The sequence below is a fragment of the Momordica charantia genome (assembly GCF_013281855.1).
Source record: "Momordica charantia cultivar OHB3-1 chromosome 9 unlocalized genomic scaffold, Mcharantia_2.0 BLBB01000009.1, whole genome shotgun sequence".
Taxonomy (NCBI): domain Eukaryota; kingdom Viridiplantae; phylum Streptophyta; class Magnoliopsida; order Cucurbitales; family Cucurbitaceae; genus Momordica; species Momordica charantia.
The window spans coordinates 18153086-18225174 of NW_028275167.1; the positions used below are offsets into that span (position 1 = coordinate 18153086).

Below are 72089 nucleotides of genomic sequence, written 5' to 3' on the forward strand. Positions count from 1 at the left end.
CAGGATTGAGAATGAGTTGTTTGGTCATCATATGAAATAGCAATCTGTTAGTCAACGGCGTTACATCTAAAGATTGTCTATTTCGCAGTCCGGTCTTATACAAACTCATTGTATAGGATACCCCCACTCGCATGTCTCCACACGAACGACCTGGATCGAGTGTGCTGTATCCATAGTGTTGCCAGAAAAAGGTACCAAGCCTTATCCATATACTATAGACCTTTTAGGTTATTCACTGGACATTATCCACTCGTATATCAGGGGTACATCAAATATATACCTAGTATATCAAAACTCTATACCCAGTATATATATTGTCCCAGTTACATGATAATAACCTTGGATGTTTAGTTTATTGGATTTTTGGACAATGTAATGCTATGAATTCGACAACAAATTTATTGAATAAAACTTTATTGAATATACATTTGGTTTATACAAAATTACAAACTACGAGTTTAGGGCAACACACCCATCAAACATACTTCTGAGGATATGAGGTGAGATAAAGATAAAAGATCTGAAACTGAAGGAATACTTCGATATCCTACTGATGCTGAGCGTTGGAAACATTTTTGATAGCCAATATCCTTCTTTTACTGCAGATGCTCGTAATGTGAGACTGACACTTTCTTCTCATGGTGTTAACCCATTTGGAAATATGAATTTATCGTATAGTATGTAGCCAGTGATGCTCATTCCCTACAATTTGCCTCATTGGAAGTGCATGAAAGGACCATCCATTTTTTTTATCTCTACCCATTATTGGGCCAAGATCTTCTGGTAAAGAGATTGATATTTATCTACAACCTTTGATAGACGAGTTGAATGAGTTGTGGGTGAATGGTGTCCGCACGTACGATAGTTTCAGTGCCTCTTTCTTCCAACTTCATGCTGCTTTGTTGTGGACTATTAACGATTTTCCTGCTTATGGTGATTTGTCTGGTTAGAGGACAAAAGGTTATAAGGCTTGCACAGTTTGCAATGACGATACGAGTTCAATGAGATTAAAGAGCAAAATTTGTTTCATGGGACGTTATTGCTATCTACTTCAAACACAAACATTGCGTAGGAGTAGGCAACATGATGGAAAACAAGAATTTAGAACAACTCTGAAGATATTACCTATAAATGATATTGGAAAGCAGTTGAATTCATTGAGTTTCACTAAGTTGAGCAAGCATCCTACAATGGTACGTGATAACAAACATACGCAGACAATTAACAAGCACAAATGGAGTAAAAGAAGTATTTTCTTTGATCTTCCGTATTGGCAAAATCTGAAGTTACATCATAAACTTGACGTGATGCATATTGAGAAAAACATATGTGATAATTTAGTTGGTACTATATTAAATATTGATGGGAAGACTAAAGACACCATTAAAGCCCGTGAGGACTTAGCAAATTTGAAAATAAGGAACGAACTTCTTATACAAGAAATTGGAGGCAGGCATGTGAAGCCTCACGCATTGTTCACGTTGACTGCAAGTGAAAAGGTTAGTTTTTGTACATTCATAAAATCTGTGATGTTTCCAGATGGTTTTGCTTCAAACATATCTCAATGTGTCAACGCAAATGAGGGCAAGATCACAGGTCTGAAAAGTCATGGTTGTCACGTTTTGTTGCAAAGGCTTTTTCCAATTGGTATTCGATCATATATACACAGAGACATTTGTACAACTATATCAGAATTGTCAAACTTCTTTCATGATTTATATGCAAAAACTCTACACATATCAGATTTAGACAGGATGCAAACTGATATAGTGTCCATCTTATGTAAGATGGAAAAAATCTTTCCACCGGCATTTTTTGACGTTATGGTTCGCTTAGCTGTCCATTTGCTGTGGGAAGCAAAGATTGTTTGTCCTGTTGGTTATAGTTGGATGTATCCCATTGAAAGGTATGAAAATTGGTCCTTATCCGTCGATTCACATTCTTTCCATTCTGGATTTTAAGTTCTAAGCCCTTCACTATTTTTTGTATTAGGAGCTTGCGATATTTTAAGCAATATGTTAGAAACAAAGCTCGGCCTGAAAGTTGAATTGCAGAAGCCTATATCATAAATGAATCTTTGACTTTTTGTTCTATGTATTTAAATGGAATTGAAATAATATTTAATAGAAGTGAGCGTCATAATGATAATATCGAGGATGTGGAGAACAATGGTGGGCTGTCGATTTTTTCTTGACATGTACGATTATTGGGTGGCAGCCAATTTCAACGCTTGACTTCTAATGAGCAAGAAAAAGCACACTGGTGTATACTAAACAATTGTGATGAATTGGAACCTTACCTCTAGTATGTATCTCTTTCCCCGTTTAACTCATATATTAGAATTTGCTATTATCACAAAATTAAGATATATCTCATGCTTATGGAGCATATGAATCTTCTTCAATCAAACAGACATGGTGATTTGTATAAGAGACAACAATTAGAGTTTCCTACTTGGTTAAAAAAAAAGGTAGGCAGACACTTGTAGTTATACAACTATATTTTTTTTTCAGATATTGCAACTATAAATTGGTTTCTTTGATTAGGCTCAAATCTTGTATCGTGAAAAAGGAATTTCCGATGGGTTGTATGCCTTGGTCCTAGGCCCGAACTACTGTGTTCAATCTTACAGTAGGTGTATATATAACCAATGGAATTCGATTTCATTGAAAAGAGCGTGATAGTCGACGAGTTACTTAAAATAGTGGTGTTATGGTCCTTGGAGATGATGAAACCAGACAAATAAATTTCTACGGAGAGTTGCATGAAATATTAGGCTTCAATATATCCAGTCGAAGGCAGTGATTCTTTTTAAATGTGAATGGTATGATACAAGTTCAAGAAAGGGCAGAATAATGTATCTGATGGTTATACATCGATTAATACTCGTTATCGATGGTACAAAGATGAGTCATTCATACTTGCAAGTCAAGCAGCCCAGTATTCTACTTAGATGATTACAAACATGGTCAAGATTGTTCAAAAAATTCAACAAAGACATGGGTGGGATATTCCAAAGGTTAAAAATAATGAAACATAAGAAGTAGTGATAAATGAACCCATTCGGACATGTTATCTACAATTTGATAATAACTTGGAATCACAGACTTTTAATAGAGAAGATGTTGTACCTACGCCTATTGGAGATGAAGTAGATTTGGAAATTGACGAGAAGTCATCTACTGACGAAGCAGAGTTTGATTTTAAGTATTCTAGCGATGATTTTGTAAGCTCATATTCAAATAGATGATGAACAAAGCGATAGTGACAGATAGACATATTTGTAAGTTGATAAAATTATACGCATTATTTAGTCTTATATTTACAATATTTATGTGTTTGCTTTTGTTCATTATTATGTTACAGGATGTCGTCATCAAATCATGAACCAAGAAATCGACGTAGTCACATAGCAAACGTTGAAAGAATAGAGAACGCTTGCAAAGAAGGCGTCGATCACCAAGTACAAAGTATGTATTGAGTTAAATGAAAATCCTTCATATTTCATTGATGTATTGCGTAAATTTAAATAAATTGACATTTCATTCTTTTGGTTATTTATTATTAAAACCAATTCAATCTCGATATGAACGACCATATTGTCATGCAATACTTGGACCACGAGATGAGTACCAGGTATAAGATTTTCACTACAGGTTGCACAAATGGTACAAGGAATTTGATCACACGGAGGCAAGAAATAACCAACATGAAGATGTATTACTAGATGAAGATTGGAATCGCTTGTGCGATCGATGGGAATCGGATAAGTTCAAGGTATATACTTACTATGATATTTGTAAATATATTTCTTGAATATATTATTCTATGCTAATGAATCTTCACCTTCACGTACATTAAAGGAAACATCTTAAAAGAACACTAGAGCTCGATCAGTTGTACCGTGCCCTCATACAGCAGGAACTATTGCATTCTTATGCCATAGAGAAAAAATTGTAGGTATCATTTTCTTGTCATAACTCAATCAATATTTCACTACTCATTACTTTGTTTGATTATTATGTAGAAAATCAAAGAGGGTCGAGAGGTAGATGACATTGTGCTATTTGAGATTACACACAAAAAAGCAAACCATGAGTGGGTGAACACGATAGCAAGTAAAAAACATGTAAATGAAACTGGTTATTTAATTTTTATATTATTTTACTCGTACTAATTTTATCATGTTATAGGAACAAATGACTGAACTGAGAAATGCTCCCGTTGAAGAAGGTATAGAACCTCCATCAGCTAAAGAAGTTACTGTGCAAGTGCTCGATAAGCGTGGTGCACTTGGATGGGGACCACCAACATCAAATGCTCATAATGAAAGAAGTTCCAAAAAGTTTAAGGAATCATATAATCAAATCGCCCAACTACAAGCTATTGTGGAATCGCAACAAGCCATGATACAATCGCAACAATGCACCATTGACTCAACAGTGGCTGAATTAGGTCAATTTCGAGCAATAGTAATGAGGTTAAACGCTCAATCACAGTAGGGAAGTAGTTCTCAACCGCCCAATGACACTTAAAAAGGTACACATACATAATGTTCATAGCTTATATTATCTCATTACTTATAATAGATATTTGAAATTGATGTAGTGGAATCATCATGAGTATCCTGCAGTTATGGTAGTCATAGTTGTTCATAAAGCTTTACTAGATATTGATGCATGTACTTTTAAATTTGACTTTTTGGTGTAGTTGAATCGTTGTTTCTATCCTGCAGTTATGGTAGTCGTAGTTGTGCATAGAGATTGACTAGATATTGATGTATGTCATTTTAAATGAGTTTTTGATGTATTTGAATCATTGTGACTATCCTGCAGTTATGATAGTTGTAGTTGTGCATAGAGATTGACTAGATATTGATGTATGTCATTTTAAATGAGTTTTTGATGTAGCTGAATCGTTGTGACTATCCTGCAGTTATGGTAGTCAATTGAATTCATTGTGTTGCTTTTCATTTTGTTTATGAGCTTGGTTGGAAGTTAGATGAAAGACTCAAAATATTAAGTAGTTATGTAAGGAGGGGCAAAGAGGAGAATTCACCTCCTCCATGTTAGTAAATTTTAGTTTGTATGGTTTTCGAATAGTGATGTACTGTCTTATGCTTTGTTTTGTTTATTTTGGATATACTTGGTTAGGAGAGAATTCATTAATGAGTTGTGTTGCTTAGTGGTTCTTATACTTCTTATTTAGTATTTTTTCTAATTTCTCATTATATATCATTTTACTATGATTTTTAAGCTAGTTTGTGATCTTAGAGGGCATTTAGGCTGTTTTAAGTTTATGACTTTAGTTTATATGGTTTTTGTTTATAGTTTATATTCTCGTTTACACGTTCAGAATAGTTTTAATTTATCGTTTGATGATTTTGGTCTACATATCTCACTTAACCAATTTATTTTGCCACTTTTTAATTTCGTACATTTGTTTCTTTATGCAATAACATTTTCATATATTATTTGATTAATTTCAAGTGTAGTAGATCTTGTGTAATTTTGAAGGATACTTTTGGGACAAACACAAACAGAAAATTGAAGTTTATATGGGTCGTACTCGATCTTTTGATGTATGTTTTTTCTTTTTCTTTGTTTTTTTTTTTTTGATCTTTTGATGTACAATGACTAATTAAAATTGTCGTTTCAGAAAGGGAAAAAAATTTCAAACCAATAGTGGAAAAGAGGAAAAAAAAATCAATCATTATTAGCGACAACAATGTTTTGTCGCTCATAGTATTATCAGCCATAAAAAGTGGCGTCGCAAATTATGTTATCAACGACACACTAATGTTGTCGCTAATAATCGTATTTGTGATGCCATGGTTTTGTCGCATAACCTTATTAGTGAGGCGGCTGTGTGTCGTTGATAATATTATTAGCGATCCCGTTGTATTATCGTCGCTAAAAGTATAAACGACGCGTTTTTTTAGCGACGATTTAAGCGACGCGCGCATTGTCCCTGATCGTTGTTTTCTTTTTTCTCTTTTGATTTCCTGACTTTCACATCTAATTCGAACTTTCATTTGCTTTGTGCAGTATCAATTAAGCCGATTCCCGAGCTCACTCAAGCCACCTTCGACACCCTCAAATACTACAAAGACAACTTCCCAAGGGGCCAGAAGATCGGGACCTTGGTAACGGACAAGCTGCTACTAGAATCAGGGCTATTGGACTACAATCCTTTAGTTCGTCCGATTGAAGATTCCAGGCCAAACTCCGAGCTCGGTAAGCTATGTTTGACTTCGACTTCAATTTTAGCTTCAAGTTTTTACCTGTGACATTTTACTTATTCGTATTGCAGCCATGGTGTGTGGATTCATGAGCAGCGTGAAACGCAAGTCTAAGGGTCGTGCTCACGCCCTTAAGACAGTTCAGAGCTCTGATCCAGCTACCCCTGCTGTGGATCAGCATGCAGCTCGGGACCAGGCGGGTCCATATTCTGAAGTTCCAACCCTAGTGATCGAGCTGGATTCTACTAGGGAGCGCTCTAAGGAGAAGCGCTCGAGGAGCGAGTCCGAAGCACTGGACGTGTCACCTCTTCGTCAGGTGAGAGAGGGTTATCCTCTGAAGAGGAGGAAGAAAAGAAAAAGACCACCTCCTCCTCGAAGGTTGGACCTCGTGGCCCCCTGCCCTCAAGCCACGCCTACTTGGTAGACGACCTGAAGCTCGGATGGGGGGGGGACATCCGACGTGAAGATGCGGTTCAGAGTGGAATCGTCGAGCTCCGGGGTGAAGGACCAAGTGTCACGCATCTTGGCCGCGTGCTTGGATCGCTGTCTCAGGAGAGCGTCCAAGTTTGTAAGTGACCCGGGGTCCGTGCTGCAACGTACCATCGACCACGCTGCCGAGGTAAGATCTACCTCTATACTTATTTTCTCGTCTTATAGCTCGATCTGACCTGAATTTGCCTTTTGTGTATTTCAGCCGTTCACTGCCTCCATCCACTCAGCCATCATGATCAAGGCCGAGCTGGATGGAAGGGAGGACTTGGCAGCAAAAGAGAGGGCAAACTCCTCTGCTGCCTTGGAGGTTGCCACCATGCTCAAGGGCGAGCTACTATATACCCTTTAGGTTATTCACGGGACATTATCCACTCGTATATCAGGGGTATATCAAATATATACCTCGTATATCACAGGTATATCAAATATATATCAAATATATACCCAGTATATATATTGTCCCGGTTACATGATAATAACCTTGGATGTTTAGTTTATTGGATTTTTGACAATGCAATGCTATGAATTCAACAATAAACTTATTGAATAAAACTTTATTGAATATACATTTGTTTTTACATAAATACAAACCACGAGTTTAGGGCAACACACCCAACAAACTCCCACTTGAACTAAACTCAAGTGGGGTGTACATTATAATGAGGCAAAGGGAAAATACTATAAACTAGGGCATACATTATACCCATTACATTTCTCCCACTTGCCCTAGGCTAATCGTACAAAACTTGTAGACCTAGACTTTCTAGATGACCCTCAAACACTTTAGCCGTGAGTGCCATCGTAAAAGGATCAGCAATGTTATGCTCCGAAGCGATATTTGTGACGATCACATCTCCTCGTTGTACTATCTCCCATATAAGGTGATACTTCCTTTCGATGTGTTTGCCTCTCTTGTGGCTTCAAGTTTCTTTAGAATTTGCCACAGCATCACTGTTATCACAATAAAGTGTGATGGGCAAGTTCATGTTTGGAACGACTTCCAAATATGTCAAGAACTTTCTAAGCCAAACCGCCTATTTTGCTGCTTCACAAGCCGCAACATATTCATCCTCCATGGTGGAGTCTGCGATACATCCTTGTTTGATGCTTCGCCAAACTACCGCTCCTCCGTTAAGAGTGAATAGTGACCCCGACGTGGATTTCCTTGAATCCTTGTCTGTTTGGAAGTCATAGTCAGTGTATCCTGTAAGGATCAAATCCTTAGAGCCATACACGAGCTTGTAGTCCTTCGTTCTCCTTAGATACTTGAGTATTCCCTTAACAACAGTCCCGTGATCATATCCTGGGTTGGATTGGTACCTACTGACCATCCCAACTGCGTAGCAAATGTCAGGCCTTGTGTACCGCATAGCGTACATCAGGCGGCCCACTGCTGAAACATAGGGTATATGTCTCATATCCTCAACTTCTTGAGGTGTCTCAGGTCATTGTTCTTTAGACAGATGAATTCCATGCCTCAAGAGTAATAAGCCTTTCTTGGAATTTTGCATCGAATATCGAACAAGCATTTTGTCGATATAAGTTGTTTGTAAGATAGAGCTAATGTTTTGTTCTTGCGATCCCTTAGAATTTGAATGCCAAGAACATACTGAGCTTCTCCCAAATCCTTCATTTGGAACTCAGTCGCTGGCCATTTCTTTATGTCAGTCAGGTATCCTACATCATTCCCAATGAGTAGGATATCATCCACATACAACAGTAAGAAGGCTACAGTGTTGTTGACGATCTTCTTGTATCCATAAGGCTCATCAACGTTTTGGTCAAAACCATAAGATTTGATCGCAGTATCAAACCTTATGTTCCAAGATCGAGATGCTTGTTTCAGTCCAATATGGACTGTTTAAGCTTGCAAACCTTTTGCTCTTAACCTTGTGCTATGAACCCTTCGGGTTGAGACATATAAATACTTTCTTCAAGATTGTCATTCAGAAAAGCAGTCTTGACATCCATTTGCGATATCTCATAGTCATAATATGTGGCAATGGACAAAAATATTCTAATGGACTTAAGCATAGCTACAGGGGAGAAGGTTTCTTCATAGTCCACCCCTTCCCTTTGTGTGTAGCCTTTTGCCATAAGTCTCGCCTTATAGGTCTGTACCTTTCCTTCGGCGTCTCATTTTCGCTTATAGATCCATTTGCACCCTATGGGTTTTACCCCGTCAGGTTGATCTACAAGTTCTCAAACGGAATTTAAGTACATCGACTCCATTTCCAGGTTCATTGCTTTGACCCATTTGTCCTTGTCAATATCTTTCATTGCCTTTTTGTTGGTCAATGGATCCTCGACGCCATTATCAGGTATGATAACTTGGGTTTCAGTTAAACCCACGTAGCGGTCAAGTTGTGACACAATCCTCCCACTACATCGAGGCACCCTTAATACTTGAGGTGGATATGACTAACGTGATGTACGGGCTTCATCAACAATTCTCGTTGTAGTGTCAGTTTGATCAACAACTCTTGTTGACGTGTTTGTAGCCTCTTCGGAACTCTCGTTAATCACTACCTTACTCCGTGGTTTATGATCTCGAACGTGGTCTTCTTCTAAGAAAGTGGTATTTGCCAATACAAACACTCTGTTTTCTTGAGGATCGAAGAATAGACCACCTCTCGTCTCTTTAGGGTAACCTACGAATAGGCATACTTTTGAACGAGACTCTAGTTTCTTTAAATTAGTCATGAGCACGTGTGTCAGGCATCCCAAATGCGGAAATGACGTAAACTAGCTTTACGACCCTTCCATAGCTCAAAGGGTGTTTCAAAAACACTCTTTGATGGAACTACGTTCAAAATATAAACCGCAGTCTCCACTGCGTAATCCCAAAACGAGTTAGGCAACTGAGCATAGCTCGTTATTGATAAAACCATGTCCAACAGGGTTCTGTTTATCCTTTCTGATATACCGTTTTGTTGAGGTGTACCAGGGGCTGAGAGTTGAGACGTGATTCCATGTTCTATCATATAGTCTTGGAATCTTAAGTCCATATACTCTCCACCCCGATCAGATCGAAGTGTTTTAATGGTTTTACCTAATTGATTTTCAACTTCAGTTTTGTACTCCTTGAACTTTTCAAGGGCTTCAGACTTATGTTGTATTAGGTATAAATAACCATACCTTGAATAATCATCTATAAAAGAGATGAAGTATTCATATCCTCGTCGAGCTTTAACATTCATAGGACCACAAAGGTCTGAATGTATATGTTCTAAGGGCTCTTTGGCTCTATAACCTTTTCCAGTAAAAGGTCTTTTAGTCATCTTACCTTCAAGACAAGACTCACATGGTGGTAAAGAATCGTCTTTTAGCTCACTTAGAATGTCATTCTTAACCAACCTCCCAATCCTATTGAGATTAATGTGACCTAATATTATGTGCCAAAGAAAGGTATTTTCTTTGTTAGAAACTTTTTGCCTTTTATTTTGAGTTCTAGCATTTTTTAACAACTCGGTATTTAAAACTGCTTTAGTTATGGTTGGTCTTAGCACATACAAGTTGTTTTCAAGCAAAGCAGAACAAATATTAACACCATTTCTTGAAATGAACGCTTCATTCAAATTAAATGAAATGGAATACAAATGTTCCAACAAACAAGAAACTGAAATTAAGTTCCTTTTAATTTTAGGAACTACGTAAACATTATCTAATAATATATACATATTCTTATTTGTAAACAACTTGAGCTCCCCTACCGCCACAGCTGAGATGACCTCCCCGTTCCGACTTTGAGAGTTATCTCTCCGGAATCAAGCTGCCTCCAGGAACTAATTCCTTGAAATGAAGAACAAACGTGATTAGTGGCTCTTGAATCCAATATCCAAGTGGAGTCATCGTTCTCCACTAAACATGTTTCCAAAACAAGTAAATCATATTTACCTTTGTTGGCTTTCTTCTTTTCGGCCTTGGGCAGTTACGCTTCTGATTACGCTTGTTTACATGCGTAAAAAGAAGGTTTTAGATGCTGTTTTTACTATGTTTTAACTTTGTTTCGGACTTTTTCTCGGTCGTTTGAGTTCCAATTCGTGCAAAATTCATATATGATGGTTTGTGGTTGGCTTATATTGTATTTATGACATTTTAGGACCATTTGGGAGTGCAAATTAATCAAAAGAAGTAAAAAGACGGAAAACCCCTCATTGGAGGCGCCAAGCGTCTGGTAGGCTGCAGAATTCCTGGTTTTCTTCCAACTTTGCCCTTAATGAAACGCGTCTTCCAATGCGTTTTGGTGGTTCCAACCGATGCATACGTGTAGAAGAAGTGTTCCACTATCAGTTTAAGCACGATTTAGTCAATCAAAGGAGATGGAAATGGGTGATTCACCAGCGTTTTAGGACCTACCTAACCACTTCTGCACAGTTATAAATTCCAGCAGCTTCTCCACCAAATTCATCAAGCCTTGCTTCCTTCTCTTGATCATTCTTAGTGTTTCTTTGTTGCTTTCTAAGTAAGTTTGAGTTGCTTTCATTAGTTGCTTTTAGTTTTTAAATCCCGAGCACTTTACATTCCTTTATTGAGCTTTGTTTTGTTTCCGTTGTTACTTACTTATTTTCTACCTATTCAAATTTATAAAAATCCAGCACTTAGCTTATCTTTACTTTGCCTTTACTTTATTTTTAGTTAAGAGAATTGTGTTTTTGGAGGAAAGAGCACGTGACACTCCCCCTTGCTTGAAAGATAAGGGCGAAGCTCTCAATCCCGAGCAAAACTCTCCGTTAGTTAACTTTTGTTTTTCACACATGCATTTCAATTTCAACCATTTTACTTGCGTATTTTCTTCAATATGTCTTTCTAAACCCCTGTCTCTAGCCCGGTTATGGATAGTTAGCCTTTTATTCCTAAAAATGCTTGCTAAGAAGTAGTGTTTTTGCTTTCCACTCATTGCTCAACATGTTTACCCAAAAAGTTAGGATTTAGAGAAGGCCACAGTATGTCTTAACAAGTCAATACTGAAAAGGTTGCTTATTTGCATTGTTGAGTGGTTAAATCGAGGAGAGGAGTGCCTTAGACATAAGGATTCCGGTTAAGTAGCCTAGACATATAACCTTAACCTGAGGTTGCGACTATTTCCATCCTAAAACTAAGATATCTCTCATAATAGACATATTAGGGAATGTTTTAGGACTTTGAACTTGCTTAGACATAAGTCAAGTGAAAAGCGTAGTCATTGGTTCCTAAAGTAAAATGCATATCGTCCTTAGCGTATCCTTGATTCTTTGTTGGCTAACTTGAAGTAATTCAGGCTAGGTTTTACCATTATAAGACCAAATTCCAAATCCAAAACCATTATTTGTGACCACTTCCCATTTTACAAGAATCACTTGTTTCAACGTTCACTATTCATTAAAACTTTAGAGTTTGGAAATTATTTAGAAGTTCTTGAGGATCGATACTTGGATACTCCATCCATTTTATATTACTCTGACAGGTGTGCGTTTGCATCTATAGAATTGTCACCACGCTTAGTGCGTGCGTTCAGCATAACCACCGTTAGCTTCCAATGTCCGTCCATATTGCAGTGGAAACACTTTCCTTTCTCTATAACCTTGGCTTTGCCTTTCTTGGCAGCGGCAGCAGCAAAATCAGGTTTAGACCCCTTACCAGTAGCCTTCTTTTTCTTGAAAGTCTTACTTGCAGAAGAAGAGGCTGCAAACTTAGTTCCAGAGGACGAACATCAGTTAAACCTCTTTGAGGTTGCAACATTTGCCTCCCCCTCTTGTCTCTTACTTTTCATAAGAGACTGGTAGGTCTGCAGCTCGTTTAAGAGCGTGGTAAGATTGTACTCCAGCTTATTCATAACCGCATTACTGCGGAATGGCAAGAAACTCTTCGGAAGAGATTCCAGAATGAAGCTGACTTGACTCTGCTCATCTATGACAGCCTCGTTCGACTCTGTCACGTTGAAGTGGACCATCAGTTGAGAACGTGTTCTCGCACTGAGGAGCCCTCCTTCATGCAGGAGTTCTAAATGAACATAAGAGCTTCATGTCAAGCCTGTGAGGACGATTGTCCAAACATGCTTTGCAGCGAGTCCATGATCTCCTTAGCGGTGACCATGTCCTCGTAATTCTTAGCAAGCACATCAGATATGCTCGCCAAGATGTAGACCTTGGCCTTGTCATTGGCCTTGATCCATCTGTCATAGACGTTGCGCACCGCCACAGTATCGTTAGGCGTACGAGCTTGAGGACAATCCTCTTGCAAGCGAACCTAAGATCATCTATCATGAGAATAGTGTTCAGATTCGATTTCCATTGTTTGTAATTCTTGTCGTTAAGTTTTTATGCGGCTAGGAGTGCAATAATGGAAGCAGACATGCTGAAAGTAAAAACAAACCTATATTTGTTTCATGCATTAGGCTTTAAACCCAATCAAATTTTAGCAAAAGTAATTAAGCACCCTAACAAAATTGTTTTGCAACGACGCTTCAGTGATTTAGAGCAACAGCTACCATAGGGCAGACATGTACTCCTTCACTGAATTGAGACGTTCTCAACTAAATTTTACACCAGAATAACTGTTATTCCTATAAACTTTAGTCATCGTTTATTTGGTCAGGAAATTGCTAACTAACTTAACAACTCCCCGTAAGTGTGACCCATCATTTTCGGATCTCAGAGATCCACCCCAATAATCCTACCGTAGGGAAGGAAAATGTAACGCCCCATAATTCTCAACATTTCCAAACGGGGACCGTTACTAAGACTACCCAAAATTTTCACTTAAACAAGAGAATTATCTTCACAACAAGACTAAGCAATAAAACTACCATGCTTCTTCTGCGCTACTCTGATTCAATACTCACGAGAGCTTGAACAATCAAACAACAACACTAAAGATTTAAGAGAAACTCAAATCCTTTACAAATAATCCATTTAATTACCAACTTCACATTATCCAAACTCCTCAAGGAAACCTTTACAAATCATAAACCATCCACTAAATGAAAATTAACATCTCGAATGGCAACGGAGCAAAAGCTAACTCAAGTTCGATCAACTTAAACAAATGTATTCATAAGTATCCTAAGAAGATTACAGTCATGGAGTTCAAGAAGCTACCAAAATTAATGTTCTAAAAAGAATAACGAATTGACCACCTTAAAACATCCTTTAAATAAACGCAGCATAGCTAATGGTCTTTCCGATCAAGCCTCCTCCTCACCACCACCATTCCAAAGAGTAACCCTGTTACCTACGAAATCTAGTGAGAAAAATAAGGGGTGAGTACACCCACAGTACCCAGTAAGCTTTACATACTTGAAGGGTCACGCACAAACAGCATGCTATGCAAAGAATCCACACATCATGCTTATCAATAACTTCAAGCTTTAAGTAAAAAGAAACATTTTAAAAGAAGCAGTTTATGCATAAGTTTAACTAAACATGCACCATGCATGTCAAATTCATCCTTACATCTAAACTCACTAGTTCTCTTTCCTAGTTCCTCCAAGACTTACTCCTTCAAGTCGAATCGACCCCTGACCTCGCATAGCCAAGGCATCCACACTTCTCCACGGTGCTCGACGTTGGACCTTGACATTTATCCCCAAGGCCTCAACTACTACCAAACGTAATGGTCCTTAGCCTCCAAGCAACTCCTAACGTATCACACTATGTTAGTCCTCCAAGTCTAACTCCTCGAATCGTATCGGCCCTTGCCATTTATCCCCAAGGCCCGACACTCATCTACAGAGACTTGGCGTTCGACCTTGCCATTTATCCCCAAGGCTTCAAACTGTGCATCGACCCTTGACATTTATCCCCAAGGTATCGACGACTACTCAACGTATTGGTCCTTGACCGCCACCACATCAAGACCCAATACTAATTCAACAAAATAGAATCACCGTGCCGACCCCGACCCTTTGTACCCGGAGCCTCGACACTCATCTCTACCAAGTTGGGGTATCGATCCCCGACCTTTGCACCTGGAGCCTCGATACCCAACTAGTGACGTGCCAGCCTTTTCGGCCCTGTTAGTTCTCCATTTACTGTATTACATCCCGAAACTCTCACCAGAGTCCTACTACATACTTTCTAGGCCATGACCCATGCAGCATTCAACTCACAATAAAACCAGCATGCTTCGAGAACCAAAAACAGTAAGCTAAAAATGAGATGACAGGTCTACATGCATGCGCAACACAACAGATTTCTCCCATATTATTTCAGTATGCTTTTATGAACACAACCATACAACGATAAAACCATTCATAATCCATAATGCTTTCAGAAATTCCACTAAGCATCAAATCCAACAATGCAACGCAAATCAATTATAAACAACCAGAACCAACATAATTTCGTTCAACTAGTTATAATCATTAGCCAATATTCACTAAGACACAATCAACTTACATATTAATAAATAATAAACACACCGAAAGCACCAAACAATTCATTCATATTCATATAACAAACATCCCCCAAGTAAGAACTACTTACACACTCTCAATGTTCCTAATTCTTCGGTTGATTCGGCACCTCGGCATTCAAATAAAAAAACAGCATGTCAAGAAGACAGTTTCAGTCATAAAAATCAGTTATAAGGAGGGTTCGAAAGGTCCGTTACCACAAAAACGATTTGGTTTGAGTGTGGGTAACTCATATCTAACTCGAGCAAGGGTGGGTAACGTAGATCGGGTTTCAAACGGGTGTGGGTATGTAACGACCCAGAAATCTCGCGCACCTCTAGGTCACATGAACTACCCAACTAATCAGTTTTAGCCCCGATTACAACTTGCCAACTTCCTTTGAACATAAACTTATAAAATCAAGCTACAAACCTCATCAAATTAAAGATAAACCAATCTCAAAAAATGCAATAACGTTCGTGAACTACTTCACGAGGGAAGTTTATTATTCAATCTAAATGATTCTAGCAAATGGATAAAGCTTAAATAGGCACTTACCCGAGGCATAACTTACAACAAGGAAAATCCTCCCAATTAGTCAAAGGTACATAATCCGTTTATTGGCCACAACATAAGGCCCTAGCAAAAGAATTAGACTAAATAAGAAAAAACTAAGCAGCCTATAGTCCTCGTTTGTCAGGTCTCCCCTGTCCCATCAGCAAGGTCACCCTCGAGTCCTTCACCTGAAACAATCATTGTAGAAGGGGGGTGAGTATATAAAATATACTCCGTAAGTAGCCCTCATCAAGCACACACAAACATCACGCTTAAAAACCATAAAGAAAACATATATCGTCATGCTCAAAACATAAGGGAAACATACATCGTCATGCTCTATCATTACAGTATGCGAACAACTATAGACATGCTCCACAATGACATCATACATTCAATCATGAACGTGTTCTATATAACCCAATGCTAACCACAATCGTAAACAAATCGACTACAGTTCACATGGCGCCCTAGTGCTTCAGGCAACTCTAAGTTCATCTCTCCATCCAAGCTTTCCAAGACCGTTCTGTTGGTAGTATCGGCCCCTGACCATTTATACCCAGAGCCCCGACACTAGTGCATCGACCCTCGACCATTTATACCCGAGGCCTCGACGTCTTTTCAATCTATTGGCTTATTAGTTCCCCAAGTCTAACTCCTCGAATCGTATCGACCCTTACCATTTATCCCCAAGGCCCGACACTCATCTATAGAGGCTTGGCGTTCAACCTTGCCATTTATCCCCCAGGGCTTGAACTGTGCATCGACCCTCGACCATTTATACTCGAGGCCTCGATGTCTTACAATCTATTGGCCCTTGACCATTTATACCCAAGGCCCCAATAGTTCTCCTTTCTAAAGACTGCTCGCATCGACCCCCGACCATTTATACCCGAGGCCTCGACGCTCATTTTAACCAATATTGGCGTATCGACCCCCGACCATTTATACCCGAGGCCTCGATACCCAATTAGTGACGTATCAGCCCTCGACCATTTATACCTGAGGCCCTGACACTCACCCCATTCACTTCGTAACTGTCATAACTCCACATCAATTCTAGCCTCCCGCCAGGATTTCGGTACTACTTCCCTAATAACACCAACCACCACAACGCTCATCAACAACACCACCACTAGTATGATCTCAATGCATCTCTCAGCTCACCAACACAAATCAGCATGCTTCCCCAACATAAACATCATTCTAATAGCAAAACAGTAAACCAAACATGCTTTCACAATATATCAATTCTCAACAACAGCGCCACAGTGAGCTCAGTTATAACAGAGCATAGTCAACAATTTTTAAACGACAGCAGTCCAACACAAATCACCCAAGCACTCATTATCCAGCATCCGCAAACATTAAGCATTGCTAGATATAATAAAAACTCATAAGACATGCCAAACACTTCATACAGATTTCAGACAACAAACATCCCCACCATAATATTTATTTTAACGAATATTCCCTGCAAACACACATCATTCCACGACAGATCTCAGCAGCTCAACAATACAAAGTTTCTACTATTATCACCAACAAACATTCAACACTACCAAGGCATACAAACCAACATAAACGAGAGTTACACCGCACAACATCGTATTAGAACCATTTTCAACATCATAAATAGTACATCGACAACTAAATAATAAACACCAACACACGCACCCACCCCCGTGCTACTTACAAACACTTGTCCTAAAGCTCCTAACCTCATTGCACACTTCCTACTACAAAAGAGCACGATCTCGAGGTTAGTAACCAATTAGAGGCACTTAAATATAATTGAATTCGAGTTTAGGTGAGTCGTTACCTACTAACTCACACTAAAACCACTTGAACTTGGAGTGGGTCAACGCCGGATCGATGCCGAGGGAGGTGGGTCTTGCAAATCGGCTTCGAACGAGTGTGAGTAAATGCCAAATCGTGTCAAAACCGAGAAATTGTCGTGAACTGCTGCTGCTCGGGGTGCTGGCCGTGGGGTTCGAGGTCGCCGGTGCTGCTGTTCGCCGGAGGAGAAGCCGAAACTTCTCTGTTCGTCGTGGGTAAGACGCTGTCGACCACTGCTTGCCCGATGCCGGAGAAGAAAAGCGAGAGTGGGTACCAGAACTCTGAGATCTGGTCGGACGGTAGCAGAATTCTTGGACGCCGAGAGACGCTGGTGATGGGATCGCGAAAGCCGCACTGCTGCTGTGATGCCGCGTTGCCGTGGGTCGTCGCCGGAGAGGCTCGCTGCCGCCGTGGGATGCCAACCGGAGAAGAAGAAGAAGAGAGTGGTGGGGGCGGCGAAGAAGAAGGAGAAGAAGACAAAGAAGAAGAAGAAATTTGGGAGAGGGCAGGCGGCTGAAAACAAAAAGGGAGGAAGGGAAGAAGAAGAAGAAAAGAAATTAGGGCTTTCTTGGTTTTCTTTTTGTTTAAAAAAAAAATCAAACCAACCCAACTTAAAACAAACCAAACCCAAAAGAAGGATCAACTAGAACAATAAACCCATCCCAACCTGAGATAAAACCAATCGCGCGCGATCCGATATACAAAAATTTAATTAAAATAAATTTAGAATTTAATGGAAACCTCATAGTTCGAGATTTAAACTAACCTGAAAGATACGAGGCGTTACAGGGTAAGTGCCAAACACCATGAAACTGCTTCTGTCCACGTTTTGCATCAGAGGAACGCGTCGAAACAACTTCCAACGACTTCGTTTTGCTATTCGTTACTACAAAACGACTTCGCTTAGGTGTGGGTAACTCTTATCTAACTCGAGCAAGGGTGGGTAACGTAAATCGGGCTTCGAACGGGTGTGGATAAGGACCAAACACCATGAAACTGTTGCTGTCCACGTTTTGCAGCAGAGGAACGCATCGAAACAACTTTCAACGACTTCGTTTTGTTATCCGTTACTACAAAACGACTTCGTTTAGGTGTGGGTAACTCTTATCTAACTCGAGCAAGGAAGGGTAACGTAAATCGGGCTTCGAACTGGTGTGGTTAAGCACCAAACACCACGAAACTGCTGCTGTCCACGTTTTGCAGTAGAGGAACGCGCCGAAACGACTTCCAACGACTTTGTTTTGCTGTCCGCTACCACAAAACGACTTCACTTATATGTGGGTAGCTTAGATCTACTTCGGATAGGTGTGGGTAAGGGTCGAATATCGCCGGAATGAAGAAAAACACTACCAAAAACACTGCTGTCGGTGACGCCGTCCGCTGCCATTGCCAGTGACGCCGATCGCCGCCGCTACCTCGCTCGCCGGAGAAAACAAAGAGAGAGGGGGGGGGGACGGCTGAAAAAAATGGAGAAGAAACGGATGTGGGGTAGCTTAGGGTTTCCTTTCCTTTATTTTTGTTTTAATTTACATTCTTTTTGTTTTCAAAACTAAAAGCCCAATCTCTTATTCTTAAAGGAGGCCCAACTAGATAACACAATGACCCAAAACAATAAGCCCAATAATTATACTTTAGAAATCAAATAAAACCCCCAACAACTCGAAATAAAATAGTTAACTGAAACTCTAAAACCCAAGAATAATAATCCATAGAAAAAGTAGAATTTAGGAAAAAAAATCCTAAAACCCGTGAATTTAAAATTTAACTGAAAAATCTCCTATATAGGTCGAGAACTTAAATTATCTTAATCCAATGAAATTAAACTTAATTCTAATTTAGAGAAAAATTAGAATTTCGAAATTATAAAATCGAAGAATTAAAGTTATCAGCTTAGGGAAAAGTCCAAAGACACTATTTATCTCTAATTTAGTCAAGGACGTTACATCTAAAAATTGGCTATTTCGCCGTCCGGTCTTATACAAACTCATTGTATAGGATACCCCCACTCGCATGTCTCCACATGAACGACCTGGATCGAGTCATCTGTAACATTTACAAAGTGGGTTGATCCATAGTGTTGCCAGTATAAGGTACCCAGCCTTATTTATATAGTATAGACCCTTTAGGTTATTCACGGGACATTATCCACTCGTATATCAGGGGTATATCAAATATATACTCAATATATATATACTGTCCCGGTTACATGATAATAACCTTGAATGTTTAATTTATTGGATTTTGGACAATGCAATGCTATGAATTCAACAATAAACTTATTGAATAAAACTTAATTAAATATACATTTGTTTTTACATAAATACAAACTACGAGTTTATGGCAACACACCCAACACTATACGATTAGAAGAAAGGTGTCGTTGCAATTTTCTGCCGGTCACCGCTGATTTCTTGGGTGATTTCCTGTGCCCTTAAATTGGTTGCCAACCACTTGCATTCTCCTCTGCACCGCCGTCTATCTATTTGGTCGTGGCTAACTGTGTCCTGTTGGTCTCAATCGTACAAAGATTGGGACATATTTTTGGGACACCACGATTTTCCATTCGAGGTGGAAGGTTGTGGCGGTTGTTCAATTTTTTGTTTAAAATGCTGTTCAACTTCTGCTCGATTTCATTTGATTCCGACTTTCTGTTGAGCGATTTCATGTCCCTTATGTGCAAGTATACACCATCGTCGTAACAAGTAATAAAAAGTTCAAATCCACAGGGACTGCTCACCAAACACTTTAATAATGGCTCAAGAAAGCTAATATCTAAATGCAATATTTTGGACAATAGAAACAAAAAGAGCAGTAGAAGAAATAAACACTGTGGTGCTCACTAAATGCAATAAATGTGAACTTAAACCAACTTCACTTAGTTTTAAAAGTAAATTACCTAATCAAAAGGTTAACCACTGACTGTTAAAAGGGTAAGGGGGAAAGTAAAATGTGACATTTGATTGATTACGCAAACGACGCGATAACATTAACAATGTTGAAATACTGGCCAAATAGACATGGAGTCCTCCCAGACATCCCAGATTTTCTGCTATTAGGGGTTTTTTTCGACAAATTCAACAGCATATAGTAACAGTTTATAACCGTGCTAGGTGAGCCTTCTTTCTATGTACCCACTATCTAACTCAAGCAAATTCTAGCATGAATTGAAGTTTATCACTCCTTATTACAATTTTCCAAGAGTTAACAAGGAGATATTCCAACAATGGTGATCAAGCATGCTGAAAATAAACTTTAAACACAACGTCAACTCAATATTGATTCATCATTAACACTAATAGCACAGTTTACAGCCTAATAAAAGGGTTCACAATATTTCCCCCTTACAAATGAGCTAGGTAATCATCATAGGATTAAAAACGATTTTAGTTGTTATGACTCCCTACAATATCCATTGTTATTTCCAAAACGAGAACCTCGATGACACTAAGAAATTAAGAGATCTAGCATAACAAACGAGAATTAGATGACATCATATATAAATGGTCAAACTGCACAAAATTGTAGATTCCAGGCACCTATCCCAAAATAAAATTAACAACAAGTGGGAACCTCCCAATTATTCAAATACGAACAAATAGTTTATTGACCATAACATAAGGTCTTAACTAATAACTTAAGCTAAGCAAGAGTGACTAAGCAGCATATGGTCCTCGCTCGTCATGTCTCGCCCCCGACTATTTATCTCGAGGCTCTGACACTCACCTATTCACTTTCTCCGAGAATCCAACTCTCCCAGAGTCTTACTATGTACTTTCTTAAGCCATGACCCATGCGTCCTTCAGCTCACAACCGATTCAGCATGCTTCCACAACATAAACCACTTTCTAATAATGAAATAATAATAACCCAATCATGCTTAACATCCAACATCAATATTTAGCAAGCATTACTAAGTATAATAACTCACGAAATAGGCCGAACAATTCATACATATTCAGTCAACAAACATTTCCACAGCAATACTCAACAGTTTAGCAAAGCAGAAATCTCACCATTTTCACCGACAAATATTCAACACTTCTCCAAGCATATCGACTAACACAACGAGTGTTATTTAGCGCAATGACGTATCAAAGTTAATATTAAACGCCACAAAATCAGCACATTAGGGACCATTTAACACACACTAACACACGCACACGCCCCTAGTCTACTTACCCACAACCGCGCCGTTAAGTTTTGCATCGATCTCAAACCTAAGCACCCCAAAATCGACTTCGTATAGGTGTGGGTCTCTTAGATCTAGTCCGCCAAGGTGTGGGTAGCCTAAATTGGGCTTCAACAACGATAGGTAAGCGTCAAACGTTGCTGGAACGAAGGGATCGCCGTGATTCTGGGCTATCGGGATTGCCGAACTGCCTTGACGTGTGCTGGCCGTGGGTTGCTACCACACGACGGAAAAATAAAAGCGCCGCCGCTGCTGCTCGAACGCCGCCGAGGAGAAGGTCGCGCCGCTGCTGGATGGGTCGTCGAGACGCCGCTGCTGCTGTTCGATCCGAAGAAACGCCGCAGCCGCTGCTGCTGGATCCGAAGGAATGCCGCCGCTGCCGCTGCTTGATCCGAAGGAGCGTTGCTGCTGCTGCTGTTTGATCCGAAGAAGCGCCGCCGCTCATGGGTTGTTATTCCACCGTCGGGTCGTCGTCGGCCGCCGCTGCACCTCGCCGGAAAATGCACTTGTGGTTGCCAAAAATTTTCAACAAGGAGGGGGTGGGTGTGATGGTGGCTAGGGCAAAAGGAAGAAGGAGAAGTAGAAGATGAAGTCCCTTTTTTTTTTCTTTTTCCTTTGTTTTAAAACCACATTAACCCAATGGAGGCCCAACAAGTCCAAGCCCAAAAGAAAAGAGGTCCATCCCTTCTTAAAACAAGACCCACCACACGGAGTCCGGTAAATATCAATTTAATTGGAGTTTAGAGCCCGATAAATATGTATAAATTTAATTAACAATTAATTAAAAAATCAAATGAAAAATCTCCTGATTCGAGACTAACTAACCTGAGGGACTCGGGGCGTTACACCTATCCATTTCTGGAGTTTGCCTTGGTTTTGATTTCCATACAATGAACCCTCCGTAGGGATGGTCGCTCCAGGACGATACGCAGGTCATGTATGAAACCTCACGGTGCAAACCAATGGCGGAGATCGTAGGATGTGTTGTCACACGTCCTTCTCCCACTTACTATGAACACTATCTCCATTCAACTCAATATTGAACCATGCAAACACCTTCTGTAAGGAGGCCGTACCCAGGGCGACACGAGGCCGAGCATGGAACTCACAGCGTGAATTTCAAGGAGAACGTGAGAAAGAGAGTAAAGTATGTTATATGTACTTTGTATATCAAATATATATGCTGTATATTACATATTCTCTTTTGCTCCCACTTAGTATTCTAAGACTAGGGTATATTACTTAGATAAATCCCGGCTAAGTGAAATTAACTAAGTGAATTTTTAGTCGGCCCAATATAACTATTATATCGGAAGTTGTAGAATAATGTTTTAGTTCGTTAAACACTTTAATAAACCAACGACATTATTGCTTGTATATAAAATATTGACTAATTCAACCTCCAGGTCGGTTCCCAGATAAAGGTGTTCCCTTACGGTCAGCTTAAATACCTCAACCTAGACAGAACCTTCCTTAGACACGGTTCCTTTATAGACAACATTTTATATTTAGTCTTTTATTATTTCATTTTAAACCTAGTTAAAACAAAATAAAAAACTACCCCCTAATCACATTAGAAGATATAACCTAAGGTCTAATTAATTTTAAACCCCTTTAAAATTAATTAACTTAGACCTTATGTTTGTATGCAACTCTTTATTATAGATTTTAATTTCTATCTACCACATTTTATAACTCTTATAAAATTTAAGAAATTAAAACTATAAACATGCATTGAAAGCATACATTAATATAACAATTAATTATCCAAAATAATGTCATGCTCAATGCAACATTATTTTCATCTAATTAATACAACACTTATATTAATTATGAAAATAAAACATGCATAGATACATTATAACATTTATAACTATATGATGCATGACCATACATTTATAACTCACTCAGGTTTGAGAATGAGTTGCCTGGTCATCCTAAGAAATAACAACCTATTAGTTAACGGTGTTACATCTAAAGATTGCCTATTTCGTGGTCCGGTCTTATACAAACTCATTGTATAGGATACCCCCACTCGCATGTCTCCACATGAACGACCTGGATCGAGTCGTCTGTAACCTTTACAGAGTGGGTCGTATCCATAGTGTTGCCAGAATAAGGTACCCAGCCCTATCCATATACTATAGACCCTTTCGGTTATTCACGGGACATTATCCATTCATATATCAGGGGTATATCAAATATATACCCCGTATATCAACTATATACCCAGTATATATACTGTCCATATTACATAAAAAATAACCTTGGATGTTTAGTTTATTGGATTTTGGACAATGCAAAGCTATGATTCAACAACAAATTTATTGAATAAAACTTTATTAAATAGACATTTGTTTTTACAAAATACAAACTACGAGTTTAGGGCAACACACCCAACAGTGCAATGCCGGCACACCCGTGCCGTCCGACACTGTCCTTGAGATTCCCATTCTCGAAGGAAGATGCCCAAGACCTTGGTCTTGCAACGCTCGCCCACGCCATGACACACGCATGTGCCATGGAGTAGCTCACTTAGACCATAGGGCCCAGGGGTGGTGGAGAGCTGACACCATGCCTCCCCCTAAGGTACATTCTAAGGTATTCTTACTCGGACAAGCGTGTACGTGCAAAGTGGCGAGGAGTCACTCGCCAACGTAGAGCGCACGTCTGAACACCGATTGACACGAAACTTGGCGTGCTTACATATCTCACTTATATGCATCTAACTCTAAAGTCGCTCGTCCAAACTCTCGACAGAACCCTTACTTCTAGGTGTTGGGTGTGTTGCCCTAAACTCATAGTTTGTATTTGTGTAAAAACAAATGTATATTCAATAAAGTTTTATTCAATAAATTTGTTGTCGAATCATGGCTAGTGAATCATGGGTTGTGGTCTTGGTAGTTCCGACGCATGGTTGTTGTATGTAAATGTCTAGTTATTGTTTGCTACCTCTCACTGCGTATTTGATTGCCTTGCTATCGTTTTATTCTTTATGCCGTGACCGTGAGCATGATTTTTGTGTTAGTTAGGAAGTGCTACTTACGGAGTACCTTATGTACTCACCCCCCTTTTTACCCTTATATGTTTTCAGGTGCGAACAGGGTCGACCGCGATGATGACGTGGAGAGGGCTTGACCGAGGAAGGATCACTAGCTTAGTTAGTGAGGATAGAGGGAAGGGTTGTTGGGTACGAGTAGTATTGAGATTTATGTTATTGCTAGGTGTGAACCGCGGAGGAAATTTTGTATTCTTTAGAACTACTTTATTTGTTATGGATGTTGCTGGTAAATGCGTCACTGTCGTCGTTGGAGTTTAGGTGTACGGTTGTTTTATTTATTTATGAATTTTTGCCACTAAGGCGGATATGAGATGTTTCTGTTTTTAAATTGCCTACGGAGGGCGAAGTCCTATCAGTTTGTGGCATTTGTATTTCTGACAGAACGTATGGGAATCGAAGTTCTATTTCGTTTAAATTATTTTCCCAGGGAATTGCTTATCGCGTGTTTAGAGTTAAAGCTAGCCAGGTAAATTATTTAGCGTTGCCTAGGATGATATATATAAAATCTTGGGGCGTTACAAAGGCTATTGGGGCCTTGGGTAAAAATGGTCAAGGGCCAATAGATGGTGAAGTCATCGGGGCCTCGGGTAAAAATGGTCGAGGGCCGATGCAGCAGTGTCGGGGCTCTGGGTAAAAATGGTCAGGGGCCGACTCTACTCGAAGGAGTTAACTATGGAAGGCTAGGATAGCTGTGATAAGCGTAGAGGTACTTGAGATGTTAGGGAGACTAGAGGTTGGTAGTTAACGTGTCTCTGGTTGTGGTTGTCACCGAATTTTATAGAATGTGACTATGTTTGAATGCATAATGTGATGAAAGGCATGACTATTAATGTTTCATGATTTAGTTGAGCATGATGTGTGTGTATTGTTGGTGAGGGCTACTTACGGAGTATATTTTATATACTCACCCCCCCCCCCTCTACAATGATTGTTTCAGGTGGTGATGAGACGGAGGAGACATGACGAGCGAGGACCATAGGCTGCTTAGTCACTCTTGCTTAGCTTAAGTTATTAGTTAAGACCTTATGTTATGATCAATAAACTATTTGTTCGTATTTGAATAATTGGAAAGTTCCCACTTGTTATTGATTTTATTTCAGGATAGGTGTCTATCTTAGTTCTCTACCATTCATTGAGTTTTGCCTAGTTTGAATAATAAAATTGCCCCGTGAGGTTGTCCACGGATGTTGTTGATTGATATTCTATGAAATTGATTTATTGTTGAATTGACCAGAGGTGAAACTTCATTGTATATAATTGTTGCATAGGGAGTTGGCATCATACGTTTTGGGTTAAGTTTAATCAGTTGGGTAGTTAACGTGACCTAGAAGTGTGGGGGAAATTCTGGGTCGTTACATGTGACCTTCGTGGAATTTCGGTTCCTGTGCAGGTGCATGAAATTCTCCACTCAAGTCGACTATACTGCCAAAGCATATGGAAGATTTGTGGGCCATTATCCTCTAGGATGAATTAGTACATAACTTCACACTCATATTAATATTATATTTTACTTGTTGTGTTGTCATGTCATATTTTTTATTTTTAAAAAATAAAAAAATTAGGGTCAATTTGGCCTAGTTTTAACCATAAGGTTTTAAATGAACCACTTTTTTTAATAAAAAAAATAAAAATTCATTTACCTTATTTCTTCGTAGCTATTTGTTTAAGTTTTGGATAGAAGTGTTGTCTTTCACAGGGGCTATAAATGTCCCTATTGTAGGCCCACCAAAGACTTTCAAATTCATTCATTTTCGATCTAAAACTTAGGAGTTGAGCCTTAACCGTAGAATTAAATGTCATGCATATTCATGTTTCTCCCTTAGGTTGAGTTAGAATCTAGCATTGCATTTACATAGACTAATAATTGCATGAAATATTGCTTTAAAAAATAAATAATTGCATGAAATATGCATCATATCATTAGGGAACTTTGTAGCATATTTAAATAAGTTTTGTTTTCTCTCTGTAGAAAAATTAAACTAAAAAAAGTCTATCATTAACTAAAAGAATATATATTGCATACATCATTCCGCATGTCCATGGCATAAATTAAATAAAAAAAGAACATATATCGTTCTCATGCATCATTTCATTGTTTATATATGTATATATAAGGTCTTTTTACGCATGCGTCATTTCACGTCTTGATAATAATTTTAAAAAAAAAAATCTCCCTAATTAGTGATCCAACATTTGCATAATATCATCTCATGCATATCAACTTCCATTTATAAAAGTATATATCAATTTTTTTATAAAATAAAAATTAGAGTTTTAAGCTAAATGAGATAAGAGATGAGATCCAAAAGCAGGGCAAAAGCGAAATGAGGCATTTATCAAGTTAAAAATTTGGTTGAAGCTTATGATGAGCTAGTTTTGACCTTAAAAAGAATGTGAGTATGTGGAAATTGACCTATTTTTCTTAAAAGATAAAAGTCAAAGTCATACATTCATTCATGCATCACTCATATCATATCATTTGTTAAAAAAAAAAAACAAAAATTATTTTTCTTTAAAAATTCTCTTGATAAAATGGAAATTACATTATTTGAGATTTTCAATAATAATTTTGTAAGGTCTACCCTTATCATTCTTGTTAGTTGCACTTTAGCAAGAGTCATAAAGCAATCATTATAAATCACTTGGAGGAGACCAAAAAAAAAGTTAAAAAAAAAGAAAATAAATGGGTAAAAAAAAATGAATGTCTTCAATATTTTCAATGAGATAGAAAGATTATCAAGTCTCAACCATTTTACCGTTTTTGAAAGATATTCTTCCAAGCTTCGTTGTCGAGTCAACTCAAAGCAACTTTATCTTGGCTTTCCTATTTCTTCTCATGTTCTAACTAGCAAACCACCAAATTTCATATTGGGGCAGTGATGTCTTTTGAGGTTAGAATCCAAAACAACTCTGTAAAACTTCGAGTCGAGCCTGCTTTGAGCCTAACCTACTTCGAGCCTAACCTACCGATATATGGTAAATATGGTCAACATTAAGAATTTACCATTTACTACAAAAAAATCCTTTGCTCAGTCCATCACATACAATTTTTGTGATAAATATCCATATTTATGTACTTACCATAAAAGCCTTTTGCTAAGCCAACCACATCTAATTGTGTGGTAAACATCCAAAATTATCCACCTAGTGTTACCCTGAGAACTTTGAAGGTAATAAAATAACATTGGGCTCTTATGATTGACTGCTTCATGAATTGGTACTTATAGTTGCACAAACATCTCCTTATTTTGACTGCCTTTTATTCATATCTAACATTTTCTTCCCAACTCTCTTCCGTCTTATTCTTTAAGCTTAATCCTTCGCCTTTTATTTTCTTTTGAGTAAAAAGTGATTCCAAGATCGAGGATAATGATTTTGAGAATTGGGAAGTTAGCGACCTGACAAATAGTCTCAAGATATCAGTCTCCTTTGATGAGTTTTGTTTGGGATTAGTTTCATCATGATATTGATGCAGCATCGGCAAAGAAATAATGGTCAAGGCTATAAAAGGCGACTTGTGATCAACTTTTTTATATGTGATTATACCTATTTTGTTTGTAAAAACGGTTGTGTATGGCCCCAAAAAAATGGAATAAAAAAAGAGAAAAACAAAAAATAAAATAAAAATTAAATGTCCAAGTCCATGATAATGCTTTAGTTCAACGACTGGGGCAATCAATATAGATCAATAACATCAGTTTCAAATGCTTCAAAGTCCTCTTTACAAATTTTCAAACTGGGGCAAAGTCAAGTAATGCTACATTGGATCAAAATTGTAACTGCATTATACAATGGTTTGAGAGAAAGGCCATATTCGTACAAAATTTCTCAATTTCGAGAAGTCTTCAACATTTACAAAGTGCACTCTGCAACATCCCATAAAGAGGTTACACTTTGAGAAAAAGAGAGGTCATTTGCATTCAAAAGTGGACTGCATCAACTACACATCGAAGCTAGGGCTAAAAAGACGATCTTTACGGTCAAAGTGGACCACAACAACATTTCCATGAAGAATACCATGCAACTAGAAAGATGATTTTATCTAATGTCTCCAGCTAAGCAAAGGAGCGAGGTAGATGAGATGAACTATTGGGGAGTTACGCTCAACCAATTCTCAAAGTTATTTGCCGAAAGAAATTGGATCACTGCTACCTTTCTATTCATTTGATTATAATCTCTTACCCAACGCTTAAAAAAAAAATCAATCTCTTATTGTTCCAAAGATTTCACAAAATATCCATGAACAATTGGTTTCCCTTTCTTTAAAAAGGAAGATTGCTGACTTTTATTCATCGTCAAGCTTTATTGCAAAATCATGATTTCCACCCTCCATTGCTTCTAATGTTTAATTCTTTTGCTTATATCTGACCTTCGCGTCAGTTACAAGACTGAGTTTATGAAGAAGTTTAATCAAGCAAGATGTACAATGCTATGAATTACTTTTGATAGTTTTTTAAACTGGCAAATGAGATACATCTAAAAAAAGAAACCCCCACCAAACCTGACATAGCTGAGAAATTGTTGAGTGTGTTGCCCTAAACTCGTAGTTTGTATTTATGTAAAAACAAATGTATATCTAAAATCCAATAAACTAAACATCTAAGGTTATTATCATGTAACCAGGACAGTAGATATATATTGGGTAAATATTTGATATACTAGGTATATATTTGATATACCCCTGATATACGAGTGGATAATGTCCCGTGAATAACCTAAATGGTCTATAGTATATGGATTGTTGGGTTTTATGTCCTGAAACTCATAGTTTGAAAATGCCAGATATACTTTTATCTTTCAATAAAGTTGTTATTGAAGGTTTTAATCAATAAGTAGTTATTGATCCAATAAAATGTTCTTACTAGATCTAAATCCAATAAAATAAAGGATCCTAGACTGTTACCTGAGACTCAAACTCTATGTAAGAGACATAAATATGGATCAAGTTTGAGTTAACAGTCTAAATGGTATATAGTATAGGAATAAGGTTGGGCGCCTTATTTTGGGGACACTATGGATGCGGCCCACTTTATAGCTAGTACAAACGATGTAATCCTAATTCGTTCATGTGAAAACATGCGAGTGGGGGTGTCCCGTGCAAAGAGTTTGCATAAGACCGGACCATGAGATAGTCACTTTTACTTTATAACACCGTTTACTCTTTGAAACTGACTATCTCGACTTTGATGGCCTAGGTAACTCGATCTTAATCCTGAGCTAATTATTAAATTTTGTTTACTCGGGATTACCCTTAGATCTACATGGGTGAGAGCAGCTCAACAGCGCTGGCTCAATAAGCCTCCCATTTCAAGGGTAAGGCCCGGTAGATAGCTAGGGACATAGAGTGCAAGAAGGAATTCACTTCTACCCAATTTTAGGATAGTAGAAAGGTTGTTCTCTTAAGGGCTGAATCCAGGTCTTGAACAATAGGCGCCACCCTCATCAAAAGGTTTGAGAGGATTTTTGATTTTATAGTTGGACTACAAATCATTGTTCATTAGAGGATCAGTGGGACTTAAGGAACAAGAGGTAATTACATGGGTAAAGCGGTATTTTGACCTAGCTGTAAATACGAACAACTTGTGAAGGGTCGACTTACTGATCATGGTTATATCAAATGGACATAATATATCTACAGTGAAGAGAGTGCAGCTACGGGCTTTAGTGGAGTGACCCGGTAGTTAACGAATGTTGGTTAACTAGGTTAAAGAGTTTAACCGATTAATCTCGGATCGTTGGAGCTCATAATCTGTAGGTCCATAAGATCCCCTAGCTAGCTCATATAGGAATAAACTTGGAATATTTTGAAGGAATAATTCGAATCGTACGAATTAGGTTAATCATATGAGATATGATTAAGTAATTGATATATGATCAATTTGAGAAATTTGGACAAAATATTTAAATAGGATTTAAATATTAAAATTATGAATGTGGATTCATAATCGAAGGCATGGATTTCATCAAACATCGGATTTTGGAAAAAGTCAAATAGTTGACTTTGACCAGAGAAAGTCAAAGGTTGACTAAAGTAGATTAAAATAATGTTTTTAACCAAGTTGGTGGAAAATTCCACTAACTTGTTGAATGGAACATTTAAATAATCTCAAAAATCCACTTTTTGACACTTAGCCATGCATGCATAAGTGGAATGTGTGTTGTAAGCTTTTGGTGAACTTACACATGCATTTTGACACTTAGCCATGCCATGCATGAGTGGAATGTGTGTTGTAAGTTTTTGGTGAACTTACACATGCATTTTGACACTTAGTCATGTCATGCATAAGTGGAATATGTGTTGTAAGCTTTTGGTGAACTTTGACATGCAAGAGTTGCATGTAATTTGCTTATTTAAGAAGGTCTTTGTTCAAACAGTAAAGGGCTTGGAACCTTTGGCTTTTTTTTAAAAAAAAAAAAAGCTTACATAACTTTTTTTAGCTCCACTTTTCTCTAAATTTTTCCTTCTCTAAAAAGAGTCTCACCACTCTATTCGAAGCCTTGAGAATAGCTAGGAAGATCTCTTGGTGGTCCTTCATTAGAGCTATTTGAAGATTTTTGAAAAGCTACAAAGGTTTGTATTTTTCTCTACTTATCTCTAAGCATCATAATGTATGATCATGCATGTTTAATCCTAGGTTGTATTATGCATCTAGATTGTTATTTCGATTCTTGCTCACTTCCGCTGCGTATGTATGTATATTATCCATCAGATCTCTCATCATGAAGGATAATCTTCATATGATAAACTATTTTTTAAAGTTTCAACTTAATTTGTGTATTTATTCACCACACTACGTCTGTACTAGTTTGAGTAGCTTGATCGAACTATTTGTGGTTGTACTAAAATAAATTCATCAACTACGAAAAAACTAGTAGAGCTAGGGAAAAGGCAATGGTATGAAGAAGGGTTGAGATGTATGCTCGGGATAAAGTCCTCTTCTTTATAATTGGATGCTATGTAGTCTCTTATATATAAGACTATCTTATTTGATAGTTGTTTCTTTTAGTTCAACAATTGTAGAAGTCAGAAATTGGAGTTGTAATTTTAAGAAAGGTAATAAATATCTTATTAACCGATCTAAGTACTGATTCAAGCTGCCAAGATATCAATAAATTAGGCTCAATTACTAATGTTATTGGTCGACTTTCATTTGGCGGGTTATTTTTCGTTTTTAGAAAACTTCCACAAAATGAAAGTCCATTTTATTTTTGTTGCAACTTATGGAGCCGAGCCAATCTACATTTTGCCTATTGGCATGCCTATTTCAGGTACGAGCCAACCTTCAAAAACACCAGCCGGTGAGAACACAACGAGGATGCCCCTGACAACATGTCATATTTTTCAGAATGTCGGGGAGTCGTTAGTGTTAACCTTGTTTTGCATGTACTTCAAAGTTCGGCACACCTCATCCCATCTTCCCAGATTCCAAGCTTGATCATTTTCAGGATCAACCAAAGTGTTTTCCCAACATGTAAACAGTTATTTTTCCTTCAATCTCTTCCTTTAACATTTATTTAGCAAAACAAAAAACAAAAAACAAAAAACAAACTAAAACATTTAAAAATAATAAACCAACAAAACTAGTTTTCCAACTTGATTTTGTCAAAACATGCCAAAGACAACAAATTCAATTAAATCTTATCAACAAAAATTTAGCTATCTTTTTCTTACTAGAAACTCTTTTTAAACTTATACCAAAGTAGGGAACATTGAATCCACAAGGTAACCTACTATTTTTTCAATAATTTCATTAATTTATAAAATTTAGGTAAAATATTTTCATCTATTTAATAAAAACAATAGAAATACATTTTTAAGGGTTTGTATGAGGGGTAGTATTTTTTACAGCATCAAAAGTAGTGAAAATAACTCTTGTCACCATAGCTACGTGTGCTATGATTTTTGTTCCTTCTTGTGTCATCAATTAACTTCTTTTGTATAGCTTTATCAATAGTTGATTATCTCTTAATGATCCCTAGGAAATTTGTTTTATAGTTGTGATTATAGGAAGTCATATTCCAAGAATGGTTTATGGGAGATTTGAGATCGAAATATTCTATAGAAAAGGAGATTTGAGCTGTAGAAAGCAAAGTCTTAGCAGTTATTGGACAACAAAAGACTGAAAAGGTCCTTTTTTACCATATTCTTCCACTCAAGTTGATAACAAAAGAAGAAATATAAAATATGGAGTAAATTGCTAATGGAACAATCATTTGCAATCTCAGTGATGTTCTGAGGCAAGTGATCGACTTAAAATCTGCATATGAAACCTGGGAAAAATTAAATTAAATTTTTCTCTCTAAATTACCTTCAAAAAAGGCGTACGTATGAGATAAGTTCTTCACCTACCGAATGGATAGTGCGAAAATCCCTCGGTAAAAATCTTGATAAACTTAAGAAAATGTCTTTTGAATCATAGAACTTAGGAGAGAAGATTGGTGGTGAAAATGAGACACTTTCATACAGTTAATTTTTTATTTTTATTGTTTTTAGAAGAGTTAAATTCTCTTCTAGACTCATATAAAGAAGTGAAGGTGGTGTTAAAATATGCAAGAGAAACAATATCAAAAGATGAATTTATATCAGCGATAAAGACAAAAGAATTGGAGCTGATGGCGTTAAAGCGTGACACTCCTGATGAGAGGCATTTTGCTAAAGGGAGGTACAAAATTAATTCAAAAGGTCCAAACTCTCACTAAGATGAAAAGGATAAATAAAAAATAAAATGCAGCTATTGCCACAAGGTGAGGGCCATCTCAAGAACCTTGATAAAATGGGGAAGAACAAAAAGAACAAGACTACAGAGATGTTTAGTTATTGAAAATGGAGTACCTACTATGAATTTTTAATTTCATTCGTCTTAACTTCATTTAGACAAATCAAATTAAAAGGATTTTGAATATTTTAACTAAAAAGTTTCAAAAGAAAAAAGGAGAAGATGGTAAAAATGCTTCTCATAGATGGTATTACGGCTTGGTTGCTAAAACTGTCTTAAGATAAATAATATTAAAAAGATCAAAAAAAGGGTAAAAATACTTGTTTATGCAACGAAATAGATTGATGTCAAACCTGACCAAGGTATGACAGAGGGAAGAGCTTGAGCTTCAACGTAAGGAAAGACCTGCACATGAGAGGCAAAAACTCCAATGCTCAAATCTGTATAAGCTCTACTTTAATATGGCATCCAAGATCAATGTGATACCTGATGTGGAAACGAGGCCCTATATTTATACGTGGAGCTAGGACAGGTCATTCGACACGTAGTTATTTGTGTCGCCCTGAAGGTCGAACTTGCTGGTGCCTAATACCGAACCCAAATCATCTTTGCTACAGGATATTCTCATAGCAGCTGGATTATAGTTAAGTTAATAGCAGCTCAAATAGTAGATTGGTTAGTGGGATCTCTGACGAGACACATCATACCCTTAGTAGGTCCTCCCCTAGTGACTTTTTCTTAAGCGAGGACTTTGTAAATAGGTTAAACGAGAAGCTTGTGGAATTGGAAAGCGTCGGGTCGAAGCAAGGATGAAAAACAGAGGAAGCCCAACGCTGCAAGCCAAAAAGGGCCGAAAGTGCAGTGCCAAGGCACACCTGCAGGGCGCCACAGCGCTGTCTAGATGGGGACGCGTCGGAAAATTCTGTCTATAGCGCCATGGCACCGGGGACAGCGCCATCGCACTGTTTAGATGTTTATATATATGCAGTTTTTCGTTTTAGGTTTTACCAAGCCGAAATTGGAGTTGTTTCAGCCGATTTTTCATAGGGTTTTCCTGCTAGTTTTAAAGGAGATGCTCGGGTTATTTGCAGAGGCTTTGGGGCAGATCAAGATCGATATAATCGGGGCAATTGTATCGTGATTCTTGTGAGTTTTCATTACTGTTCCTGAGTATTAATTGTGTTAAAATACTTAGAAGCTATGGGACTTTTGTTGGGACCTCTAAGGGATATTTTCGGGAGAGTTTTGTATTCAATCTTTAACATTATTAATGAATTACCCACATGTGAATGGAAGACTGGACGTAGCCCTTAGTGGTGAACCAACATAATTTCTCGTGTCATTTAACTTGTGCTCTACATTTTTTCTTTCTAATTTGCATATTGTGGTTCTGATTGGATGTTTTTGTGGAAGGGAAAATTATACATGGTCATTAATTTCCCAACACACCATTTATTTAAAAGTGTTCAAAATTGGGTTTAGTAAGGTCAACCTCGACCCTGCACAGCTCGATCCTAATATATGTGGCGTGTTGTTCGGTTTAGGAGTCCTCTGGTAGCTGAAGTGCCAAAATGAGGAAGGGATGACACTACTTAACGTTCAGCCGCTTCTGGCTTAATGAGGGATCTGTCCTCCATTAAGTAGTGGAAAGGCAAATAGTTCTACGCCTTTTGTGATTGGCTTTTTGTGGAGGATCTTGATGAGTCCTTGTTTAATGTCTCTCATGGGTTTGGGAACTTAGTTATGGTCGTCCTTAGTTAGATATGTCCATTTTACTCCTTCTTCCTCATTCTAACTTTACCTCATTTCCGTTGCAATAAACTTGTGCCAAGTCTGACAAAAGAGATATTTCGATATATGGAGTACTTTCGTAACCAGTACAAATCCTCTTGGAAGGTAAGCATATTGATGAGTGACAAACTGTTTTTGGACTACAACACCATCTCTCACCTACCATTGAAGCAACTTGTTCCAACTCCAAGCCTGGTAAGCTCAGCCCCTGTTTTGTTCTCTTTTGATCGTAACCCATTTTTACTTGCTGAAGTTTTTATTGCATCCATGGTGTGTGGATTTGCTACGTTTTAAAGAGAAAGCGTCCATATGGGAATAGGTCCTAAAAGGCAGGGTCCAATTCGGCCTCCACAAATGTCGAGGCCAACACCGAAGCGATCGTTGGTCTGAAATGTGCAAGACTAATAGCGTGTGATGTAGATGGGAGCAAGGCTGGTCGATCTAGCCAAGCTTTATATCGTCGGACGGTGAAAAACGTTTCGGATTGAGGTAAAACCTATCAAAAGTATGACAACGAGGGAAGAGCCTAATAGTCTAAGTAAGGAAAGACTTGCACAAAAGAGGTAAACACTTCGACGCTTAAATAAGTATAAGCTTGACTTTAATATGGAATCTAAGATAAAACGCGACACTTGATGTGGAAGTACGACCCTATATTTATAGGTTGGGATTGGAAAGGACATCCGACAGATGGTTATTGGTTTCGCCCCCAAGGTCGAACTAGTTAGGTGCCTAATGTTGAACCGCAATCGCGGGATAGTGTCGTTGCAGTGTTTTCTTGCAAAGTATGTATTGGGAATGCGACCAAAGTCCCACATAAACTAAATAACGGGAATATCATGGGTATATTGTTATAAGACAATGTCTCCATTAGTATGAGACCTTTTGGGTGAAACCAAAAGTACAGTTGCAACAGTTATGCCCAAAACGGCCAAGATCATACCGTTTTGGAGATACTTAGTGTACTTAGGGTACAATTTTCGTCAATGGTATGGCAAGTCGGTCCCGTCCAAGATGACCCTTAGATAAGACCCTAACCTTTCATCCTTCCAATGTTCTCCACGTGGCAAGATTATTTTTTGCCCCCCAACAATACTTCTAATATCCGGTACTAAAGCTTGGTTGTTAATTAACATCCATAATATATAAATCCTATCATTCTTATGCTCGATTGTAGAGAATAGTTTTTAATGTTGGAAAAGATCATGCAAATACAATACTACTTCTCTGGTAAGAAGTTGAATAAATTAACTTTGAAATGCAAGATTGCATACAATATGAATTACGTGGAGGATTATTCGAAACATCTAAACAAAGAAATAGGTGTTAGGAGTTGTTTTCATTTGACCAAGTCAAATAATGTGGAGCAAAAATAAACAACCATAATGGTATAATGAAAGCTTTATCATTGAGCTTTTTATTATCCGGTTATAGTATAAAAAAACGTGTATCTATTGGAGCCCAAATCATATAATATGCCATCATGAATAAATGAATAATAAAATCGATTCAATTTAATTAGAGGATGCTGCAACAATATACAATTACATCTAGAGTTTAATTGAGATGTACATTTGACGGAACAAGCTTAAACCATTGGCTTTGTGGATTGCCTTTGCATTGTGAATCACTCGGACACTTGCACTTCTTAGTCACAATTGGAATGGAATGAGAAGGCTTATGTAAGCATAAGAGTTGTCCTTGTTCATCAATGGATGCCAGTTGAAGCTTGGCATTTGAAGCATATCTCCAAGCACTTTGTTGGCTGGAGCAATCACGAGAGAGAATTGGAGGGAGGCAATTTCCAACCGCTTTCAAACACAATTTAGAGCCCGACAACATGAGTGGACCTCCATCTATATCGTGACTCCACCGATTCAAAATCTTGCAACTACTAATTCCTAATTGATAGTTTTTGTTCATTCACACGCACCCACCGCTACGAGGATGATACATTATGAACGTTGTCGAGAGATTTGAACTCGGTCTGTTTGAAGAGTAACATTTGATTTATCATTAGTAAGGAAAGAAAGTAAAGTTTGAGTTTGGCTTTCAAAATATCCTTAGTGAAAAATCTCATTTATAAAATAATAATAATAATTCATGAAAACAAACTGCATAAAAGTAGTAGGATATAAATTCAAACGCTACCTTGAAGTTGGGCTTGCATGAACTGAAATTTCAAGAGGAATTTAGGGTTCCTAACTTTTGTCCAATTGGAATCTAAGACGCCAAATGTTTCATCGGCATTTCGCACCCCATTCCTGTAGTAGTAGCTACCTTGCAAACCCCATAAGCCCCAATCGAAATCATTCTCAAGAAGATAGGTAAAAAAACAGCTCAAGAATCGATTTTGCCCTTCATTTGCACCAGTTTGATCCATCCCAAATTCACTCACAAATAGAGGCACTGGATTTTGTCCTCTCACTAGAAACCCAGCTCGCTCTTCAAATCCTTGGTTGACAGTAGCACAGAATGTGTTTAATGGCTTCGACATCCAAAGCTCGCGCATGTCATTTGTAAAAGAGTACAAATGCGCCTAAAAAACAAGCTTGTTGTCCAAGTTGAAGCCCATAGATCTATTTTTCAACAAGCTGAGATTGGTATCGAAATCCAGCCCATAAACCACTACTAAATAATTTTGGTTTGTTTGGTGAATAAGCTTAGCTCCTTGGCTCATGTATTCAAACCATTTCTCCACATTTTGATTTGGTCCTCGTAGTTCATTTCTCAAACTCATTGCTACCACCATTTACATATTTATTACCAGGCAAACGATCAAAATATAAAAGTAAAAGCTATATGCAAAAAAAAAAAAAAAAATTAATGTCTTTAAAAGAAAGAAGACATTTCAAAAAACCTAACTTAAACTGACTCCTTTCTAAAAGTGAAAATGAGATGTTTACGAAAAACATAAAATTAGCATGCAGTAACTTAATCTAAACATGACAACTCTATAAAACAGGCTCTAAAAATTGTTCTGCAAACGACCAAAATAATAGCCTTATTTCTAGTTTTAAATTCCATCATTAAATATGGTTGAGGTTTTAAAAAGGTTCTTATGGAAAGTAAAGTATAAAATGATGGAGATTTTTCCTTATTTCACTAACTACAAGCTTTGCTCAAAAGAAGAAGATTAAAAAGAAAATGAAATCAACACTTTTAATCATACTTGGGATTTATTCTTTAGGCTTTGAGCTGCCAAACTGAGTCCCTGTAGCCATTCTTGAGGATCAAAATAGCGATCTCCAAAGAAACCATTGCCATCATCATTGTTACAGCACCATCTTGGCTGACTAATATGGTTATTGGAAACCACCATGACTCCATGTGCTCCAAGTGAATGGACCACAGCTTAATAAGCCTGAACTAATGTCATGTTCAACATAGAAGGGTTGTTCTGGATGACGCCCGCCATGGCATCTTTCATATCAAAATTTTCAAAGGACTCTTTAACGGTCAGGTTGGCATGGCGTGTGAACATGTGGATTGAGTACGTCAAACGTACGCAATTGAACCGCAACTTGGCCACAGTGGCGGCAATATCGTCGAGCCGCCGACGATGGAGACCTTCTGCCAGCATGGCTTGCATGTGAGAAGGCCAGTTTGCACACATTAGCTTCACACGGTGACCACTAGAAGCATCAATGATCCATCTTCCATTCGTTGAAAGAGGCAATGAATAGGCCTTAAAAGTTAACACAACGAAAATAAAAGCTAAAGCAATATCTTTCAATGGTTTTCTCGTCACATTTTTACCTTTCTTAGAAATTGAATGCTCTCAAGTTGGATGATGATGCAAAACAGGTATTTCATCAATATTTATAGCAATGTATTAGGCTAGAATCTAGGAGATAAGAACTTGTAACGAACTAAAAGATGAAATGCGTTCTAACTGAATTTTGGTTGCATTTCATAAATTAAGCGGAAGTGTTTGTTAGGTTAATCTTTAAAGTGCAGCAAAGTAATGATTAGCGTGGCCTTTTTTTTTTTTTTTTAACTAATGAGTTGTAGGGGTCATCTAGGGTTTATTTTTCATTTCGTTTTCTAGCGTCTAGATTGTATTTATTTTCCTTTTTGGTAAGGAATAAATTGGAAGTTTAATTATTGATATGGAAATTAGTCAGACTTTTTTTTCCAAGGTATTAAAATTTGATTTGATTCTCAGGGAATTAAATGAAGAATACTCTCCTTTTATTCCTTACCAAAAAGGAAAATAAATGAACCTGAAAAGTTTACAAGCATTGGGAATTGCATAAAGACGAAGGTTCCATAGTACGATATAATTTGAAAACTCAGACCTCATTGAAATCAAATTGAACATATTTGATAGCAAAAAAAAGCAGGATTTAAATATTCAACAGCAGGTAGCACTTAATATGTAAATTTGAGAATGTATACCATTAATCATCAATGAATTCTTGATTTACAAACGTTCATATTTATAAACAATCTACTACTTAAGCTACTAACACTAACCAAATATTAACACCCTTATATATGACAACCAATATACATAATACAAAACTAAACTTAGTTATTAATATATATATATATATAATATAGATTATTATTCTCTTTTATACATAAACCTTTGATCTATATATTTTTGTAGTACAACATATAATCTTCAATCTATATTTTTGTTAGTACAACATATAATGCTCAATCAGTTTAGTATAATTTGTTTAGTATAATTTGTAGTATGTAGAATGGAGGAGTCATGGTGTAGCACATACTAAATGAACCTATATTAATAAATCTAGAAAAATATTTAGCACATACTAAATGAACCTATATTAATAAATCTAGAAAAATATTTAGCCGCTTATCTGTTAGCACTCAATTTTTGTTGATCATCATAGATTTTTTCTCTTTATTATGCATAGGCTCGACCTTCGAATTATTCTATTTTGAAAAATTGGAATGTGGTTTCTAATTTTCAAATAGTTATTAGTTTTTATGATACTTTTGCAAGTGCCCATTTTTTTATTTATATCATACTATTTCAAAATTTACATCAATGAACAAAAAGCATCATGTTAGAGGACAATAATGGTACTCTAGTACTCCTGAGTATCTACAAAATGGTATGATATTGTCCGCTTTGGCCATAACACGTAATTTATTGTTATATATTAATAATATGGTTGTGTGGATGTGTTTCTTGGAATTGTATGTGCTCTGCATTGTTTGTCTCCTTTTCCACATATGTTCAAAAAGGTACAATAGATATATTCAAGAAACAAAAAACTTTTCTCATCGAAAACTTAATTAACTTCTAGTTTTTTTAGATGAAAGATTGATTGAACATTAGCCTTCTATGTTAGGAGTTTCTTGACTTGGTTAGATTGTTAGCAACATTTATCTATTGTTCAACAAACTCTAACGGTTGGAACAACACATAATTTATTAACTAATAACCTTTCTAAATTTATAAAAAAAAAATGGTTTTCTAAGTTACAACAAACTTTAAAAATATTTGAATGGTGTATGTATAAGGAATGATATAATCATTCTCCCAACACAATTGAAAAAGAGGATATCAATCGACAACAAAAAAAAAGATTAAAAAAATGGGAAGAACTTTGCAAGTTATTTTTCTTTCTAGCTCTAGTCTTTGTGTCTCCATCTCTTTCAGCTGTTTCTCTTCCTCTTTCAACACGAGGAAGGTGGATCATTGATTCGAAAACGGGGCGTCGAGTGAAGCTTGTATGCGTGAATTGGCCTTCTCACACATAGAGCATGCTAGCAGAAGGCCTCAACCATAGGCCATTGAAAGAACTAGCAGATGAAGCAATCAAGTTGAGGTTTAATTGCGTGCGTCTCACATATGCAACCCACATGTTCACTCGCTACGCAAATAGGACGATTGAAGAGAACTTTGTCCTGTTTGATTTATAACAATCAAAATCTGGATTGGCTCAATGTAACCCGTTTGTGTTGAACAAGACCATTGTTGAAGCCTATGAAGCAGTTATTGACATGCTTGGGGCAAGTGGTTTAATGGTGATCGCTGACAACCACATTAGCCAACCGAGATGGTGTTGCTCTTTTGATGACGGAAATGGTTTCTTTGGAAATCGTAATTTTGATCCCCAATAGTGCTTACAAGGTCTTCGCTTAGTTGCTCAACGATTTGTAAACAAATCAACGGTATGTAACATTAAAGATTTTCTTAAATTCTCGAAAGTAAACCCAAGAATTTTGAAGACTAGAAATTATAATATTTCGATCAACAAAAATAATATTTTTTGTACCATTTAGGTTGTAGCCATGAGCTTACGAAACGAGATACGAGGAACAATGGAAAATTCGAATGATTAGAACAATTATGTTACGTAAGGAGTAACAACAATCCATAGTATAAATCCAGTAGTTTTGGTGATTGTTTGAGGTCTAAATTATGACAACGATCTTCGTTGTTTAAAGGAGAAGCCCTCGGCCGTAAAGACCTTAGACAACAAGTTGGTTTTCGAAGTGCGCTTGTATTCCTTTAGTGGAGATTCTGAGAGTAAATTTGTACGGCAACCACTGGACAGTATATGTGCAAATATCATGAATGGCTTTGTTTGGGGGAAAGAATACCCTGGACACGTGGAGGACAGCCATTGGTGCCCCAAGGTGACCATGAGTCATGCCCCAGCTCGGACCGCCGAGATCACCACCATTAGCGTTGACAGATACTAAGTATGAGGGCCGAGGTGAACCTGGCCGAGGTCCGACCAACCGGGAAGCTCGGTGGGGGCCGATGTGAGCTACTGTCAGCGGTGTGATTATCGGGTGTAACCGTCGGTCCCGAGATTACCGGGTGTAACCGTCGCGAGATTAGCTGGACGACCACCCATAAGTGGAGGACCTCACTCCGCGATCAGGTACGATGATTTCTGACCTCGAACTAAACTGGGAATCCGACCTATACTGACTTGATCGTCGGAGTGCTCACCTTTTTGTGCAGGTCCGCCCAAGTATTCAGATCGGTCCGGAGTCCGAGTTCGAGCGGCAATCTGAAATACACTGTTGTGCATATCCTTGCATAAACATTTGGCGCCGTCTGTGGGGACGACAATCTAAGTCATCTCAATTCTTTTAAACCAACACGCAAGCGAAAATGGTTCAACCCGTAAACTCGACCAATACGGCAGATCGAAGGACCCTAGCTGCCAGCGATGCCCACCAGAGGGAGGTCGGAGCAGCAGTGGTAGAGGGGCAAGGTCACGACGGCCTAGCAACAGAACCCCTCCGCAGGTCGGCACGAATCACCGCGCCTGTTCTACCACTTGCGCACCCCCCAAGGACATCCAAGGCCACCCGTGGCCGAGGTGGAACCTCTAAGAAGGACACCCGGGGTCCAGCCCCGGCCCCGACAAGTGAGAACTTGGACGCACTCTAGAGAGAAATGGAGGCAATGCGCACAAAAATGCGGTCCATAGAGGAAGTGTATAACGAAATGATATTAGCTGCAGGCGCAGGGTCACGATCTGAGAACCGAGTGACACGCACCGGCATACGCGAGCAAAGGGGTTCCCACCTCGGCCCAGTCGAGGAGGAACATGCCGAAGACAACGAGAGCGAGGGACACACTCGCCAGAGAGGAGACCTCCGTGAACACCTCAACAGAAAGAGAGGCTCATCTCTCCGAAAAGGACAATCACCATCCAGCTCACACAGGAGCTCCAACCAGCAGGCCGAATCCTCTCGCAACCCAGAAACTCCTGCAGGAGTGATTACAAGGGAGGAGTTCGACCAGCTGAGGGGTCAGCTCGACGCTCAGGTGGAGGCCTTAAAGGCCAAATGTGAGCAGAAAGAAGGTCCACTGAACGATGGCGACTTGAGAGAATCGCCCTTCACCTCGGACATTTTGGAAGCACCGATTTTAGGAACTTAAATAAGGCACGCCTGAAAGATTGCTTCCCACTGCCGAGGATTGATCAGCTCGTGGACGCCACAGCCGGGCACGAACTGCTCACCTTCATGGACGCCTACTCTGGGTACAACCAAATCAAGATGCATGTCTCAGATCAAGATCATACCGCATTCATAACAGACCAAGGTTTGTACTGTTACAAGGTCATGCCCTTCGGTTTAAAGAACGCAGGAGCGACCTACCAGAGAATGGTGAACAAAATGTTCGCCAAGCAGATCGACCGGAATATGGAAGTGTATGTGGACGACATGCTTGTCAAGAGCAAGCAGTCTAAGTCGCATCTCTCCGATCTGACCGAAGCCTTCGAGGTTTTGAGGACATATCAAATGAAGCTCAACCCAGCTAAATGTGCCTTTGGAGTCTCTTCGGGAAAATTCATTGGCGTCATGGTGAACAACCGGGGAATCGAGGGAATCGAGGCCAACCCCGAAAAGATTAAAGCCGTGCTCGAGATGGAGGCACCTAAGACGCTGAAGCAGCTTCAGTGCCTCAATGGCAGGATTGCGGCCCTGAACCGGTTTGTTTCAAGATCGACAGATAATCCTACGAAAGAAAGGGCCGTTTGAATGGACAGCGGAGTGCGAGCAAGCATTTCAGCAGTTGAAAAGTTACCTCTGCTCGGCACCTTTGCTCGCCAAACCCCTGCCAGGGGACAAGCTCCAGTTGTACTTAGCAGTGTCTGACAGTTTCGTCAGTTCGGCTCTAATCAGGCAAGAGGAAGCGCGGCAAAACCCGGTCTACTACACAAGCAAGGCTATGACCGAAGCCGAGACCAGATACCCTCAAATGGAAAAATTGGCTCTCGCTTTAGTCACCTCGGCCCGACGGCTTAGACCATACTTCCAAGCCCATACTGTGGTGGTGCTCACTAACTTGCCCCTAAAAAACATCTTCGATAAGCCAGAAGCTTCTGGACGCCTGATGAAGTGGGCAATGGAGCTAAGTGAGTACGACATCCAGTTCGAACCCAGAACTGCGTTGAAAGGACAAGCAGCGGCAGATTTCATAGCCGAGCTCACACCACCTTCCGAGCTGAGCGAGTCCGACCTACCGTGGACAATCTATGTCGACGGATCCTCCAATGAGAAGGGGTGCGGGGCCAGGGTGCTCTTGCTCGGACCAGGAGGCGAGAGATTTGAGTATGCCTTGCGATTCGGCTTCCGGACTTCTAACAACGAGGCTGAGTATGAAGCATTTATTGCCGGTCTGCGAATCGCTAGAGCATTGGGGGCCTCTTGTGTTAAGGTCTTCAGCGATTCCCAGCTGGTTGTGAGCCAGATCAAGGAAGAGTACCAAGCCAAAGACTCCCGAATGGAGAAGTATTTGGGCAAGGTTAGATCGCACCTCGCCCAGTTTCGAACTTACGAAGTAAGCCGGGTTCCCCGAGCAGAAAATTCTAATGCTGATGCCTTGGCCAAGTTAGCGTCAGCGTACGAGACCGACCTGGCCAGGTCGGTCCCCGTCGAGATCTTAGATAATCCCTCGATCTCAGAGCCAGATCTGATGGAGATCGGCGCTCCAGAGTCCTCATGGATGGACCCGATTGCGGACTTCATCAGGGGCAATTCACCACAAGACCCCAAGGAGCGCAGAAAGTTGGCCAGGCGAGCAGCTCGGTTCGTGGTCCGAGGTGGAGCATTGTACCGACGCGGCTTTTCCCTGCCTCTATTGAGATGCCTAACCCCTGAAGAGGGCCTGTACGTCCTCAGAGAAATCCACGAAGGAGTATGCGGCAATCACTCAGGCGCCCGGTCGCTGTCAGCCAAAGTGATCCGACAAGGATACTATTGGTCGACCCTCAGCCAGGACGCCAAGAAGTTCGTTAGAACTTGCGACAATTGCCAACGCTACGGAACCATAATCCACCAACCTCCCGAGCTGCTCACCCCCATCTCGGTCCCGTGGCCATTCGCGCAGTGGGGGGTAGATATCATTGGTCCTTTCCCTTTGGGCAAGGGTCAGACCAAGTTCGCTGTGGTTGCTGTGGACTACTTCACAAAGTGGGTCGAGGCCGAGGCACTCTCCCACATAACGGAATCCAGAGTCACGTCCTTTGTATGGACAAATATCGTCTGTCGCTTTGGTATACCAAAGGCCATTGTGACAGATAATGGGAAGCAGTTTGACAACGCAAAGTTCAAAGACTTTTGCAGCAAGCTTGGCATAAGTCACCTTATCTCGTCCCCCGCACACCCGCAAGCAAACGGGCAGGTGGAGGCAGTTAACAAGATCATCAAGCGAGGCATCAAACTTAGACTGGACTCCAAGAAAGGCAGGTGGGCCGAGGAGCTACCAGAGGTTCTATGGTCGTACCGGACCACCCAAAGAGAATCGACGGGTGAAACCCCGTTCTCCCTGGCCTTCGGCTCCGAAGCTGTAGTCCCGGTTGAGATCGGCATGCCATCTGACAGAGTAGAGCATTACGAGCCTACAGCAAATGAGGAAGAGCTGCTCCTCAACCTCGACTTGTTGGAAGAAAGAAGAGCAATGGTGCAGCTACGCCTGGCGGAATATCAAGGCAGAATGGCCAGACACTACAACGTCCGCGTTCGTCCTCGAACCTTCCAAGTCGGACATCTGGTCTTAAGGAAGGTCCAAACCCATGTGGGTGCCCTTGACCCGACCTGGGAGGGGCCGTTTGACGTAAAGGGAATAGTCCGACCTGGGACGTACCTGTTGGCCGATCTGAAAGGAGACGTCCTTGCGCACCCATGGAACGTAGAGCACCTGAAGCGTTATTATCCTTGAAATGCCGAAATGGTTTGCAATGGATCTGTAAAAACTGTTTCAATCGGAAATGTGATGATTTAATTTCATGATTCCGAGTTCGACCAGAAATTAAATGGGGCCACGGACTCCCACATGGTCACATTCCAGCAGTCGGTTAAAATCCAATCCTCCAAAACCTAAAGGTACGAGGTGCGATGCCAAAACCGCTGACGAACTTAACATTCAAACCTTCAAGGTAAAGGGGCGATGTGAAAAGTTCAAAATGATCAAGCCTTTGAACTTGAGGGTACGAGGTGCGATATGAAGAACAGCTACGGACTTAGGATTTTAGCCTTTTAACGTTTTTTAAGTTGAGGGTGCGATGTTAAAAAATCCAGAGTTGGTATAATGTATTGAATACTAGACAGAGATTCGAATTCACAAATTCAAGTATTTTTGAAGGCGCGACCTCAAAAGTACGAGGTGCGAGGTGACATTGGCTTTAGCTTAAAGGAAAAGCAAAGAAAGGAAGGCAACAAAGTAAAAACAAATGGGAGCTTCTTTATTGAATGGAGAGCAGAGCCAAGGCTTATAGACCTTGCAGCTCTGCCCTGACACTTACAAACAAAGGAGAAGAGAAGAAAGACAGAGAAAGGCCTCATGAAGGATGATGGCCTAAGAGCCTGCCTGAGGAGCGCCCTCCTGAGTGGTGCCGACCTGGTCCTCTTCGAGATCGGAGTAGTCAGAGTCAAGATCTCTGACATACTTATCCACCAACGCTTGGGGGCCAGGGGTGCCGCCAGGCCCAGACGCCCACTGCTCGGCATACCACTTTTTCAGACCACTGAGATCGATCTGAAGGTCAGGCATGTCGGAAGCAATGCTCTTCATGAGGAACTTGAAGCCCGCGTCAGAGAAGTCTTTGGCAAATCCATCGAAGTCAGGATGTTGCCTGAACGATTCCTCCAATAGGACTTCATTGCTGAGACGCTCCTTCGCCGTCTCCAGCTCGGCAGTCGCATGCTTCAGCTCCTCATCCTTCACTTCAAGCGCCTGGAGCATGTCGTCCTTCTCCTTCAGGAGTTGGAACTTCTCCTTCTCCAAGCCCCTGGTGATAGCATGGGCAGCTCGGAGCTGGGCCTTGCGTCTGTCCTCTTCCTTCTTCAGCAGCTCGGCCTTGGTATCCACCTCGGCTTTCAAAATTTCCACCTCAGAGTGAGCCTTCAGCAGCTCATCCTTCATGGTGGAGGAAGCAGCCTCCAAGGCAGCAAAGAACTCCTCTTTCTCCCTCGCTGCCAGAACTTCCCTCCCATCCAGCTCGGCCTTTACAGCCAGAGCCGATTGAATGGAAGCAACAAACGCCTGAGGAAAAACACCAAGAAGAAAATTAGACCGAGCTACCTGTTAGGTAAATTAAGCAAAAATGGAGACACCAGTCTTACCTCAGCGGCGTAGTTGATGGTCCTCTACAGAACGGACCCTGGGTCACTTACAAATTTGGACGCCCTCCTTAGGCAGCGGTCCAAACTTGCAGCCGAGATGCGGGACACCTGGTCCCTCACCCCAGAACTTGACGGCTCAACTCTGAACCGTGCCGTCACGTCGGACGTCCCGCCTATCCTGGCCTCAGGATCGTCCACCCGATCTGCGAAGCTCGCAGGCAAGACCCCACGAGCTCCGACCTCCAAAGGGGAGGTGGTCTTCTTCTTCTTCCTCCTTCGCTTCAGAAAGACTTCCTCCCTCACCTCCTTGCCCAAGGGCGAGACGTCCACCGCCTCGATCTGATCCCTGGGGCGCTTCTCCCTCGAAGGACCCCCAGAAGACTCCAGCTCGATCACTGGGGCTGGATCTTCCGAGGCTGGCCCTACCACAGCAGGAGTGGCAGGTTTCGAACTCTGGGCGGCCTCAAGAGCATGGGCTCGGCCCTTGGACTTATGTTTCACGTTACTCGCAAACTCGCAAACCATGGCTGCAAAACAAAGGAAAGAAATCAGCACAAAGTTAGAGGAAAATGAGGGGGTAGCGAGCTCGGCATACCTAATTCGGAGTTCGGCCTTGAGGATTCAATGGGACGAACTGCAGGGTTGTAATCTAGCAGCCCGGACTCAAGCAGCAGCTTGTCGGTCACCAAGGTTCCGACCTTCCTACCCCTCGAAAAATGCTCCTTGTAATATTTCAACGTGTCGAAGGAGGCTTGCGTAAGCTCGGGGACTGGTCGGATTGAAACTGCACGAAGACAAAATCTGAGTTAGACCTGAATGACAGGAAAGAAAATCACAAAAAGTAAGAACTACTCCGTACCTAGGTTCCCAAACCTAGTGGGAACGTCAAAGAAGGAACGACCTGACTCGTCCTTTGCAAGCCATTCCCCAGAAGCGTAGAACCACTTCCTCACCCATCCCTTGATGGAGGTCGGCCCCTTAACTATACCGCCTGCGCCTTTTCTTGCGCACATATAGAACCGACCAGGCTTCTTAGCTATCCTTTTCGCTTCGAAGCACGCGAGGAGCTGGTCTACGTCCAACAGCTCGGCCTCTTCACTGTCCCGAGCTCGTAGCCAAAAAAGGATGGCCAAAGCGAAAATGACACCCCACCCATTGGGGGCCACTTGAGCCGGAGTCAACCCAGTCCGGAAGAGAAATTCTTGGACAAAAGGGTGAAGGGGAAGCCGGAGGCCGTACTCAAACATTTTGAAGTAGAGAGTGACCCATCCCTCTGGAGGATTGTCAGCTCTCTCCCCCTCCTCCGGAATCCTAAGGAGGATGTTCTCAGGGATAGCGAACCCCCTACGAAGGGATCCGAGGTAGTGCTCAGGTATCCTAGAAGGGTATTTCAAACCCTGACCCGAGGTGGAGGCATCACTATCCTCCCCGTCATCGGAGAACCTAAAGTTTTCTATCTCCTCGAGCTCGGACTCTAACCTACGAGCTAAATCCTCATCGGATCCTAAGTTGCTGCTAAAAGAGGACGACATGGCAACTACGTTCGAAAGAGAAAGTGAGGGAAGAGACCGACCTACCAAGGGTTCGAGATGCCTTCAGATCGAACTCCAAGAATTCAGGAAACGTAAGGTATGACCTGAAGGGTTGGGGGTATTTATAGCTCGTGGAAAATTTCCCCACCGTACATGTGTAATCAACGAGCGGCTAGGATCCTCCCAGAGATCCGAAGCGTCGGAATATTTGAATATTCCGATGATAAATCCACCGCAACGGTTATGTTTTCCCACGAATAGGGAGTCGCCACGTGTCCGAAGTAAATCAAATGAACCTCTCTGCCAGGTCGAGATCGGACCAGACAGAGAGGGGGCCAATGTTTGAGGGAAAGAATACCCTGGACACGTGGAGGACAGCCATTGGTGCCCCAAGGTGACCATGAGTCATGCCCCAGCTCGGACCGCCGAGATCACCACCATTAGCGTTGACAGATACTAAGTATGAGGGCCGAGGTGAACCTGGCCGAGGTCCGACCTACCGGGAAGCTCGATGGGGGCCAATGTGAGCTACTGTCAGCGGCGTGATTATCAGGTGTAACCATCGGTCCCGAGATTACCGGGTGTAACCGTCGCGAGATTAGCGGGACTACCACCCATATGTAGAGGACCTCACTCCGCGATCAGGTACGATGATTTCTGACCTCGAACTAAACTGGGAATCCGACCTATACTGACTTGATCGTCGGAGTGCTCACCTTTTTGTGCAGGTCCGCCCAAGTATCCAGATCGGTCCGGAGGCCGAGTTCGAGCGACAATCTGAAATACACTGTTGTGCATATCCTTGCATAAACAGGCTTCATAGATCATGTCAGGTTTGTGATGGAAGGGCCAAACCCATTTCCTTTATTTGTTAGCGAGTACGGGTACGATCAGAAAGAGGTTAACGGTGCAGAAAATCGATTCATGAGTTGCTTCAAGGCTCATCTTGCACAAAAAGACTTGGATTGGGCATTGTGGGCTTGGCAAGGCATCTACTATTATAGAGAAGTTCAAGCAGAGCTTGCAGAAACTTTTGGAGTTCTTGACTCTAATTGGACTCAAATTAAAACCCTAACTTTGCAATGAAGTTTCAACTATTGCAGGCCATGTTGCATGGTAATTGTATTTAATGAATTTGAGTGTGTGTATATATAACGATCCCTAACAAGTAAATTAATATGAAAATAATTTTTTTAAACAATGCTAAATAGTAAACTATAGTTGGTAAGAGTAAATCACCATGCATGAAACTAAATATATATATTTTTTATTGCCAAGCAGATCCAAATTCCAACACATCATCCTCGTATGTTATGTATCATCCACAAAGTGGTCAATGTGTCCTAAACTCTAATGACAATAGAGAAACGTTTTTTAGCAATTGCTCTACTTCAAGTCGATGGAGTCATGGTGGTGATGGCACTCCAATTAAGATGACGATGACTGGTTTATGCTTAAAGGCGAACAGAGAAAGTCTTTGAGTATCTCTCTCAAGTGACTGTTTGGGTCAACAAAGTGCTTGGAGAGTTATTTCAAACTCTAAGCTTCATTTGGCCACCTTCACTCAAGATGGGAAAAATCTTTGCTTACAAATTGAAAGCTCCACTTCTTCCAAAATTATTACCAACTCTTGTATTTGTGTCAATGGAGAGCCAAATTGCCTCCAAGGTACCCAAAGTCAATGGTTCGAACTTGTTCCAACCAACACAATTTAATTGACTTTATATCTGCAAAATTAATATCGATAATGATTCATCATTTATTACTCTTTTGAGCAAAAAGAAATTTTAGCGTCACTCGATAAATCTGTACTTTGCTATTCCATCTCATGCATTTTACACATACACTATCATATTTATTGGACCCCCTCTTGTTCATAATTGAATCAAATTTCATTTTTGGAAAAGAAAAAACAAAGAATCATCAATTAAAATAATATTAAAAAGATCGTACTCTTTTTTGTATCATCAGGTTAAAACAAAAGGATGACTTTGGTCCACCATCATGTAGCACAACTCCTTATCTTTTTTTTTTATCTTTTGTTTTGTTTTTTTTTTGGTTGGTAAAAACGTCACCCCCATCTTCACCTGATTTTTTCCGGTCTAAAAAATGGTCATGATCTCTCATCATGAAGGATAATCTTCGTATGATAAACTATTTTGTGAAACGTCAACTTAATTTGTGTATTTATTCGCCACATTATGTCTGTACTAGTTTGAGTAGCTTGATCGAACTATTTGTGGTTGTACTAAAATAAATTTATCAACTACAAAAAAAAAAAAACTAGTAGAGCTAGGAAAAAGACCACGGTAGGAAGAAGGGTTGAGATGTATGCTCGGGATAAAGTCCTATTTTTTTTAATTGGATGCTATGTAGTCTCTTATAAGAATATCTTATTTGATAGGTGTTTCTTTTAGTTCCACAATTGTAGGAGTCGAAAACTGGAGTTGTAATTTTTAGAAAGGTAATAAATATCTTATTCACCGATCTAAGTACTGATTCAAGCTTCCAAGATATCAATAAATTAGGCTCAATTACTAATGTGATTGGGTCGACTTTCGTTTGGTGGGTTATTTTCTGTTTTTAGAAAACTTCTACAAAATGAAAGTCCATTTTATTTTTGTTGCAACTTATGGCTACCAAGCCTATTTATATGACATGATTGTTAGGTCTTGGAAGATTAAGAAAGAGAGCCTTTTTTTTTATAATGCAATTTATTAAAATAAAATATTTTAAAAATTAAAAAAATAAAATAAAAAATTATTATTATTATTATTAATTAAGAAGCCAGAAATGGTTACCAAACACATTTTTGTTTTCTGGTAATAAAAAAGAAAGAACAAGAAACAATAAGTAATTATCAACGTAATTGATCAATTTCTCTTAATTTAAAATTGAGGAAATGGGAAACAGTAAATAAAAAATGAGAAATAAGAAATAAGAAATGAGAATATTACCAAATGAGCTAAAAAATATTAAACATTCAAAATGTATAAAATAGTGGTGGAAAATATTTAAGAGCGTCATTAATCAATATGAAAACGACATTAATAAATAATTCAAATAAATTTAAATTCACCTCATCTCTAAAATATTATAAAATAAGAAAGTAATTAAAAAATAAGTGTTTTAATAATGTGTGTTGGAGGCCATTTATAACCTACCACGTGTCAACATCTAAGGAGACTTCATGCTAAGGAGTAATAAAGAAATTCAACCAACATCACTTTCAGATCAATATAAGTACTAATAGTTCGACATATGGTAGCCGAGCTAGTCTACATTTTGCCTATTGGTTGATCTATTTCAGGTACGAGCCAACCTTCAAGTACACCAGCAGACGCGTACACAACGAGGATGTCCCTGACAACATGTCATATTTTTCTAAATGTTGGGGAGTCGTTAGGATGCCGTTAAAAGCGCTATCGGAGTTAATCTCTATAAATAGAGACGTCTGACTCCCACGCAAGGTATGCGAAACTATTCTCACTTTGAGCAATAGATCGGATTGAGTACTAACTTGCTCGTCGTAATGCTAACCTTATTTTGCATGTACTTCGAACTTCGGCACACCTTATCCCATCTTCCCAGATTCCAGGCTTGATCATTTTTAGGATCAACCAAAGTGTTTTCCCATACATGTAAACACAGTTATTTTTCCTTCAATCTCTTCCTTTAACATTTATTTAGCAAAAAACAAAAAACAAAAAACAAACTAAAACATTTAAAAATAATAAGCCAAAAAAAATACTTTTCCAACTTGATTTTGTCAAAACATACCAAAGACAACAAATTCAATTGAATCTTATCAACAAAAATTTAGCTACCTTTTTCTTACCAAAAACTCTCTTTAAACTTATACCAAATTGGAGAACATTGAATCCACGAGGTAACCTACTATTTTTTCAATAATTCCATTAATTTATAAAATTTAGGTAATATATTTTCATGTATTCAATAAAAACATTAAATAAAAATGGACTTTTTTATTTTTATCGCACACCTTCGCAATAATGCTAATTTCTACCTGAACCTTTTTGTGTCTTTGAACATTATTTTTCTTTAGTAAAGAACTAATATAATTTTGAAGAACCAAATTTAATTATAATTTTCTGAATGTTTTATCTTCTTCGGTAATTAAATTATTTAACCACGCAATTTTAACTTTGATATCATTTTTATTATTAATTAATGGGTTATTTTGAATCACAAACAAAAAAAAACCCTTAATCACTCAAATTCAGAATTTAATTGTATAAATATTATTAAATAACGACGTATATATATTGTAGTATTATTCTAATTGACCCAGCTATAATGTTGAGTAAACTTTTTAAGAGTAGCAGTAAAAGGAAAACAATTGAAAAAAATATAGAAATACCTTTTTAAGGGTTTGTACGAGGGCATAGTATTTTTCACAACATCAAAAGTAGTGAAAAGAACTCTGTCACCGTAGTTAGGTGTGCTATGATTTTTGTTCCTTCTTGTGTCCTCAATTAGCTTCTCTTGTATAGCTTTATCAGCAGTTGATTATCTCTTACACAAATCCCTAGGAAATTTGTATTAGAGTTGTGATTAGGAGATTTGTTCACCTATAGGAAGTCATGTTCGTTTATGCAAGATTTGAGATCAAAATATTCGATAGAAAGGGAGACTTTGAGCTCTAGAAAGCAAAGATCATAGCAGTTATTGGACAACAAAGGACTGATAAGGCCATTTTTTTACCATATTCTTCCACTCAAGTTGATAACAAAAGAAGCAATATAAAATATTGAGTAAATTGCTAATAGGACAATCATTTGAAAACTCAAACCTGATTGAAATCAAATTGAATATATTTGATAGCAAAAAAATTGCAGAATTTAAATATTCAACAGCAGGTAGCATTTAATATGTAAATTTGTGAATGTATTCCATTAATCAACAATGAATTCTTGATTTACAAAGGTTCATATTTATAAACAATCTACTGCTACTTAAGCTATTAACACTAAACAAATATTAACAACAACCTTCATACATAATACAAAACTAAACTTAGTTATTAATATATGTATATATATATATATATTTATAATATAGTTTATTATTCTCTTTTATACATAAACCTTCGATATATTTTTGTAGTACAACATATAATCTTCAATCTATATTTTTGTTAGTACAACATATAATCTTCGATCTATATTTTTGTTATTACAACATATAATGTTCAATCAGTTTAGTATAATTTGTAGTGTAGTATGTAGCATGGAGGAGACACGATGTAGCACATACTAAATGAACCTATATCAATAAATCTAGTAAAATATTTAGCCGCTTATCTATTAGCACTCAATTTTTGCTGACCATCATAGATTTTTTTTTTCTTTAATATGCATAGGTTCAACCTTCGAATTATTCTATTTTGAAAAATTGAAATGTAGTTTCTAATTTTGCAAATAATTATTAGTTTTTATGATACTTTTGGAATTGCCCATTTTTTTATTTATATCATACTATTTCAAAATTTACATGAATGAGCAAAAAGCATCATGTTAAAGAACAATAATGGTACTCTGGTACCACTGAGTATCTACTAAATGGTATGATATTGTCCGCTTTGGCCATAACACGTAATTTATTATTATATATTAATAATATAGGTGTGTGTATGTGTTTCTTGGAATTGTATGTGCTATGTATTGTTTGTTCCTATTCCACTTATGTTCAAAAACATACCATAGATATATCCTATTCAAGAAACAAAAAACTTTTCTCATCCCAAATTTAATTAACTTCTATTTTTTTTAGATGAAAGACGGATTGAACATTAGTCTTCTATGTTGGAAGTTTCTTGACTTGGTTAGATTGTTAGCAACATTTATTTATTGTTCAACAAACTCTAACCGTTCGAACAACACATAATTTATTAACTAATAACCATGCTAAATTTATAAAAAAAATAAAATAAGTTTTCTAAGTTACAAAATACTTTGAAAATATTTGAATAGTGTATATATAAGAAATGTTTGAGATATCATTGTCCCAACACAATTGAAAAAGAGGATATCAATCGACAAAAAAAAAAAGATAAAAAAAATGGGAAGAACTTTGCAAGTTATTTTCTTTCTAGCTCTAGTCTTTGTGTCTTTATCTCTTTCAGCTTTTTCTCTTTCTGTTTCAACATGAGGAAGGTGGATCATTGATTCGAAAACGGAGCGTTGAGTGAAGCTTGTATGCGTGAATTGGCCTTCTCACACACAGAACATGTTAGCAGAAGGTCTCAACCATAGGCCATTGAAAAATCTAGCAGATGAAGCAATCAAGTTGAGGTTCAATTGGTGCGTCTCACATATGCAACCCACATGTTCACTTACTACAAAAAAAATAGGATGATTGAAGAGAACTTTGATGTGTTTGATTTAAGACAAGCAAAATCTGGATTGGCTCAATATAAGTCGTTTGTGTTATACAAGACCATTGGTCACATCCTGTCACATCTGACCTTCTATTGGTCAACCTATCACTACTGATCCATCGGTCACAGTGGTTGAAACCATACCTACTGTACAAAACCTGGTTTGTCCTACTGTTGAAACTATTGATACTACTATTGTACCTAATGATACTAATGCTGCACCTATTGATACATCTATTGAACGTATTATTATTGAACCCACCTCCCATGAATTAGATGTTGATGTTGTACCTTTGCGTCATTCTTCCAAACTAACCAAGGTACCATCATATCTCCGTGATTACCATTGCTCTCTTATTCATGGTATTCAACCTCCTGTGTATTTCACCAGACACCCTTTACATCATTATGTTTCCTATTCAAAGCTCTCTACGAGCCATTTTTCTCTAACTGTTGCTATCTTTGCCAAGTATGAGCCGACTTTTTATCATCAAATTATTTCCTCTCCACATTGGCGTGAGGCCATGGCTGCTGAGCTTGATGCTATGGTTGTTAATGGAATCTGGGATGTTGTTCCTCTCCCACCTATCTGATGGGAGCATTAAGCGTTATAAAGCTAGATTTGTGGCCAAGGGTTATACTCAACAGGAGGGAATCGATTTTATAGATTTTTTCACCTGTTTCCAACATGTTCATCGTCAAGGTCCTTCTTGCTGTATCTAAAGGTTGGTCTCTTATTCAACTCGAGGTCAACAATGTCTTTCTTCATGGCGATCTATTTGAGGAGGTATATATGGATCTGCCTCTTGGTTATCAGCCTCCGGTTTCTGTTACTACTCATGGGCAGTGTCTTGTTTGTCGTCTAATGAAATCTATATATGGACAGGCATCACGACAGTGGTTTGCTAAGTTTTTGTCTGCACTCTTACTCCTCGGGTTTACTCAGTCTAAGGCTAATTATTCTTTGTTTGTTCGTGGCCACGATAATACTTTTATTGCATTGTTGGTGTATGTCAATGACATTATTGTCACAGGAGCTTCACTTTCTCTTATTAATGAATTGAAGGCTCTTCTCCATCTCAAGTTCAAACTTAAGGATTTGGGCTCTTGGAAGTATTTTCTCGGGCTTGAGTTAGCTCATAGCTCTCGCAGGATTTGACTATCTCAAAGGCACTATACTTTGTCTTTATTGGAGGATGTCGGTTTACTCGGTTATAAGCATGTTTTAGTTCCTCCCGACCCGAATATTTGTCTTCAGGTTGCTGATGATTTTGATCTTTTAAAGGATCCATCTTTATATCGATGTTTGATTGGCAAATTGCTATATTTTACTGTCTCTCGGCCTGATATTACCTTTGCCATAAATAAACTTAGCCAATTTGTCTCTTGGCCTGGTAAGACTCATTTGGGTTCAGCTTATTATTTACTTTTCTATTTGAAGAGTTCTCCAGGGTATGGCATTTTTCTTTCAGCCTCTCCATCTTTTCAATCGAGGGCTTTTACTGATGTTGATTGGGGTTCTTGCATCTATACACGTCGTTCTTCTACTGTATTTTGTGTTTTCTTGGGAGATTCTATGGTTTCGTGGCAGGCTAAGAAACAATCTACTATTTCTTGATCTTTTGCTGAAGCAAAATATCAAGCTATGGCTACCACCACTTGCGAGTTAGTATGGCTAGCTAATCTGTTGTCTGAGTTGCAGGTATCTTTTTATCCGCCCGCCTTATTGTTTTGTGACAATCAAGTAGCAATTCACATTGCTTCTAATCTCAACTTTCATGAACACACTAAACATATAGAGCTCGATTGTCATTTCATTCGAGAACGTGTTCTTGCTGGATTTATCAAATTGATGCTTGTTCGGTCGCATTCTTAACTTGCTGACCTTTTTACGAAAGCTCTTCACTCTGCTATGTTTTCTAATCTTATTTCCAAGATGAGACTTCTTGATATATATAGTCCATCTTAAGGAGGGGTATTAGAGTATTGTAAATAGTTATATTTACAGTTCATTTAACTAGTCAACTTTCTCTTATTTCTCATTTTAGTTATGGTATCTGCTATTTAAGTAGACTTGTACTTTCTCGGTGTAAATAAGAAAATCATATTTCATTTACCTCTCTTTTAATACTAAAAAATTTTAGAAAAATGAAGATGTCATTTCTAACTTCTTATTTTTTCCTAACAAAAATAACTTTTTATTTTTTCTTTCTTCTCCTCTCCTCAAATTTTCTTCCTACTCCTTTCTCTCATGTTTCTTAATTACTTTCTCTGTTTCTTTCTTCGTCTACCTTTCTCTCCTCTTCTATATTTTATTTACTCTAGTTTTTTTTTCTTTTCTCTTTCGCTGTTTGACCTAAACATATATTCTTCCTCTAAGATCTATTGCTTGATAATCTAGGAAACAATATCTATTTATGTGTTTCAACTTTTGCTACCCCTACCTGAGGTGGCTAAGGTAAAAGCAAATCAATAAGTTCTAAGGCATGACCCAAAATGAACGAATCAACAAATTCCAGGATAGATTTTGGGTAAGTTAATCAACAACTGGTCAAAGAATTCAAATTGAGACAAACCTAGTAGGCCAATAAGCTAAAAGCCAGTCAGTGAAATCGGGGAAGAGAATCCCAAAGATGCTAAAAGGCATGCGTACAGGCCCATCAAGAGGCATGTCAAACCAATCAACGATACCCAACGTATAAAATCATTTGGCAAAAGCCAAAATAGGTTAAAAACTCGGGCTATTGATTAAATTCAAGGTAAAAACTGGTAGAAGCCAAATAGATTAGAAACCCAAGGGTACCAACTAAACTCAGGGTATAAAACTATTTGTGAAAGTCAAATAGGTTAGAAACCAACAGTAAGCCCTGGGGTATAAAATCATGGGCGAAAGTCAAATAGGTTAGAAAGTCAAATGAAGTACCACTGGCCCTGTTGAAAGTTAGATCCCAAGGCCAAAATCTAACGGTCAAAACTAACCGTATAGTAGAGCCTAAGAGATTTGATTGCACCAACCACGACAAAATGGTATGAGGCTATTCTACAAAAGTAGCCAGCCCATGGAACGACAGCCAACAATGGCAAAAGGGTATGGGCTATTCTACAAAAATAGCCAGCCCGTAAAATGACAAAATACAGTTGCAACAATAAATGACCGACAATCGACATAGGGCAAATAGTCTCAAAGCAAAAGTCTGACATTTCGACTAACTCGTTATCTTCAACTTTGAGGGTGGGGGCTATTGTTATGGATGAGAAAATCCGTATTTTCTACAATTCTAATTCTGTTTATTTAAGGAATTCAAAATAGGAAGATATCCTGATGCCTTGAGATTATCCTAAATCAGATAAGATATCTTAGTGATACTAGGCTTTTCCCTCTATAAATAGAATGAAAACACTCATAGTACGCTACAAATCTCTACTCTTTGCTAACTACTTTACTCTCTATACTCAACTACTCCGATTCTGACTTAAGCATCGGAGCCTGTGTGGCGAGAGCCACACCAGTCTTTAATGCTATTATGTTTTGCAAGCCTCGTCGATCCTTTTTATTCTTAAAGATTGGTGTGAATTTGGCAAATTCTCATAAGACCAAATTTCTGCATCAACAATTTTATCTATTGTTTTTTTCCATAAAAAAAAAGTCTGTAATGACTAAACATTGAATATAATAGATTTAAAAAATACCAATTTTCAAACTTTAATTTCATAATTGTTTTCTATTGTAATTCAAATTTGAAAATAGAATCATACTAAAAATTCAAAATTTTAGATTGTTTCGTATTTGAAATTCAATTCTAAAAATTGTTTTCTAAGTCAAGAATTCAAAATTCATTAGTTTAATGGTGAATGTTATTACATTTAAAGTTGTGTTATCTAAGTCAATAATTCATATTAGTTTAATGGTGAGAGTTTTTATATTCTTCTTAAATTATTTTTTATATTAAATTAAACATGTAAAACTTTAATGTATATTTATGATTATGGCATGTCTGAATTAAATAGTTTTTCAATCGATAGTTTTTATGTTTATATATATTATTTTAATCGCTTCAGTTGTTTTTGTTTAGTTATTTTTTTTAATTAGAATGCAATATATAATATTGTATAGAATTTTGATGACAGATCCATTTTTAAAATGTATTACATGCCTGTTAGGATAAAATTTTATGAAATTGATATAATTATCTAGTTTTTTTTATTCATTACATACTGTGCTTTATAATGTCTTGTTTGAAACATTATTAAATAATAATGTAATTATTTTAATTCTAAATATTGAATTTTTAAATATCATAATCAAATCTTAAAATTTTTTTACTCCCAAAAATATAATTCATTAAAATAGAAAGTAGTAACATGTAAAACTAAAATAGATTGAGCATCTCTAACAACAACATCCTTTATTTAAAACAAAAAAAAAAAAACCTCGAACAACAACACCATTGGCATGTTTGAGATTTTCTTGATTTTGGTTCAAACATTTTCCAAAATTTTTTCCATGTTTTTTTATTGCCATTGAACCAACCGTACAAATTTCTTGAACGGCAATTTACCTTCATGTCCCATCATGCTCTCCTCCTCTATCCATTGGGACCAAAACGCGATACTTCTTATAACACTTACTTTTTTTCCTTTTTTTTTTTCTTCTGGAACAATTAAGTGCAGCTGAATACTTCAAATGTTGAAGGTAATTTGTAAAGAGCTTTTTTTTTTCTTTTACAAAATTAAAACTTAATTTAATTTAATTTTTCTAGAAAACAAGAAAGGGAAACACATTTGGTCCTTGATCTTTCATGAACTTTCAAATGTAACCATATGGTCTTTGTACTTTAAAATCGGTTACAATTTGGTCTCTATCATTAAAATTTTGGTTAAATTTAATAGAAATATGAGGTGTCTCATCCAAGTGTGCAAATTAATTAGCCAACGTGTGCTGGTTCGTTCAGTGTCGGGTGGGTTTAAATTTAGGCCAGTTTAGAACTTAAAAAAAAATAGAATAGTTAGAAACTATGAAATTATCTTTCATTTCACGACTTTTCGATTCTCCAGCATCCTCAGGACCCTTCTCTCTCTCCCTCTTCATCCTCTCCCTTGCCGCTATCACCCCACTCATGTCGGCTGGACCAGATCGGAACGACCCACAAAAACAAGAAAATCAAAAGGGGAAATGGAGTTTTTAATTTGGGAATTTGTCAGTGAGTGAATAGAATGGAAGTACAATCTGAAATTGCAGCTCCAAAAATAATTGAAGATAGGAAATTAGATTTAAGTTGTTGAATTTTCTGCCTTATTGGTGCATTCTTCTCCATGAGATAGTCAAATGTGTTCTTTTTTCTTCCGTATTGCCGTTGTCACCTCCACCCATGCCTCCTGCATGAGTTGACGCAGGCTTCTTGCTGTCAATGCCAACATTGTCCGTTGTCGAATTTCTTCAATTCGTTCCGAAGGGCTTCGTCGCCAGATGGGAGGATGCCAGAGAAGGATTTGGTCCAGCCGGCATGAGTGGGGTCACAACGGCGAGGGAGAGGATGAGGAGGAAGAGAGAGAAGGATCCTGAGGATGCAGTCCTGAAATCAAAGACAATTTTCTATTTGCTAACTATTCTTTTTTTTTTTAATTCTAAACTGAACCAAATTTAGACCCACCCGAAATTAAACCCATCAACACAGTTGACTGATTAATTTACACATATGGATGAGCCACGTCATATTTATGTATTTTAAAGTACAGAGATCAAATCGTTACTTTTGAAAATTTATGGACTAAATTGTTACTTTAGCGAAAGTTCAAGGACCAAATGTGTTTTTTACCCTAAGAAATATTACCTTTTGGTCCGAATGAATGGAGGAGGAGAGCATGATCGGGCATGAAAACAAATTGTCATTCAAGAAATTTTCACGATTGGTTTAGTGGCAATAAAAAAGCATCGGAAAAATTTTGAAAAATGTTTGAACCAAAAACCAAGAAAATCTCAAACATGTCAAACTGGATGATTATGATATTTAAAAATTCAATGTTTAGAGCTATGTTTCAAACAAGACATTATAGCGCAATATGTAATGAATAAAAAACAACTAGATAATTATATCAATTTCATAAAATTCTATCCTAACTATACTTGATTATACCACAATTAAATACAAGCATATAAAACATTTTAAAAATAGATCCGTCAGTTTAAGAATAATGTAATTTAAAAAACTAATTACAAAAATAATGTATATTTAAAAATAATAACAAAATAAATGTAGTATAAATAAAAAATTACAAAATTAAGTTATACATTCAAAATATTGACAAAAATAGGTTAGGTGCTAGTCAAAGTCAAAAATCGCATATAATGGATGCGATTTAGGTGCCAACATGACATAGATAAGGTGGACCTCGAAGAATGACTCAGATGGATGCGATTTTTTGAAAATACTTTCAAACCTACCTTATTTGTGTCATTTGTTTTTTAAAAAACATTATTTTCTAAAAAAATCCCATCAAAATTCTATACAATATTATATATATGCATTCTAATTAAAAAAAATTAAACAAAAGCAACTGAAGTCATTAAAATAATATATATAAACATATAAACTATTGATTCAATAACTATTTAATTCAGACCTGCAATAATCATAAATATACATTAAACTTTTACATGTTTAATTTAATATATAAATTAATTGAAGAAGAATATAAAAATCTTCACCATTAAACTAATATATTTTAAATTATTGACTTATAACATTTTATTTAAGAACTTTAAATATAAAAACATTCACCATTAAACTAATGAATTTTGACTTCTTGACCAAGAAAACAATTTTTATAATTGAATTTCAGATACGAAACAATCTAAAATTTTAAGTTTTTAGTATGATTCTATTTTCAAATTTGAATTACAATAGAAAACAATTATGAAATTAAAGTTTGAAAAATGGTATTTTTTAAATCTAAGTTATTCAATGATTATTTACTACATTATTTCTTTTTTATAAAAAAACAATAGATAAAATTAAATAAAAGAAGACTCATTTCATATTAAATTAAATTTAAGAAATGTGAAACGTTCTAACTGCTATATAAAAAATAATTGATCATTTAAGTATAATAATAGTAATAGAAAAAATTTAAATAATAATTATAATTATAATTTAATATTCATTGGATAACTGTCAAATTCAAATTCTATTACATAATTAGTTCCACATTGAAATTTTTAGTTTATTCCACACCCAATTTCTTATTGATTTCTTATGTAAGAATGATAAGGTCAAAATTTGAATGACCAAGAAAAAAATTGTGTCATGGGTGGAACCACTATCCTGAAAGCAAAATCAGCACGACCACGGTGCTGAATCGTTATATTGCCAGATTGCTCGTCAAGGTTAACACAACCTCTGATACAAACGTGCATTCGTCAGAACGAAGTGGAATCAAATCGTGTTTAGAAAAATCTTTCTAAAAGATGGAGAGGAGAAGAGAAGGAAGTGAAAGATGAGATGCCATAAAATGAGAGGGGAAGTGACAATTTATAATCACAAGGTTGCTAGAAAAAAAAATTAGTTTAAAAAAACTAAAAAAAAATTAACACCCACCACGTGTTTGTTCTTTACTAAGCAACCCATTACGTTAGGCTTAGCACAAATCACTCACTCAATTTTGACAAGAATAACACCTAGGAAAAGAAAACGTTCCAACAAAAATAGTTGCACGACCAAGCTAGCCGGACGGTGACATGACCCGTGTGGATCAAGAATTGGGCTTACATCTCACTATGTTTATAAGCCCACTACGTGGTTTTGGCTTATAAACCAACTTTCCAAATGATGGTCTTTCCTTGTGGGAAAAAATGATTTAGTTTACCTTTGTCATTCCCAACAACCCCCCACGAATACACAAAGTAAAATAAGACAAGAAAGACAAGGACAAATTTTTCTGAGCAAAGGATAGGCAAACTTAAACATTAATATCTTTTGATTTGAATTAATGATTATTAAAGTAGGGCAACAACCTAGGTAGTGAAAGTGAGTTACCTCTTGAACTTCCAGTAATTATAGTCGAGACCCCCACAACACGTTTAAATCCTTGATATTGATTTTGTCATAGTCACCAACTGCTATTTATAGCCATGCACATAGAACTCTTGGGTCATCATGACAGCTGTAGAAAAAGACTCTGACTCTTTCATACAAAGTAACCTCACCTTCACAGTCACATTGTTGTTTCATCAAGTCTATCATCGATAAACCACTCAAAACTGGGCTATGAAGACTTTGAATATTATCCATCAAATTCTTACAAGAACCACCCATAGAGCTATGGATTCACATTGTGTTTTATTACATCCATCAAGTTCATACCTTTACCACCCAAAATAAGGGCTATGGATTCACATTGTGCTCTATTACATCCATCAAGTTCATACCTGGACCACCCAAATAAGGGCTATGGATTCACTAAATGAGAAACATAAAGCTTGAGGGCTCTACAATTACCCTGCTTGTTTGACCTTTGGTGAGAGGATCTACTAAGTTTCTCTTGGACCTAACGTACTTCAAAGAGATAATGACATTTTTCAGCAACTGTTTCATAGCTCCATGTCTTAGACGTATGTTGCTTCTCTTGCCATTGTACACACTGTTTTTGGCAATCCTTATGGCAGCTAGGAGTCACAATGTAGGGATACAGGTACAGATTTCCCCCACAACGGCAGTCTCTTGTCCTGCTAGTTCAAGTGCTATGAACTCGGATTCCATAGTGGAACATGTGATGCAAGTCTACTTTGTTGACTTCCAAGAGATACCTTCTCTACCTAAAAGAAATAAATATCTGTTAGTAGAGCTCGCCTCATTGCTTTCTGTAACCTAGTTTGCATCACAATACCCTTCTACACAACGAGAAACTTGCTATAATACAAATAGTAATCCATGGTGCCTTTCAGATATCTCAATAAACGATGAAGAGCGGTACAATGTTCTTTACTAGGATTATGTGTATATCTACTCAATCTACTTACAACAAGTGCAATATCATGTCTAGTATAGTTCATTAAAAACATAACACTACCTATGATCTCTGCGTGTTTAGATTGAGATATAGTATCACCTTTATTTTTCTTTGGACTAATGCTAGCATCATAAGGTGTTCTTATAGGTGGATTATCAAAATAGTTGAATTTCTTTAACATTTTTTCTATATAGTGTGCGGACATAAGGAGAATCCATTATCATTTTTCCTTATTTTAACACCAAGTATTACATCAGCTTCTCCCAGATCTTTCATCTCAAAATGTGAGGATAACAATAACTTGGTATCATTAATGACATATAAATTTGTACAAAAAATAACCATGTCATCAACATATAAACATATAATCACACAATAAGCTCCAAACAACTTTGAGTAAACACACGTATCAGAACAATTTAATTTATAACGATTATTTACTAAAGTACTATTGAATTTCTCATACCATTGTTTAGAAGCTTGATTAAGACCATACTTTATTTTCTTGACCAGCAATGTAATTAGAAAACCTTCAGGCTGTGTCATATAGATCTCTTCCTCTAAATCTCCATTAAGAAATGTTGTTTTTACATCCATTTGATACATTAATAGGTCATGAATGACAATAAAAGCAATTAGAGATCTAATAGTGGCTATTTTAGTCATAGAAGAATCTGTATCAAAATAGTTGATTCCATATTTCTGTGTGTAACCTACAACCACTAATCTAGCCTTGTATTTTTCAATTGATCCATCTGGTCTAATTTTCTTCTTAAAGATCCATTTACTTTTAATAGGTTTATTTCCTATAGGAAGATCTACCAAGTCCCAAGTTTGATTCATAACTATGGAGTCTAGTTTACTTTTAATTGCTTCTTCCCATAAGCTATAATCTATAGAACTAATAGCCTATTGGTAGGTTTTAGAATCTTCATCTATTAGATACATGCAAGTAAATTGATTATTTATTTTATCCAATTTTTCAACTAAAAAATGTACTTAAAAAGTCAGGTCCAAAACTTTTGCTCATCTTTTGCCTTTTACTTCTCCTATGTTCTGGACCTTTTATGACCTCACTACTATGTTCAGAATCTAACTCGTCACTAGAAATTGAGGGTAAAGTTTGTTTCGGAGTTACACATGGTTGACTAATATTCTTGATGAACGGGAAAATACTTTTAAAGAGTACAACATCTCTATATTCACAAATTGTGTTATCCCTTAAGCACATGAATCTATACGCTGAACTATTTTGAGCATAACTAATAAAGACACAGTCAAAGGTTTTAGATCCTACCGTAGGTTTTTTGAATTCTAGATATGCCACTTCTGCTAAGCACCCTCACACTCTCAAGTAGCTTAGGTTAGGTGAATATCATTTCCAAATTTCGTACAGCGTCTTATTCAACTTTTTGTGAGAGACCCTATTAAGAACAAAACATGCAGAGAGCGCAGCTTCCCCCCCACATATTATAAGATAAACCAGAGCTCAATAACATAGAATTCATCATTTCCTTTAACGTTTTATTTTTACGTTCAGCTATTCCATTTTCTTGTGGTGAATAAGGATAATTGACTTCATGTATGACACCATTCATTTCACAGAATTCTTTGAGGAAATTATCACTATATTCGCCTCCCCTATTAGATCTTAGTCTTTTTATCTTTCTATCCAATTGGTTCTATACTTCATCTTTGAATTTCAAAAACATGCTACTAGCTTCATCTTTAGATTTTAGTAGATAAATTTTCGTATATCTAGAAAAATCATCAACAAAGGAAATATAATAATGTTTTCCACCTCTAGTAGTAGTGTTTTTTAAATCATCTAAGTCAGAATGAATTAATTCAAGTAGCTCAGTACTTCTAGTTGTGACAGGTTTAAAAGGATTTTTGTGAAACTTCGCCTCTACGCATACATGGCATTTTTGGGTTTCATGCAATTCATAAGTATTAATTAGATTTAGAGCTTTAAGCCTTTTAATTGATGCAATATTCACGTGTTCTAGGCTACTATGCCACACATCAATAGACTCAACCATATAAGCACAATGTAAATCAATTTCATTAATAGAAGCAGTGTTAAGGACAAACAAATCATCTCTTAAATATCCCTTACCAACAAAGTCACCATTTTTGGTGATGATAACCTTGTCGGCCTCAAACACAATCCTAAGTTTAGCTCAATTCAGCAAACCTCCAGACACCATATTCTTACGTAGGGAAGGAACATACAATACATTACTTAAAGATAAAGTTTTGTCATAAGTGAGTTTTAAGAGTATCTTCCCTTTTCCAAGTACTCCAACTGTAGTAGAGTTATCCATAAAGACATATTCGCCATCGGTTGAGTCCTGGAAGTCATGGAAGAGCTCACAGTTCGAGCAGAAGTGTCTAGATGCTCCGGTATCTGGGATCCAGTCAAACTTGTTCTCTACCAGATTTGCCTCCACGACCACGGTGGCAATGATATCATCTGTCTCTGCGAGATTCGCTTGTGGAGTAGGTTGTTTGTCTTTTCTCTTGGTGCATTGATAGGATTTGTGTCCTGGTTTTCTACAGACATAACAAACCAGTTTAGCTTTCTCAATTTTCCGTCTAGCATTATTGAGTTTGAATCCCTTCTTATTTTGAACTGTATCATTAAAATCCTATTTCCCTTTGTTTTTGAACCTATCTTTCTAAGCACTAGAAGATTCAACTAAGTTAGCTTTAACAGTATTTAAAAATTGGGAAGAGAGCTTATCTTTTTGTCTTTTGGCTTCCTCTGTACGCATGTGACTGATCAGTTCCTGCAAGGTCAACTCTTTTTTCTTGTGTTTCAGGTGGTTTCGATAATCACTCAATGAGGGAGGGAATTTCTCAAGCAACATATTCGCCTGAAAAACCTCACAAATTTTCATGCCTTCTAAGAGCACATTTGCCACCAGGTTTTCATACTCATGAACTTTATCCATTATTGGTTTTTCATTCGTCATCTGGAATTGAAATAATTTATCGACGACGTACGTTTTCCTGCCTACATCATCCCTACCATATCTAGATTCTAAACTATCCCAAATAATATTTGCAGATTTTTGGACTACAAACAGATCAAAGAGATAATCCTTCATATGGTTGAGAAGATGCCCACGGACCGTCTTGTTGTCTTTCTCAAAATTCTCATTACTAATGATGGCAACAGTTGATGTTCCCGGATCAGCATTGGCAACTAAAGGTTATTGTATTTAGAGGAGAGTTTCGACAAGTGTTACCAGTTGTCCCACGAGCAACGAGACAATAGAAGATTAATGAAAATTTGGTAAAGTATATCTTTGGAAGCAAATGGAAAATTTGCAATTGACGAAAAACACAAGAGTCCAAAGTGACAATCAATTTGCAGAATATTTATTAAAGATTGGGAATGGAACTGAACTATCAGTAGAGGATGACTATATTTGCCTCCCAAACAATATTACAATTACAGGTGAAAATAATGAAAGTGCAGTTATGAAGTTACTCAATGTTGTTTATCCCGATCTTGAACAAAATGCAACTTCATCACAATACATGACAAATCGAGCAATTCTATCAACTACAAATGAGTATGTTGATCAGATTAATGAGAAATTGATTCAACTATTTCCTGGAAAAATGTTGAATTCACAAGTTTTGATGAGGCAATTAACGACACACATAATTACCATCAAGAAGAATTCCTCAACCCATGACTGCCTAATGGTATTCCTCTGCACAAGTTGATGTTGAAACTTAGACCCAACTAACGGTTTATAAAATGGAACACGAATGGTTTGTCATGAATTTCGCAAAAACATCATTTATGCATAAATCATCGCTGGACAAAATGCTGGCAAAACAAGTTTTCCTTCTACGCATACCTATGAGTCCTGCAAATGACGATACGACTATGCTTTGCCATGACTATTAATAAGGCTCAAAGACAGACAATACTGAACGTCAGAGTTCATCTTCCTCAAAACATTTTTTCGCATGGCCAACTATATGTGGCACTATCAAGAGGTATCTCTATGGCAACAACAAAGGTGTTGGTGAGATGAAAGGAAAATTTGACAAATAATATTGTATATAAAGAAGTTTTGACTCTCTAAAAATTACTAAGTTCGCCATTGTGAATATGGTAATGAGCTCATTGTCAATGTGTTAAATGGAATAGGTAGTTGATGCGCTACTATTGTTCACGGCAAAGAACACTACAAGAATTTTTGTATTTCCCGACGGTTTATAAAAACCGTAGGGCAAAATTGATATAACTCGATAGTTTTAAACAATCATCGGCCAATACATACTTAAAAAAAGATTTTAAAAATATTTCCGACGGTTTATAAATCGGACAAAATTGATATGGCTCGGCAAATTCATACTTAAAAAAAGGATTTTGAAAATTTTTTCCGACGATTTATAAAAATTTTCTAGGAAAATTGATATTGTGCGATGGTTTTAAAAAACTGTTGGCGACTACATACTTAAAAAATGATTTTACCCGACGGTTTATAAGAACCGTCAGGCGAAATTGATATTGCCCGACAATTTTAAAACCGTCAGCCAATTTATACTTAAGAAAAAGGATTTAAAAAAATTTTCCGATGGTTTATAAAAAATGTCGAGGAAAACTGATATTGGCCGACGGTTTTAAAATACTAGACTAATACATAAAAAAAATGATTTTAAAAATTTGTCTGCAGTGATATTGCTTGATGGTTTTATCGACCAATACATTAAAGGAGTGTTTGGTTTCCTGTTTCCAAAACGGGGAGTAGGTTTTGTTAAGACAAACCCGCATTTGTTTCACAGTTTTATAAACCCCGCGGTAAATACTATTAATACTATTTCACTCCCCAGGTTTCTACGGTATTTTATCCCTACACCCCCAAATTGCTACGGTGTATATTTTGTCTTTATTCTCTCTTTTAAAATGCATTAATTTTTTTAATTAAATATATTAAATAAAGGAAGAACTTAATTAATTATAATTTTAATTATAAATAAGTAAATCAATTTAATTAAAATTACATGTAATAAATAATTAATTCATATATCGACAATTTTTTCTCCTTGTGGTTGGAGGTATATGCCAATTACCGCTGAGATATGCTCGCTTTGGCTTATATAGTTGTTCATTTTGTTTCTACCATTTTATTTACTTTTGTAAAAGACGTTATAATTTTGTATAATTATTTATTTTAATTTTATATGAAGTTAATAGATTTTAAGCAAGTATTATTTAAAAGGTTTTTACTTTGTAATAAAAATGTAATTGTTAAATAAAAATAAGTGAAATTTAATAGAAATGTGGATGGTTATTAAGTAATCAATTTTTTTTTAGAATAATTAAGTAATCAAATTTACTTAAGATAGTAAATAGTGAAAAATTAAATAAATTATTGATAATATTTTCTCTACGGTAAAATTAATGTTGAATGAATTTATATACTCTTGTTTAGACTTTGATAAATACTTGAAAATTATTTTCAAAGATAATTGAATATTTATTTTAAAAATTGATCATTGGAAAAAAATTGGAAGGACAAATATATTAAAAATGTTTTATATATCCTTAAAATAGTATCTCATAATTTCGTAAGAAAATTGACTTTTGTAAAATAATTTAAATTAAATAATTAGTTTATCAATTATATATATTTTTTAAAGAAAATTAAAACTCAACTAACCAAACACAAATTTAATAAAGTGAGTTTAACAAAATACATAACATAAATTTAAGATCAACCAAACACAACTTAAGAAACTCATACTTAATAAACTTATTTCGTGCACAAACCAAATACAGACTTAACAAATCTAAATTTAATAAATCCAGACGACTTAACAAACCCAAACTTAATAAACTATAACAAAACAAAATTTGCTAGACTGTTTTCTAATCCCATGGCTTATATTGGGTTTCAGTTAACATATGGGCCTAATTTCTAATTTTGTTAATGGACCTAGTACAAATACATTTTCCTATAAATAACCCATGGCTTATATTGTAAATTAAGATGAATTCAAGATAATACAAGCAGAATTCATTCCAAATCTTGATATTTTGAAATGGTATCAGAGCACTGTAATGTCTAACGACAAATTGTAGAAGATAGAATGACAGATTCCATGAAGGCAAATTCTGAAATTACTGCAACACAAGGCATTCAAGTAGTGAACCCAGGCAGCAAGATTACGACGGTGAAGCTGAGTGATGATAACTTCTTGTTGTGGAAATTCCAAATATTGGCTGCAAGAGAAGAAAATGGGCTTGAAGCATTCATTGATGAGGATTGTGAAATCCCACCACAGCTCATCAGAAACACAGGAAATACTGAAGAAACAAGGTCAGTAAACACTGCTTATACACTCTGGAAGAGACAAGATGGACTCATCATTTCATGGATTCTTGGTGCCATGACTGAAGAAATTCTTGCCGATTTGCTTCACTGCACAACATCAAAAGAAATATGGCAGAGTCTTCATCAAATGTTTACTAGTCGAAATCTTGCAAAAGTGATGGAACTAAAGACAAAGCTACAAAACATAAGAGAAGGAAATTCTTGCATAAAAGAATATATGAGGCAAATCAAGAATTTAATTAATTCTTTAAAGGCGGCAGGACGACCAATATCAAATGAGGATCACATTCTACATATTCTTTCGGGACTAGGGTCCGAATATGAATCTACTATATCCGTAATCACTGTCAAGACAAGAATTGTGTATATTCAAGAAGTTACTACACTACTTCTTTCACATGAAAGTCGAATTGAGAAAGAAACGACAATTTCAACATCAAAATATGTAACATTGCCATCAGTGAATCTTGCACATCATCAAAGTACCTCACAAAATAATCAGCAACATCACAATTCATATCAGAATCAAAGTGATACCAGCAGAAATCAGCATACAGAAAATCAGAGAGGAAGATACAAAAATAACAGAGGTGGGGGTCGTCACTGGTATCCACGTAACAGAGTACAATGTCAAATTTGCCATAAATTTGGCCACACTGCAGACGAATGTTATTTTCGGTTATCAAATAATAGGAGCCCTGTACAATTCCATTCCAGTAAACCTCACTCAGCATCAAACTTTTACTCACAGCAACCCCAAATGGCAGCAATGGTTATGTCCCCTGATCTGAACAAAGATACCAATTGGTATCCTGATTCGGGAGCAACCAATCATATCACCTATGATATGAACAATCTCAGTCTAAACAATGAAGTAACCAATGGGCAGCACATACATACCGCCAATGAAGCAGGTTTGTCTATCACCCACACCGGCTATTCATCTATTATATCCCCCTCCAATCATATCTTTCATCTTAGAAACCGTTTACATGTCCCTACTGTCACTAAAAATCTCCTAAGTGTAAGTCAGTTTGCTAGAGATAACAATGTATACTTTGAATTTCATCAATCCTTCTGTTTTGTTAAGGACCAAGCCAATGGTAAAACATTACTCCAAGGAACTCTTCACAATGGGCTATATCGATTCCAGTTGAATGCATCATCTCCATCGCTCCAAGGCACTTCAACTATCAGATCATCTATTAACCATATTTCACAACCTACTGTACTCTCATCTAACTTAGACTCTTGTGCTTTGCTTTCTGAGAATTGTAACTCTCAAATTGATATATGGCATAGAAGACTAGGTCATCCCTCTCTCCCAGTTATACATCAAGCTTTTAAACAATGTACTCCACCTTTATCAATCAATAAAAATCTTACTTTTTGTCATGCATGTGCTATTGGAAAGCATCATTCTCTTCTCTTTCATACTTCTACTACTAA

General features: G+C 37.5%; 1 protein-coding gene and 2 pseudogenes across 2 annotated transcripts; 2 read left to right on the forward strand and 1 right to left on the reverse strand.

Annotated features, from left to right (window-relative positions):
- Positions 1 to 31147: 31147 nt before the first annotated feature.
- On the reverse strand, positions 31148 to 40374 carry LOC111020193 (glycosyl hydrolase 5 family protein-like; annotated as a pseudogene). Its single transcript, XR_015787187.1, has 4 exons — positions 40330 to 40374; positions 38433 to 39037; positions 37411 to 38009; positions 31148 to 37247 (listed from the first exon to the last, which is right to left on the reverse strand). The product of XR_015787187.1 is annotated as a glycosyl hydrolase 5 family protein-like (transcript).
- Positions 40375 to 40770: 396 nt separating this feature from the next.
- Positions 40771 to 50584, forward strand: LOC148209120 (glycosyl hydrolase 5 family protein-like; annotated as a pseudogene).
- Positions 50585 to 67599: 17015 nt separating this feature from the next.
- On the forward strand, positions 67600 to 68457 carry LOC148209121 (uncharacterized). The gene is made up of 3 exons (XM_088117419.1): positions 67600 to 68011; positions 68161 to 68295; positions 68450 to 68457. The coding sequence occupies exons 1-3, from the start codon at positions 67600 to 67602 to the stop codon at positions 68455 to 68457; spliced, it is 555 nt and encodes a 184-aa protein (XP_087973545.1).
- The last annotated feature ends 3632 nt before the right edge of the window (positions 68458 to 72089 follow it).

Excerpts from the sequence above, each read along its gene's own strand:
- LOC148209121 (XM_088117419.1), top strand. The coding sequence starts at position 67,600 with ATGGAAAATTTGCAATTGACGAAAAACACAAGAGTCCAAAGTGACAAT. Across the intron at positions 68,012-68,160 it reads AATGGTATTCCTCTGCACAA|TCCTGCAAATGACGATACGA; the intron begins GTTGATGTTGAA and ends CATACCTATGAG.